Raw genomic sequence first — 71,659 nt, forward strand, 5'->3', positions numbered from 1 at the left:
TCTTCATCACCTCTGTTCCCTTCACCAACATGTCCACTAAACTCTGCTCCAATCACCAATTTTCTTTCTTAGGTTCACTCTACACCACTTCATCTAACTCCTCCAGAATATTTTTTCGACTCCATCTCACAAACAACATGTGGAGCATAAACACTGATTCATCACCCACATTTATCATCACCCACATTTATCATCACCCCTTTCAACTTCCAGCTTCACATTCATTACCCTATCAGAAACTCTCTTCACCTCCACTACACTCTTACTGTACACTTTCTTCAGGATCACCCCTACACCATTTCTCTTTCCATCCACACCATGGTAGAAATGTTTGAATCCACCTCCAATGTTCCTGGCCTTACTTTATTTCTATTTGCTCTCTTAAACCACATCATGTCTACCTTCCTCTGCTTCATTATAGCAGCTAACACTCTCCCTTTACTAGTCATAGTGCCCACATTTAAAGTACCAACCTTAACATTCACACTCCTTACGCTTCTCCTTATCCTGCCATCTCTTCCCACTTTCCTGCTCCTCCTTTGGTCCACAATAGGACAATTTTCACTGGTTCCCTGTTGGCTAACAATACCTGTGGTGGTTAATAGTAATCCAGGCCTCGACTGAGCCGCTACTATATTTAGGTTTATTATCCGCATATGTGATTTGTCACACAACCCTCCCCGTTTACCCGGGCTTGTGACCAGCACTTAGAATGCACCGGCTTGTGAACTCTCATTATTGAGTCTAAGAGGTTAGAATTACATTCTGCAACTTCTCCTATTGTTTGTCATTGACGCCAATAAATGTTGGTAAATGATTTGGTATCTGAACACTGAGCGTGATTAACATGAAATATGATTGACATCATATTTATTTAAGTTCATACTGTATTCTGGTGGTGTAATTAACATTGGATAGCTGATAACTGATATGTGTTTACTACCAATGTTTTTGGTTTTTACTGTAGTTATAACTGTTTAAATAAGATTGTTAGATCGATTTTCCAGAAACACACTGATGCACAATCATAATATGATGCTTTTTGCTTCTGTTTCTGTCTCCCCCCTAAAGAGGTGACCTGTGATGCACCCAGGATTAACAATGCAGTCATAGTTAGTAGAAGATATACGGTATTCACTGAACGGTATAGATACGGCGCTTCCATCCAGTTAAGATGTTATAGCGGCTACAGAATGGAGGGGTCTAACAGGCTGAAGTGTGAGGAAAATGGATGGAATCCACCTCCTCCACAGTGCAGTGGTAATAATGATTAATGTTTCTAAATCATATATATAATTATATATTCACTCCACAACCAGGATTATTGACAATTATTTACTGGTTCACTGAGATTCATACAATCGAATGTTATGTCTTTTCCTATTTTGAGATTTAATACCTTAAAAATAAATGTACACTCAGATTTACATAAAATTATTTTCTTTTTCAGTTATTACCTGCTTAGAACCTCCTACCATAACCAATGGTCAATTTATCCCCCTGAAGGCCTCGTACCAATATAGAGAAACAGTCACATACAATTGTGTGGAAGGTTTTGAACTTTATGGATCTCCAACAATTTCATGTTCTGATGATGGAATGTTTGAGACGTCTTTTCCAGAGTGTCGAGGTAAGTATTTGAGATAATCACCATGTTATGAGTGTGTTGTTTTGGATGAGGATGAAATTAGTTTAATAAAGAATGTTTTTTTGGTCTTTCAACCATTCATTGTTTTATGTTTTTAGATAAGCTGTTTTTCCTCTTAAACAGTTTTCTAATTTCTTGGGCTTAATGTTTTAAAATGTCAAATGAAAGAGTTGACAATTGTCTGATCAGTAGAATGAATTGTGTCAGCTTCTATGGAACTATATAGAGTTTGTCGATTGTTTCCTATCTGCAAGTTGAGAAACTAACAGGCGACTAATTAAAACCAGTGGACTATAGGACATGGCAAATACCTAAATGGTAGCCCTAGGAGATACAGTGAAATGTCAGCTCTGTCTCTTGTGGTCCATGTTTTGATAACTGAGGCAGGTTTCCAATGCCAATTAAAAGTTTTATTGACCAGGATTATTGACAATTATTTACTGGTTCACTGAGATTTATGCGATCGGATGTTATGTCTTTTCTTATTTTGAGTTCTAAAACCTTAAAAAAAAACGTACACTCAGATTTGCCTAAAATATTAAAGCAGATGTATGACAGCTATTCATTTCTTCCTCAGTAAGCACCTGCTTAGAACCTCCTACTATAACTAATGGACAATTCAACCCTCAGAAATTCTTGTACATATATGGAGAAAGAGTCATATACACTTGCGATGAAGGTTTTAAACTTTATGGATCTCCTACAATATCATGTTCTCACAATGGAACATTTCAGTCGTCTCCTCCTGATTGTCGGGGTAAGTGAGAAAATCATGTTATGAGTGAGTTGTTTTGGACAATGATAAAATTAATTTAATAATCAAAAAATGTCTTCTTAGTATGATAACTGTCTGGGCATGGGTCTAATATTTTGAATAAGATCTGAACAATTATCTATTAAAAATCTGCCTCAAAGAAACAAAAAGACATCATCAGGTTAATGTAGGCTTCCACTTTTCTTTCTGGGTGGTGGCTCAATCCTCATTCTTCTACCGACATACCCCCTCCTCTACACATGACCAAACCATATCAATCTCCACTTCTCCAGGCTTTTCTCACCCTGCATTCTACTTTCAGACTTCCTCATACAATACCACAACTCCTCTCTCGGCACCCTGTCATACGATTTCTCTAAATCCACATCATCCAACCTTCCATTTCTCTCATTTTCTTCATTCATCATCTGCTCAAAAAACTCCTTCCACCTTCTCAACACACTTTCCTCATAATTTAATACATTTCCATATCCTTTACAGCACTGGTGTGCACCTTTCTCCACTCTTATACCTCACCATATGCTCCTCCTTCAAATGAATTCTTGGAATTTCTTTTAAATTCTGACTTTTTCCTCCTAAAGCCCTCAAACTGCTCATACATTGTAAATTACAAAAATGCAGATTTACATAAAGGCGGTTTACAAGACCTATGCTGTCATTTGGGGGGGGGGGGGAGTCTAAATGCATAATTGCACTTTCACAACCATTACGAGTGGCTTCTAACGTTCATCTTTTCTGTGTTACAGCAATAGGCTTCTAATGGCGATTGATGCACATGTCTACTGGCAGATGAGAGTTTCTCTGACTAAGATGAATCATGATATCATACAATAAATTGAATAAGAAAATCATTTTAAAATAATGGACACATTCTTTAGAGTGCATTGTGCAAATTAAAAACTGATAATACAGCTAACACTCATGCCAAAGGTAGTCTTAAAAGTAACTTATAAAGAAAGTAACAAAGATATACAATGTGGAAAAGAGAATGGCACTAGAAAACTGAAAACTCAGTGGCAAAAACATGGCATTCAAATAACTTTTTTTTGAAAGATTTAGCTGTGAACAAGTTTTTTTTCCCACAAATTGTCTTAGCTTTAAAGTTTGTGTCTCGTTATGGGATACGCCCCTTCTGCATATACCTTAGAAGCCTAATAAAATGACACCAACCCATATTAGCTGGCAGACATGATACTTGTGTACGAGAATGGCTCTATAACAGTATAAGCGCAGCGACACACTTTCACACTGGTATTTATAAACCTTTTCTCGCTTCACTCTAAAAGATATTCAGATTGTTACCAATTAGTATTCAACGATATCTGCTTTGTACATAGGGGGTCTTCTTTGCATGCCTCCTTGGGAGTCAGTTGGGTTTACACACAAGGTGCACTGTGAGACCCACTGGCTGTGACCCCAACTCTTCCATCGAAAGCAGACTGGTTCTCCAGACTTAAAGATCATTACATGGCTCTCTTTGTCAGCAGAAACATGTGCAGTTCTGGCAGCAGGCAAAATATCTTCGATAGGGAGGGGGAAGCCTTTCTGTATGCACTAATGGACAAGAGACCAGACACAAATGCTTCATATCCTAATGGGTTTCCAGAGCAGAAGCCTGTTTGACCCAGAAAAAGCTATCCACCAGTCACTGCTCAGATGATCTAGCTGGCCCCTCAATCTGTTTAGAGAGTGAAGAGGAAGAATAATGCCTGTTGGTGTTTTGCCAAGAAAAGGGAGCCCACAACCTTCAGTGTGCTGTATCCTACCTCTCAATTCTTCTGCAAGGAGACACAATGAGTTCCCATTTGTTCGATGGGGAAAACAAAGCCCTGTAGAGCAATGTAGACAATGAAGAGTTGGTGCAGCAGTGCACACAGACCATAATATAATCCAAGGTTTTAGAGAATCCTCCGGACTAAAGTAAAGAGGACGATCTGGCTTGTTATCTATGCTCTGGTGTAAAGCCTGCATTTCTGATGGGATGTTGAAAATCCCATTACAGTTTGAACCAACTTCGGTTTTATAATCTTCTGGATAGGCTTTCCAGTAGATTTTGGACCGTGGCTGTGGGGATTTGTGCTCGTTCATTCACAAGAGCGTTCGTGAAGTTCACCCTGGCATGAACATGGCATGTGTCTGTAGACACATTTGATGGGATCACTGCACACCAGGCAACACCACACCACCACGATATTCGTTTTAGTTTGATATCTGTTGGTCATGTGACATTCATTTCTTTTTTCGAATAGCTCGATGAGCAATTTTTCATTAACAGCGCTGCACTACTACTTTACTATTAATAATACACATCAAGCTCGTCTCAACCTCAAATAAAACATACCACATTTGGCCATGCACAAAAGATATTTACAAAATGATGGCCAACAAGGTGGGACAATAAAAAACTATGCTTGAGAGATACATATAAGGATATTTATACTTAGTTTTTTACATTTCCAAGTATTACGCATATATTAATTAGAATATATTTTAAAACCACTTTTGGCATTATCCATTTGTCTTATTCTCTCCATGCTGGTACCTAATTGGGATTTGCTTTTCACACACAGTGATAAAAATGACAATACAAAAACCAAACATACTAAAGGAAATGTTTGTATTAGCAGAAACACATTTATTACATTATAATAACCATTTACAAACAAACATATGTACAAACTTTTCCATCAGATCATTCACCATGCAAGAGAGGAAACACGTATGGTAACCTACGGTCATACAGTCAATGTTTTTTTACTATATGCAGCTGATATTACTGTATATCACACTAAATCACATGACTGTTTTCGATAGTTCAGAAAGTTTCAATTACTCAGCTCTGGTAGTATGGTATGGTATGGTAGTACCAGCTGTTAAGGCAAATCAGAGGTGTATATTAATGCACTTGCTCTGACAGTTTTCTATAGTAAATCATTTACACAGACCTAAATGGCAGCCACTGCAAGTAATTTACACTCAATTTAAAAAAAATATATAAAATCATGATTTAAACACAGAACAGATGTAATTATTGATCTAGATGATTAACATTTCTGTAAGCATTAGTAGTCTTCGGGTCTGATTCATCTTCGGGGCTGTGTTTTTTATTAGATTCAGGGAATTGCAGTTGAAGTGATAAGTACTAACTGCTTTGGCAAATTATATTCTTTATTAAATAAAAAGAATGTAATCTTTGGCAAATATGTAATGAGGAAATTAAATATGCTGTTACATGCTCTTTAAGACCCTTGGAGCGAGGGTATGTTAATGGTTAGGGCTCTTCTTTAGAATGATGAACATGTCTATTGGCAGGTGAAAATTTCATTAACAGACTGAGAAAAATCAAAGAATAAAGAAATCATTTTTGTTCAGAAAAATAGATACATTTTTTATAGTCTATTCTAGTGCAAAGTAAAATTCAAATAAATCAAGCGCAAAAATAATACAGCGATGACCTTGGTGTGGAATTACATTTGTGCCAAAAGTATTCTAAGTACAGTTAGAATATCCAATTCTTGCGTTTTTGACCTAGTTTGTTGCAAAAAAAAAAAAAAAAAGGAGCATGTATAGGTCTCAAAAAATGCTAACCCGGTAAGTAATTTCCACTATATAGTAAAAACACTCCAAACGAACAATGGGTTCATGCTAGAATAGCAAACGTAAAATTGATGAATGTATCCAAACCTCTTGCAGCACATTCATAGACTGTGAAACTTTTGCGAAACGTTTAACAAAGAATAATGATTCTTAGAAAATGTTTTGGAGCCCTGTTTAAGAGTACTTTGCGCACAAAATGTGATTAAATAAATAGGTAGGTTAAGTGCAAACAAACTAGATATAAGTAACATTCTAGATGTTTAGTGCAAACATAATATATATTTAAAAAAAAAAAAAAAAAAAGGAAAAAAACTCAACCTTGCTGTGGTAGGAACACTTATACTATATTTCCAAAAGTATTGGGACACCTGCTTTTTCCTGCTATATATGGTTCTTTTCCAAACCGTTACCACAAAGCTGGAGTACCTCAATTGTACAGGTCATAAGATGTGCTATAATACAATTTTGCATTCACTTGAACTTGGAAACCCAAATCTGCTCCAGCATGGCACTGCACCTGTGCACAAAGTGAGCTCCTTGAAGATCTGGTTTACATGCTTTGGAGAGGAAGATCTTTAGTGGGCTGCTGTAGAATTTTGATCTCATGAACACCTTTGGGATGAATCGGAACGCTGACTGCACCCCAGGTCTCCTCACCTACAACAGTACCTGCTTTTTATAATACCCTTGTGGCTGATATGACAAATATTCATAAGCACACTCCAAAATCTATTGGACCATCTTCCCAGAAGAGTGAAGGGAATTATAAGAGCAAATTGGGGCTAAATGTGGAATGCAACACACAAAAATCATATACCGTACTTATTACCCAATACTTTTGGAAATATAGTGTATAAATTTTGAACAAATAGAAGAAAAACCAGCAGACTTTACTTAGAAAAGCAAAAGGTTTGCTTTCTTTATTAAAAAAAAAAAAAAAAAAAAAAAAAAAAAAAGCTAAACATATTTAATAAAGTGAAGTAAGCTGTCTGGACACTCGTCCCAATTTGGACAAAAATACTTTACCGAATGAAAGTGTCCAAATGTTTACATTGAATTAGAGAGACTGGGGGATGTACTGTATCATTACATCCCTCTGGGTGAAGTTTCCTCTTTGGGATGATCTCTGGAAGACACATTGACCAGAGAACAGGTTTCTGGTTTGGACCCGTGTGTAGATCTGGAAAGGAAACATAAAATAAGTCCATTAAAAAAAAAATAAAAAAAAACTACAACAGTGTCACCCTGATGATGAGACGTTGTTACAGGGGGCGCTGTGCATTTAAAACGTAGAAAACAGATAAACCTTTAGGAAAGAGTTTAAAATGTTTAGACTGACATGATAATTTTTTTGGATAGAGCGCCTCCCTTCTTAAGAACTTTTTTGTTATTAAGAATGATTGTTTATTATTATTGAAGATTTTAGCTGTGCTTTGGAATAAATATAGGTAACAGTAATCATTTGATATTCTTCCACAAAAAATCAATGTGAAAGCGCATCGAGACTGGTCAAATAGAAAAATATTACTATATTAATTATATTACTATATTACTATATTACTAATAAAACCCTCAAATAAAAACAGAAACAAATAAGCTAAAGAAGTCAAATAACTGCCAATCCACTGCCCTGCTCATTCTTTCGATGTGTTCGTTTAATTAAGTGAATTGTACACATGTACTAATTAAAAAATAATATACATGTTTAAAGTCAAAACAAATTTAGAAAATGCTGAATAACCTGAATTAAAGTACACACACATGCAGTAATTAACAACAACAAAAAACATGCTTGTACAACCCTTCAGTAAGTTCATTATTTAATTAAATACTGAATACTCCTCTTTCCTAAATTTATTTTATATTCAATTAAATATTAATTACATTTAGTGTTCTTCACGTCACTGAGCATTCACACACAAAAAAGTAGGCAAAAAGAATTTTAGACAGTTGTATCACTTACTTTTCACTTTCTACTTTTTTCTGATAGTAGCGGTAACCACCAAACAGACCAAGCACTTAAAAAAAAAAGAAAAGAAAAAGTTTAAAATTGAAGGGGTGAGTACACAAAAAAAACCTGTCATTATAATTATTAATGTTTTGTATAGAATTTTGTATAAATTCAGATTGTCTTCTTTGACAACCCTGCTATAGAGAATACGTGGCTTCTACATGGAGTCATAAAACTAGAGCTGAAACGATTTCTCGAGAACTTCGAACACAAAAAAAAAAAAAATCGAGGCAAATTATTTGCCTTGACTCTTCGTTTAGTCCATTTAACTGCACAAGGAGCACTGTGTTTCCCCACGGACCATTATTACTGATGCACCACCCATGAAAAATCTGGAGCACTCTGGAAAATGTATTATATCTATATATATAAAGCTCAAATACCACTGACTGACTCACTCACTCATAACGAAATCTCAAAAACCATTGAACGGATTGCAATGAAATTTGGAACATACCTTCCTCTTGGGTCTTAGGTGCTCACAAGAAAGGGTTTTGAAAAATTCACCCTGGATCGCGGCTAACTCGCGAAAAACGCGATTTCTCACGCATTGTAAACTCTTCGAAATAACAGTACGGATCCTCATGAAACTTACTACATTGTTTCTTATTACATGTTAGATGCACAATAACAATTATTTTCACAGTAGTTTGCCCTGTATCGGTACTACAAAGGGGTAGTACCTTATTTGTTATTTGACGTTACGTTCTGATCTCTGATCATCCAGTCCTGCTCAGTGCTTACTGCTTATTGCCATATTGCTTAGCGTTCTGCCTTCCGTAGCGAAGCACGGGTACTTTCAGCTAGTATATATATATATATATATATATATATATATATATATATATATATATATATATATATATATATATATATATAAATTTAGCAAAAAAATTATTTTTCCAAAAATTAAACAAATTACTTGTTCATTTTAAGTGTCTTATTTTCTCTTGTATATTTAGTATTGCTCTTTAATAAAGAAAAGGATATTCTTATGCGATTACTCGATTGAATAATCTGTTAAATAATCGATTAGTAAAATAATCGATAGCCGCAGCCCTACATTAATCTCTAAATTAAATGCCCAGGAGATCAGCAGATCATGCATCAATTAAAGTTAATCACATAGTCACATCTAGTTCTACTAAATGTTTCATGTAAAGATTTACTGCTTTTGACTTTTATCTGCATAATCTACCACATGACTGGCTGATTACATGATTGGCTGATTAAAGGACTGCATGACTACAGTAATGATAGATACAGAAATGATACTTACGCAAAAATATTAGTATGCAAACCACTATGACAATGGTCAGTATCCATGAATCTGAAACTGATTATTAAACATAAATTAGATTTTATTTTCATTCAAATAAACCTTTTGTATTTAGGCTGTATTTAGGCTGTATTTAGACTCATATGAATGTGGACATACAAAAAAAAAAAACCCATGACTCGAAATTTACAGTAGTTCAGAGTAAAAGAATACGCCGTTAAAACCACAAAAACACCTGGAACATATAAAACTCCAAACTACTATATTTATAATGCAGTATAGGATGCATGCCCTTGTAAAAGCGATCATAATCATTTTAAAAGATTTTCATATACATTTCACACAGTATTATATTTCTAGTTTTTAAATCTCAATGTGGTGCTTGTTCACATTTCTGAAATGCCTTCGTTCCAAATTCAATTTTAAGATCGCATACTGAAATGATTGAAAAATAAAACTTAACATTCAACTAGATTTATTTGTTATTTGGCATTTAATGGCAATTTTGTGTTTTCCGCCACCACGGTATGAATCACTGCCTCACACCAAGATAGAAAAAACACTTCCAATTAACTATACAATAAGAATTTTTATCATGTAACCATTCAAGGAAACCAAATTTCTCTTCTTTTCACTTGAACGACTCAACACACATTATTGTAGTGAAAAATAAAAAAAGTCAGTCTAAGCTGGAAATCAAGATATCACAAACGCAATTCCAAAAAAGTTGGGGAAAATGTAAAAAAAAAAAAAAAAAAAAAAAAAAGAGAATTAAATAAAATATTGCAATGATTTGCAAGTATCATAAACCCACATATTCTTCATAATAGAACATAGAAAATATATCAAATGTTTAGTTTAATGTTTAATGTTTACTGAGGAAACATTTCTTGTAAAGCAAAAAACAAAAGAAAGGTTTTCTGTTCTGTTTTCAAAATTTTGTTTGATGGCTGCAACAAAACTCATAAGTTTGCGACAGGGTTCAACTGTTTTTCGGCTAATTCTGAATGTTGAATCAGCAGCGAAGCTCGTCGACGGGAAAGAGAACTCCGATAGGTTAATTAGCTTAGCGAATGAGCACACGAGTAAAAAAAAAAAAAAAAAAAAAAAAAAAGGAACATGCTTGTCATTCTTGCACTTGTTTTTGCAACTTAGCAGACATGATTAAAAAAAGCTTCATGAACCCGTTAGTAATGGGTGCGGCAGGTGTAAATGCTGCTTGTTTTATTCTACATTTGTGGCTTTTTCAGTTTCCTTGTTCGGATACAGACGACTGCCACCTGCTGGTATGGGAGTGTTATGATCTCTCGTGCAACTGCAGAAAGTGTCAGATGCGCCTGCCTTGTAATCGGCCTAATTTGCAGCACAATCAACTGATCTTGATTAATAAAAAAATTGGCACAAATCAACTGCCTGATCAATCTGTCAACCTCCAATCACGGCCACACTTCAACAAGCAGGGTGCATCTCGCTCACCACAGACGGGTGGACTTTGAGAGCTACTCAGAGCTGTTAGTATGGAGAATGTTAGAAAAAAATAATAGGACTTGCTTAATTTGTACATTATTGTAATGCTCAATCATTGTTTAATAAACACTAATGGCACTTTTCTTTTTTTTTTTTTTTTTTTTTTTTTTTTTTTTTTAGATATAATCATACCTCAAGATTTTGATATCGTTACATCCCCCTAAGTTGCCAACTAACCTAATTGGTTGCCAAATGTTCTTCCAGCTGTTTCATGTAAGTAAAATAGTTACAGCCTTTAGTTGCTGAGGTCCAAACTTTAAGATTTGTTGCAGCCACCGAATTCAAAATGACAATTTTTTTTCTTTAAAGTAAGACATTTCTTTAGATTTAACATGCGACATGTTTTCTATGTTGTATTAAATAAAATGTGTTTATAAGATTTACAAAATCATTGCGGTCTGTTTTCTATTTATTTTTACATTTTTGGAATTAGGGTTGTGTCAAGATAAATAGAATCAATGGAAAATGTTCTCAAATACTTACCCTTCTCCTTACACTGAGGGGCAGTCTGAAAAGTTCCATCTTTAGTACATGATATTGTTGCAGCACCTTCAATGCTAAATTTTTCATCCTCACATGAATATGTGACTGTTTGTCCATATTCATAGTAGCTCTTTACTGGGGTAAACTGCCCATTGTTAATTTTAGGAGGTGGTACACAGGTCACAACTGAGGATGAAAAAATTGCAAATTTACCTACAGTAGCTGATATTTACAGATATTTTTTTTTAGAATATGATATATTTTAAATATTTATATTATATATCCTCTTAGCCTTTAGCGCCGTGCCTGGTGTAATGTTTGTATATGTTTTGTATATGGGAGGATTTTATACCCCACGTGGGCGAATCTTAGTTTGATTACTCTTTAGAAACTCTTAGTGGTCAAAGAGAGGAGCACGTACAGGATGCAGCTCTCAAACAGCTCTGCACAAACAGCTGTTTCCAGCTCGTGCTAACTGGACTTTGTTTACAAAAAAACCCCCAAAGAAAACAAAGAAAATAAAGAACAGTCAAATAGGATGTTTTATCTGAGATTCCAACAATGCAGCAATGAGGAAAATATTTTTGGGGCGGAGAAACAACACCGACTTGGAGGTCTGCAGGTGGATTGAAAATCTGGGGTGGGGAGGGGCGAACCAGACATAGTCTCAGATAAATATTTGTAGGAATCTCATTTTTCATGATATCTTCATTCAATTTAAAATATAAACTCATGAGACATGTGGCTTTTACCCTGTACTTTTCTAGATTGCTCCAGGACTGATTTTATGTATTTGTATATGCAGAAGAAAAAAAATGTTCCATGAAGGAAATGTATATTCGTGGAACTTCATCATCTATAACTTTAACAATATCAACTTTGAATAATGGACAGTAAAGCTCAAAGTTTATTTTTTTTAAAGATATTTAAAAAGTGTATGTAGCTCACTTTTAATCAGGAACTGTTAACATTTAAAGTTAGGTAGGGCAAATTTCAGCTGCGAGTCCCAAAAGCTGTGGTGAAGGCTAACAGGTTAAAGTAGTGCATTTCCTCAGATTTTTCTATGTTGTATTGTAAATAAGATATGTATTTATAAGATTTACAAATCATTGCAGTCTGTTTTTATTTATTTATTTTTCATTTTGAAAATAGGCTTGTATAAAGATGAATAGAATCAAGATGGAAAATGTGCTCAAATACTTACCCTCCTTACACTGAGGGGGATGTTGAAAAGTTCCATATTCAGTACATAATACTGTTGCAGCACCTTGAACATAAAATCTTTCCTCACAGGAATATGTGACCGACTGTCCATATTCATAGACGCTCTTTACTGGGGTGAACTGTCCCTTGTAAATTTTAAGAGGTGGTACACAGGTCACAACTGAGAAAGAATAAATGGCAAATTTACATAAAGTAACTGATATTTGCAGTGACATTTTTGAGTATATATGATATGATATTTTATATTCATTATAATATTTCTTCTCTTTGGGTTTTTGAACATTTCCAAAAGGGTATAAACTGTAGTGGCTATAGGGTTCAATAAAAACATTGAACGATGGTGATTAATCTTACTGCACTTCGGCGGAGGTGGATTCCATCCATTTTCATCACAGGTGAGAGTGTCAGACCCAGTCATTGTATAGCCTTTAGAACACTTGACATGGATTGACATGGCATATGTATAGGATGCTGCCTTTCCTCCAACTATGTACGCATCTGTAATGCTGGGTGCATCACAAGTCAATGCTAGAAAAAATCCAACAGTAATAAATTATATCAAAATTCAAAATGATCCCAGTTGTACATCTTGTGCAAGTACTGTATTTTTTTTAGAAAATAGCTATAATCTAATCCTAATAAGAATTATTACATACATTTTTGTTATTTACTTCAAAGGTATAGTCTTTAATATATGGCAGGCTTCTGTGAGAATTTCTGAGAACCTGTTACACTGCACTCAAGCAAGAAAAAAATTCCTATAACATTACTCATGTGCTATTATTGTGGATTTACTAAACTACTGACATTTATTTACCAGTTTATCAGAATACTAAATAAACTAGAGTGAAATTCAATATGTAACCTTTATTAGTTCACACCTTTGCGAATCAATATATGAAGCATTAAATGTACCGAATCAACGGAGTGTAAAAATAGTGGGAAATTCTCCAAAGATTTTGTAGAACAAATCAATAGCCAGAGACAAAAAATTATTTCCATTGTTTTACTAAAGTTAAAGAGTGAGCTACTACATGGGCAGTATACACAAGACTTATTTTTCAACATTACTATTTTTTGCTCAATAAGACGAAACCAGTAACCGCTGAATCAAACGCCAGTCCAGATACAAATTGGAACATTCCATCAAATGGAAGAAGGACTTTTTTTCAGTAAAGCCTAGCATATAAAAAGGTGAGAGGAAATACAGTCACCATTGGCTTGCTCATTAGGGATATAAGGAAGAAACTTATACACACTAAACTTATAGATTCCACCTTTGTAACTTCTTTATCTCTGTAAAGCTGCTTTAGGACAGTGCCTACTGTTGAAGGCACTATACAACTAAAAGTGAATAAATTTGAATATCACTTTAATAGTGAAAAAAACCCCAACAACTTACGTATACACAGTGGGAGAGCTGGAATCCATCCATCATTCCCACAGGTCAGGGACTCAGACCCCTCCAATTTGTAGCCTTTATTACACTTGATTTTGATCACGGAGTTGTATGTGTAAGGTGGGCTTCCATCAATAACCGAATTTGAAATTAATAGTGAATCACAGATGATTGCTGGATAAAAAAAAAAAGAACCACATTTTGACATATGCACAAAAAAGTTCACAATCAGGCCAAACTTCTGACCATTTGGCTGAGCTCCTTCATCCTCTAGCCTCCATTTAATATTTTTTATTAATGGTTCCTAATATTTAGACCTTTAAACTCACATAATACCTACAAATATAAAATATTTTGTAAACCTACGTCCAGTCTGCATTTTTGTGAGATTTTGAGGGCTTAATAGGGGAAAAGTCTGAATTAGAAACAACAACTAAGAATTCAGTCAATTCTCCTTATGCTCCACAGTGTGCTTTCACAATGATGCTATTGTTTAATTCTATAAGAAAATCTTGGAATTACAGTCATTATTCATTCAAAGGCTATTGGATGGGACACCAAACCCACACAAACACACACAGTTAATTAAGTTAACATTACACTGCATCTCCTGCATGTCCTATAGTCTACTGGCTTTACTTAAACCTTTGCCAATTTCACACCTTGCATATAAGAAACAATCAACACTCTGTCAAGTTCCCTAGTGCTGACACACTTAATTCTAATGATCAGATGATTATCAACTCTTTCATTTGACATTTTAACACATTAAGACGGTGAAAGTAGAAAACTGTTCAGGAGGAAAAACAGCTTATCTTAGACCATTAGATAATAAATGAGACAAAAAAGACATGGGGCTATGCAAGGTTTCTCAGCTGTTAATATAAAATATTATATTATAAATAAAAAAAATTAACTATTACCAGTGCACTGAGGAAGTGAAGGATCCCATCCATTTTCTTTACAGACTATAAAATTAGACCCTTCCATTTTATAGCCTTTGTCACACTTGTAACGAACATAGTTGCCATATTTATAAGGTGGTGACTTTCCTTCAATTCTAACTGCATGTGTGATATCTGGTCTATCACAGAGCACAGCTGTACAAAAAGAAATTTACATGATTGTTTCATTCCCTGTACCCATTTGTGCTGAAAACATACAAATATATCAAATGATCTAATGAAATCACAGTAATGAACATAAAATATAAACAGGATTTTTGTTCTTATTTTGAATATGTTGTTTCGAGGAAAACTCGCCTGTACACCGAGGAGGAGCAGGCTGAAAAGTTTCATCGTAAGAACAGGATAATTTTGAAGTTCCAATAAGATCAACACCACTGTCACAATAGTATGTGACTACGTCGTTATATTCATAGAAGTCTTTCATTGGTTCAAACATTCCACTTTTTATACTGGGGGGCGGTAGACATTTCACCACTGCAAGAAGAAAAAATAAGAAATAAATCACAGCAAAAAAATTTGATATTCTTTATTTACCAAGGGTAAATATTATTTATAAAAATATAAATGTGGTAAACTCTACAGTGTACCGAGAAAAAGAAAATGTCAAATACCATATTGTGTATATATATTAGTAACAACAAACAACAAAAAATTATTATTATTATTATTATTATTATTATTATTATAATAAATCAAAAAAATTTATTTTAAACAAATAAAAATAAAAGATATAACAACAATGACAACTATTATATTAATTATTATTATGATTATTTTTAGAAAAGAAAAAAAAAAAATCCATTAACAGCACATAAACAGTTTCACAATAACTATTTTTTCAGCATGGCTTTCTCAAGATAGATCACTATTTTTTCTCAGAGGGAAATACACAGGGAAAAAAATGAGAAAGTACGCAATATGAACAAGTATTTTGACACCTGACATTTCCTTTGTGGTTCTTCTCCAAACTTTTACCACAAACTTGGAGGCACTCAATTGTATAGGACGTCTCTGGATGCGCTATAATAAAATTTTGCGTCCATCTGAACTAGAAAACCCAAATCGGTTCCTGCATGGCAATGCCCCTGTGCGCAGTGCGAGCTTCATGCAGATATGGTTTGGAGCAAAAGATCTCGAAGCCACTGAACACATATGGGATGAATTGGAACGCTGACAGCACCCCAGGCCTCTTCACCTCACCTACATCAGTACCTGACTTTCATAACACCCGTATGGCTGATGAACACAAATGTCCACAAGCACACTTCAAAATCTAATGGAAACATCTCCACAGACGAGTGGAGGGAATTATAAGGGAAAATTGGGCACATAATATAAGCACATATGACCAGGTGTCTGCAAACTTCTGGCAATATAGTGTACAAGGGTAGTGAATGAATGAATTAATAAATTAATGGATTTGATTAAATACCAATACCATGCATACTAATAATATCTGCCTAAACTGTCTAAAATACAATGGAAATAAAAAAAAGGTACTGCAGAAATATGTGACAATACTGATTACACAATGCAATGTGAGAACAGTATTGCATATTCTTCACCATGACTGGACAAAGGGTTAGAATGGCGAGATGGAAGCCGCTTTCTTGCCTGAAAGAGTGCAAGATGTGCAATGCTGAGACTCTTATTCAAAAAGTGCTTCAATAAAGTTAAAGCACTCAAAGTTCAAATCAGTAGGAAGGCATGCACAATTGCACTTCTAGGTTATTGTAAAGATTATCACAATATCACATATCCATGTCACCATATCATTAGAGATTAGAAGAAATGAGTATTGTTGCTCCATAACAGAATTTACAAGCATGTACTTGAAAAGGTCAAACTAATATTATAGAAATGAAAAAAAAGAATCAACAACAACAACAAAAATAAATAAATAAATAAAAGCAAAATAATAATATATTTATATTATAGTGGCATTACCTTCACATCCAGGAGCTCTCCCATCCCACCCGCTTGCTAAGCAATTTCTTTTTGCATAGCCAACAAGCTTAAAACTGCAAATAGACATTTGTTTTAAAATGCATGTTCCTAGTTTTTCCAAAGTTTAAGCACAATAATAATACAATTTGAGAAAAAGAAACCAAAATAATTGGGTGAAGAAAAAATAGCTAGTTCAGGATAGTATGTATACATAACATACTCTGAATATTTAGTCAGTTCATTCACACGTGTACAAATGCGTGTAGAATCAACTATAGAGAAACATATTTACCCATCATTACACGTTGCTGTGATGGTGGCGCCAAACAGAATTCCACCTTCGGGTGGAAACTGATACCTACCATTTTTAATTTCGCCAGGATTACCACAGGATCTTTCTGGAAAGAAAAAAAAAGAAATAAAATATATAACTTTTAAATAACCAACAATTGTGCTTTGATGCGATTTATGTGATGTTAAAATAAATATGTGTTTGTAGACTGCATTCTGCGTTTGAGCAACAATCATATTTGAAATCGAAAAGAAAAGTTTTTTCAAGTAAATCTCATATCAACGACTCAAATCATTCTTTCAAAATGTAATCTAAAATAATTTCCAGCAAAATGAATGCTGAATGAAAAGACTCATCGTATATCTAAACATACGGACATATTCAAGCAAAAAAATGTTTGCAGGTACGCTACTTTTACACTGAAGTTCGAGATCGCTCCATTGGTTTCCGGTACAGGTGATCGACTTGGAACCTGATAACGTCACATAACCGGTGGCACATTTAAACTTTAAAACGGATCCATCAGAAAATGATTGTTGGTCTACATCATCAGCCAAAACCCGGTTTTCTCCAACAGAAGGTCTGTCACATTGGGCTGAGCAGAGAAAACAAAATCAGACATATTACCGATTCCACATCCAAATATCCTCGATGATGCCAAATAGGAAGCATTAAAAGACACCAAACAGCAAATCTTCAATAAGCTGAGAATAAAGAGGAGATCTCACCTCGGACATCTACAGCAGTCAGGAGAAGAGAACAGAAGATGATCATGTAGTGAGACATCTTCAGCTGTAAAGTTTAAACACAGATTTACTCACTCTGTGCTCCTCCGTCCTAGATGAATATAGAAGCACCTAAGAGAGTAAATAATTACAAGATAATATTAGCAAGTAAGGAGAAAGAAGAAGAGGCAGAAGAAGAAGATGGAGGAGAATTAGGAAGGGGAATTCTTTATATAGATACTACATAGGCATAAATCCTTTTGAAAAGCACCACAAAAAATAGAGAAGCACCTTTCATTTTAGTATAACAATGCTAAATACTACAGAGTAAAGTCTTTCTGAATACATTTATTCATCCGTTTGTTCATTGATTATTTCGTTTTTGTATATTTAACAACAACCATGCCAGTGTAAGAATTTACAGTCTGCTTCAAACCAGAACCAACACCCCACGCTATATCAAATTAAGCTCATCTGCAAAACGGCTTAAATTTCACAAAAGTTAATGTAATCAGTCTGGGAGAGGCAGCAAGCCACCAAAGGGGAGTGGTAGCTCAGTGGTTTAGGCTCTGGGTTACTGATCGGAAGGTCGGGGGTTCAAGCCCTGGTATCGCCAAGCTGTCACTCTTGGGCCCTTGAGCAAGGCCCTCAACCCTCTGTGCTCCAGTGGCGCCATATCATGGCTGACCCTGCACTCTGACCGCAGCTTCTGAGCAAGCCGGGATATGCGAAGGAAGAATTTCATTGTGCTGTAATGTATATGTGACAAATAAAGGTGTATGAGACCATGAATATCATTTAAACAATTCCCAAACCTGTCCTGCTGCTGGGCTGGCACCAGCGAAGGCGTAAACACCAGTGACTACCACCTGCTGACCTCCGGCTCGATAGTGGGATCACCCAGCCGTGTGTTTCCTTTACTCATTTCCTACACTTATCCCATCTACACTTCAAAAGGAAGAACAATACAAAATATCTGTGCAGTACAAAAGTACTTCATGTATTTTGTCACTGCTACTCTGTTATAAACAACTTCATTATGATCATCGTTGTCCTCATTTTTTTCTTACACCAGACTGAAATTGTCATAAATATTACAGAGCCTAACAATCTGTATATGAATCTCCAACCACTTTACTTGGGATAGACATTCATTGGCATCATTACCTAAGTAAATCATTCCTAATTATCCTGATTTTAACAAAATTCTACAATGAATTTCCTGTATCAATGTGAAAAACACCTCATGGTGTCCTCAGAAAAAGGACTTTTAGGAATAATCATTTCAACTCAGAAATAATGAAAGTGCTCTCGGACCTCACTTCATAATTAAACTTTCTTTCGGCTTCTCCTATTAGGAGTCGCCACAGCAGATCCTCCGCATGTTTGATTTGGCACATTTTCTAACACTGGATGTCCTTCCTAACGCAACCCTCCCCATTTATCCGGGCTTGGGACCGGCACAAAGAGTGGCTGGGGTTGGTTCACTGACCGGGGATCGAACCCGGGCTACAGCGGTGAGAGCGCCGCATCCTAACCACTAGACCACCAGGGAACGGACTTCACTTCATAATTATTAACTTTTAATGAAAAGATGATTGCAATGCAACAAAAACAAGTAGAAAATACTAGTTTTAAAAATGTCCATTAAAAAGGTACATTTTGCAATAGAAGCCATTTATAATGGGGGAAAAAAAATCTCTTTGTTGCACAGCTACATTTAAATAGTAAAAAAAAAAGAAAAAAGAGGTTAATTAAAAAATGTCAAGTACAGACAACACCAATGACTTCAGAGAACATAGAATTGTACATAGCGTACGTGTGATGCTGGTTTTTACAAGAAAGGGGTTGATAGAGATGATTTAGAGATAAAAAAAAATAAATAAAATAAAAACAGAGCTGTGTGAAGAAAAAAAAAAGAAGAAGAAGAAAAAAAAAAAAAAAAAAAAAAAAAAAAACATCCTGTTTGCATTCTATGCAAACAGGATCAGCACATAATAAAAATCGTCTGGTCCTTAGCAGAGACTAGGTAAATATAATCTCATTCGGAAAGAAGAAGGGAAAACATCAGCAATTATCTTAGCAATTCATCTGTTTTTGTAACCATTATTGAAGTTAGATGTTTGTAAAGTTCTCAATTTCAGTAGGTGGATCCTTGACCAAACATCTAGAAAAATGTGGCATCTTTCCATCCATAGTCGGAATGAGTTTATAAAAGCTTTTTATAACCATATTAAAAAAAAGGAAAAGATTGTTTTTTTTTAAAGACAGTCCTTTGAAAATCACAGGAAACACGAACAGTCTTTGATAAAGGCCAGTAAAGACAAAAAGAACAATATCTTCAAATACTGTTAGATCGTTTCTGAGAGACGAAAACAAGCTAAAACTGTAGGTCGTCCAGTATTGTTTTGCTTGAGTGTTTTGGGAGATAACAGCCTAGACATAAAACTGTAGATAAAAACTAATGTCTCTGCTTCCTTTAATCCAGCAATCTTTGATCACAATGGCATTCCGGTTTTTGTAACTATTTCAGGACTTTTTTGGCTTCTTTGGGTTTGGTAGGATCAATTTTTTATTTCTTTATTTATGGTGGAATTTAATTTCATTCACAGTCATTAATGAAATATTATTACGCTTGACGGGGTCCAGAAAGCTGTTACACTAACCTTGAAATGACGTCAAAGTTTATATTTATTAAGTTCTGCCCAAGGTGACCCATAGAGTGTCTACAAAATAAGCTTTATTAAACACACACAAGCCGTTAGGACTGGATTTTCTACAACTTTCAGTTCATTGCTTTACAATCATGTTCCACACTTCTTTCCAGTTATTTGTTCAAACTCTTAAGCATGTGAATTACTGATCTGTGAGAAATATATCGACTGTTTTTGCATTGCAATGTTACAGAAGGCTTGTGTGTGTGTACAGCCCTGTCTTGGGCTTTATAACTTTTTAATGAGTTTACTCCACCCAAACTCTCGTGAGAATTCGTGATCTCGAAGCAGTAATACAATTTACGTATTAACTTCAAAGCGCCGTTGTTTTCTGAAACGTGATAAGCGAAAAGTAGGATAACTTCATTTTAAAGTGAAGGAAAAATGTCTTAAAAAAAAATACAAACAAAGAAACAAACCGTCAACACGGATCCTGGGTTAAATGAGTGACTATCAACAAACATTACTTGAAAAAGGTCACCATTATTAATATACTGTATATATGTTTTTTCAACTGTTACTAAAGTGACTGAAAAAAAGATACAATTATAGATAGATAGATAGATAGATAGATAGATAGATAGATAGATAGATAGATAGATAGATAGATAGATAGATAGATAGATGAGGTTATACAGAAGGTGTAGTATTATGTACATATAACTGAATAAGGGTCTATATAGTGTGGTTTTTATATAAGTATGATACAGTATGAGATATATATATAAAAACCCTACATCAAACCATAAGCGTCATCTTACTTTTCATTCTAATGATAATCAACGCAAGTTAAATCTCTCACCGTTATCTCCTGCGTCCTCTTGATGGAAAAGAAAAAAAAACAAAAACAAAAAAAAACAATGAACTTCTACTTCTGTATCTCACTTCCTCCTGGTCTTGACCACAATCATTCAGTCACGATTAGGTATCAACCTGACCATTCATGACATATTAACACAGTCTATCAATTGATTCTATGATGGACTGGAAACTACCCTACAAAACTACAGAAGCCTCTCCGCCCCAAAGGCGTGACAAACACTCCTACTGAAATAACAAACAGACAGTGGATACACCCACATGACATGTTCCAGCTAAAAATGTAAGGAAAACCAGACTACTATGATTGCTATTTTCCATGTTGTGTCGAGGAGTGTGTGCGTACTGAAATGCACTGAAACAAAAAGTGTTTCGGTGGTCAAACTGGTCGAAAGTTTGAATTTCGTTTTAGAAACCCGGGATTCTACATTCTCTGGACTGAAGAGAAAAGGGACCATTTGACTTTTTAGCGAGATTATTTCAAAAACCTATGATGCGAATTGGAGTGCATTAGTGCCTATGGAAAAATACGACAAAGAAGACCCAAGACCGTTAAACAGCTACGATCCTGTATCAGGCACAAATAGGACAGTTCTCGCCCAAAACTTCAGCAATTGGTCTCCTCGGATGCTAGAAGGACTGTTGCGGGGATGCAACACAGTGGTAAACATTGGCCTGTTCCAACTTTAAGACATGTTGCAGCCATCATATTCAAAATGATCTCATTTCCTCATTTTAAACATTTGATATGTTTCCTATGTTCTATTGTGAATAAGATTTGGGTTTAAAAATAGCTTCCCAACATTGTGTTGTATTTTCTGTTAAATGCTTTTAATGCTTATTGCAAAGTTTATTTATATAGTAGTCATTTATTTCAGTAACAGTCTTAGGATTAAGTTGACTACAGAATCCACTTCCTTTAAAAAATATTTGTACATTCATTTAAAATAAATATGTTAATATTTAACCACATGCCAAACTTTTGAGTCGACCACTTCCCGTTTCAGTCACGCAGGGTGTGGGCATTTTTCCAGAGAATTTCATTATAGTTAAATAATTAATAGGTTGCCAAGCGGAAAGGCACGTCTGCATTACATCATACATTATTATTAGCTCAACAATCATTGTGTATTACATTATTAAGAAAATCCCCCTAAAGCTTTACCCTACGCTTGTTACTTTAAACAAGAGCTCAAGTAAATGTACCATGTATTACAATAAAAATTTAAAAATTATCACAAAAGGTCTGAATCTGTGAGACGTATTCTGAAGAGTTTTGTTCCACGTCATCTGAACCACTTTAGGAGACCAGGACACCTTTCCATTCACAGTATTAACACTAACATGATGTGTGTGGCACGTGTGAGTAAATCAAGCAGCATTGCGGGGGATTTTTTATATTATGCAAATCAATGTGGACTTTCCATTTTTTCCTTTATGGGAAGTGTCTGTTTTTACAGTATTCTTGCGAAGATTTAAGAAAATGGCAGGCGATTGTACAATGAAATAACATTCGATGAGGGCATCGAATGTTGCGATGATTCCTATGAGCATTAAGACGTTGACAATGGTGAATAGACGAAGACTATTTTTTTTCCACTTCCTACCTATTTCCCTCATCAATTGGTCTTTCAACCTCTGCTCACAGGATGGGCTTTTTGTTGGTTTTCCCACCATTCTGTGCACCACATTCTCCCCAATTCCACTTCTTTCTTTCATTACATGCCGCATAGCCAAAACAAGTCACCGCCTGGATTTAAACTGAAGTAAACCTTTGAGCTTTCCATTGGACAATTCCTGTATTGATGAATATGTTTCAGCTGCAACAAGCACATTTTACTGATGCAGTCCGTTCCTTCTCATTTCTTAAAATAAAAATAAAAAACAACATGATAAATACATGAAGACATATCCTGTAAACGTGGGAACAGAGGGATCAATATCTTGCTGAAGGGAACAAATGTGGTACCACTTCAAAAAAATAATAAAAATAAATAAAAAAAAAAAAAAAAAAAAACCATCAGCGAGGCTGACTGGAAATAACAGCATCATAAAGACTCTAAAGCAATGACATGATAGGGAGCATGACATGATTTTTTTTTTTTTTTTACATATGAATTGGTCCAAACCTTAACCCTATTGAGAATCTATGAGATGTGCTGTAGAAGACTTTATACTGTATTCTGGCTCTGCCATCATCAATATAAAGATCTTAATGAGATATTAATGCAAGACATTAATAAATGTGCCATTGCATAAGTTATCGAAATGATTCCGTGATAAATGCAGGTCCCAAGCAAAGAAAAGTTTGTCCTACAAAATAGTGTTACCTTTTTTTTGGTCAGGAAGTCTACAAATGCACTCAGTTCTGCTAATGGTTGGAAATATTGCTGCCGTCTTGTGTGAAAAACTGAACAATGAAAAAAGCAACATAAGCAAAAATTTGAGGAAGAACTCTGACCTTCTTTTAAGAGGCTATCTTTAGAATTTGAACAATAACCGCATGACACAAACTCAGACCAGTTTTGTCTGAGATCTTTTAGATTTGTCAAATCAGTAAATTTGAATCCTTGATATTCCCCCTCATGAATGAAGATAATAAAGTATTTAAGGGGGCTTATATTTACTAATATGGAAAAAAAAAATGCTGTTATGTTTAATTATATAGAGTTTCAATAGATAGCCAAAGAGCCATGACTGTACAGAAAGCTTAATATTGTGGGAGTAATCCGTCTAATAAATAACAAAAAAGGAGAGAGAAAGAGAGCGAGAGACTCAATCGGCCTTGATCTGATGTCTCAAATACATGTAGATAAACTCATATCACTTTATTCCCTTCCTTTATTGTATATTCTGCTTGTTTTTCTTTGTAAATATCTGTTTAAACTGTATCTTGCTTTAAAACACTACATTTCAAAATTTTTCTTTATTTAATTCTCAACTAAATTCATTTTACTTTCAAATTTTCTTTGTAAACATTTGAGAGAGAGAGAGAGAGAGAGAGAGAGAGAGAGAGAGAGAGAGAGAGAGAGAGAGAGAGAGAGAAATTAAGAGAAACTTAAAAAATTTTTAAATACATAATCGGTACAAGCAATATCCTAGAACACCTATGTATAGCGAACCAATCACAGCCCACGTATTGATAAGTGAACCAATCAGAGTACTTGTAGGGCGGGACAAAAGAGCTAGCGTCACGTTTCCGCCAACATTTTACTGTGAAATTCTGCTTTATCCTTCCTAATTTTTAAGATTTCAAGAAATCCAGAAAGAACCATTTTATTTATAATAATTCCCAAAAAACATTAACGATTTCTGTTTCGACCGTAAACTATATGTACAATAGGCTCAATAATAAAATGTTTGCAAACATTAATTAAACGCTTAGACCAGAGTCAAGTCCGGATCTAAAGTGACATTTTAACACAAAAAGCATACACACATATAGAAATGTCTTTATAAAAAAAAAAAAAAAAAAAAAAAAAACGTGAACTTACGTTTAATGGCTTCGCATACCAAGAAACACTCCTTGGGCTCCCACAGTGTTTACTTCCGATTTTGCGTCAAGTCGCAGTAGGCAGCCTGTGATTGGTTGGTTAAAGGTAAAAAAAAAAAAAAAAAGGTAAAAAAAAAAAAAAGTGAATACGAGACCGCTGATTGGTCAGCTTTTCATGAGTCGTGTTATCGTTGCTCAACTTTGATTGCATTTTAACGGAAGCGCATTGCATTCACAAAAAAAAAAAAAAAAAAAAAAAACAGCCAGGATCTCATAATTATATAAATAATATATAAATTATATATTATATAAATAATTATATAAATAATAACCATATAAGAGCTTCTACGTCTCCATTGTTGCGCAATGAGGCGCTTCCGAGCAAAAAATGTAGTAACGTCAGATCCGGTGTTATGCGCTAAAACGCTCCCCTGCCACAGACTGCCCCACAAACTTATCTCATAATTATTAGATATATTAAGTCATAATTATGAGATAAGGATCGATAATTATGATATACTAAGTCATAATTATGAGATAAGGATCGATAATTATGAGATACAAGTCATAATTATGAGATAAGAATCGATAATTATGATATATTAAGTGATAATTATGAGATAAGGATCGATAATTATGACATACTAAGTCATAATTATGAGATAAGGATCGATAATTATGAGATACAAGTCATAATTATGAGATAAGGATCGATAATTATGAGATACAAGTCATAATTATGAGATAAGGATCGATAATTATGAGATACAAGTCATAATTATGAGATAAGAATCGATAATTATGATATATTAAGTCATAATTATGAGATAAGGATCGATAATTATGATATACTAAGTCATAATTATGAGATAAGGATCGATAATTATGAGATACAAGTCATAATTATGAGATAAGGATCGATAATTATGAGATACAAGTCATAATTATGAGATAAGGATCGATAATTATGAGATACAAGTCATAATTATGAGATAAGGATCGATAATTATGAGATACTAAGTCATAATTATGAGATCCTGGCTGTGAATAATTTTTTTTTTGTGAATGCAATGCGCTTCCGTACATTTTAAACTATGACTTGCAGCACAAGGGGAAAAGTAAATACAACAGTATGCACATTCACTGAGTTATGTTATGTTTGGAATGTACAAAATGATCAAACCCCACAAACGTATTGGCCAGAGATAGCGGTTTGAATCCGACTATCTATATGCTGAAGATGGTTCTTCATGACATTGGCTGACAAGTTTGGGGTCTTTGTGATAACATCTGGGGCCTTTCAGATGGTATTGCATGAAGTATCTGCTTGTATTTCTCATTATTGAGGACACCAGTAATATTGACCAAAAACTGCATAAGCAGAAATTAGTTCTCACACCTGCAGGAAACCTCCACCATGCTTCACTGTTGCTGACACTCATAATTGTACCAATCTCCAGTCCTTCTACAAACAACTTGTTTTTGTACTACAGCCAATTATTTCAGATTTTGACTCATCAGTCCAGAGCACCTGCTGCCATTTTTCTGCACCCCATTTCTATGTTTTCCTGCATAGTTAAGACGCTTAGCCTTGTTTCCATGTCAGAGGTATGGCTTTTTGGTAGCAACTTTTCCATGAAGACCACTACTGGCCAGACTTTTCCTGACAGTAAATGGGTGTACCTAAGTCCTATCTTCTAATGATGAAGGGAAGTAAGCATGATGTGTCTTTCATCTGCTGCATTAAGTTTGTTTGGCCGACCACTGCATCTACCGTCCCCAACATTGCCCGTTTTTTTTGCGCTTTTTCGAAATAGCTTAAACAGCACATCTTGAAACCCTAGTCTGCTGTGAAATATTTGCCTTTTTGCTGTGCTCAGTCTTGCCATGGTGTATGACCTGGGACACAAACATGCCTTTCAAAGACCGACCTTAGTAGCAGAGTTTGGCTGTTCCTCACCCAGCTTGGTATCATTGGTGAACCATACACCTGACAAAATCCCTGAATTTGTGCAAGTTTATAAAGGGTGCAGAGTAAGAATTGAAAGCCAACGGGTGGTCATCTTTCCTTTTTTTAACTGATAAAACTAAATTATTAAAACGTAATTCATTCTTAAAACTTTATTGAAAGCTTTCTCACGTTACAGCTTTTTTCACACATATATACATATATACACACACAACAGATCGGCTTTTGTGTATATAAAGTTCCTCCTCAGTCCTCAGAAATACACGGCTCTATATATTTTGTTTTGTATAAAAAGTCTATGTGTGTCTCAATAAACCTAGAAGAGTTTTTACTATCAGAACACTTACTTTGCATGGTTCTATTCCCTGGTACCAGTTCAGGTGCAGCTGCAGTAGAGACAGATAAGACAATGACCCCTAGATTCTGTCTGAAACCAAAAATTCTATCACCTACTTATTCATGCAGCAACACAATGCATACATTTATGCAAATGCAGGTCAAAAGCTTCAGATAATATTTCCATCAAAAATTAAATGGGGGCAGTTGTGACTTGATATGGCATGTTTTTTTGGAAAGAAGTGGGGCATTGGTAAGTGCTGATCTCTGGGGATTTTCATTCACACCAGTTTCCATAGTTTACACTGAAGAGTGTGAAACAACAAAAAGCAGGTGGACAACTGGTTATTATCCACTAGGCTCTGCTGTGTACCAAAGTTTCAATGAGTCTCAAACATTCACAAATCAGTCCACCTGTCACCCACATTCATGCCTCCCATAATGTGAACACTAAATCTTTTTGCCAATGATAAATCCACATGATTTTATGCATTGTGCTGCTAAGGCTGTTTGATCATTACATAAACAAACAGGTTTACAGGTGTTTCCAATAAAACACCCAACATGTGTATATGTGTAATGCGATACAGACGGTCTTTTCTCCCTGCTGCTATTAGACTTTACAATCAGAGCTGCTCCCATTGAACCATGCAGTATATGTGTAATACCGATAATTTAAAAAACGTGCAATATTACATATGTGCAATATGTTTGATAGCATAACTATTATTAGTTGTCTCTTTTTCGTCTTTTGTATTTATACATTGTGTTGTATATTCTGTATTGTTTCTACTATATATTTGCACATCTCTTCTTTGCTGTTGTAACACAGAAATTCCCCCACTGTGGGACGAATAAAGGTTTATCTCATCTCATCTCATCTTATCTTATATCACCTACAAGCCAGATAAATGGACTGCGATTCATTAGTTATCCCCTGGAAATAAACTAAACTGTGATCATTTGACTAGAATCTACACAAACTATCCTATAATATTGAGGGTGGGTGTCAGGTACTGATGTAGTCAAGGAGAGAAGGTCCGAGGTGCAATCATCGATCCAATTCATCCCAAAGGTGTTCACTAGGGTTGAGGTCAGAGCTCTAGAGTTCAAGGCCTTCATTTTCAATCCATGTAAACCATATCTTCATAGTGTTGGCTTTGTGTATGGTGCATTGTCATGCTGGAACAGGTTTGGGTCTCCTTGTTCAGTGGTGTGCCTCAAACTTTGAGAGAACATTTTGGGGAAGAACCACATATTGTTGAAAAACACAGGTGTCCTAATGCGTGTGTCCATTTATTGCAGTTTGCAAAGAAATGTACAAATAAAAATAATAATATAAGTATTGTGATTAGTACAGTCATTTAGTGTAAATATGCACTCCTGTGACCGTGAAACCTCTTAAACAGATTATTACAAGCGTCACGTGTTTAACGTTTTAATGCAGAAAGATATCAGTAGTACATTTTGTCAGTAGCTAAGATATAGACCTGACTGTTGCTCTCGTTTGCCCTCTAGTGTAATAACTTAAACTAGCAGGTATTTTTGAATTAATGCATTAAATTATAGTTCAACAGACTATTTTCATATAGACCCAGATAATCATATAATCATAAAATTAGACAGATTTAAGCTTTTATAAAGCCAATCTTTGCCCATGCACCGTTTGTCTGATACTCTTCTTCACTCATTCTTACTATAATCTATAAAAAATACATTGTCACCAATTCAATGTCAAATAAAAAGCTTTTTTTTTGGTACAAAATTTACAAAAGCAGTAAAATACATTATGCATGCATACCTGTAAAATATTTTTTCAGTGGACTTTAATTGCTCTTTTATTTCCTTCAAATATTGACAAACAAATGTGTCTTCATGCAGCAACATTGTAAACCAGACTTAGATATAATTGGGAAAAAAAAAAGCCTATAAAAAGGAACGAAGGTTACGCTACATAGTAAAACTAAAATAACTCCTTCCAGCAACAAAGTTGGTTGCGGTGTTCTTAGCAAGCCACTCTGCTGGTCTTCCTGCATGAGCACAACAATACAAAGACCGTAACCATAGCAACGAAACAAACCCACCGAACAATGTCGTACCAGAGCGGGACTCCTGACCATGACCTGAAAATGCAAGCATGCAAAGGAATTTAGTATGAACAATTCCACAATTATGAGCATATGTATAGAGTTCGCTTGTAAAATCGTGTTCAAACCTATGACAGGAGTTTTCTTTACAGCTCTGGGTTTGATTGTTAGTTAACTGTTTTCCACCTGAAGTTGAAACCTCTAAGAAAGTGCTGATGCTTGTTGTTGGTGATGCCGTCGTTGTCCTGCAGTCATAACTTTCAAGCTCTGAAACGGAAAATATAATGGTAGCTTTTTATAATAACCCTTCATTAACCATGTTTTGGTACGAGTAAATTGTGATAGGAGTCATTTAGCAAACAGGTAAAACCAGGAAGCTATTTACAATCAATAACTCATAAGTAGTGCATAACTGACCATCAGACGTGAGCAAATAAATGCAGTTCTCCTGTCCAGCATGTAGAAGGTGAAGGGAAATTGGTTTACTCTGTTCTCTGCTCACAGCATTCTGAGCCAAACATGTGTATCGAGCATCCTCAGTGAGAGAGTCACAGCGGAAGTGAAGATCAGCAGAGCTTTGTAAAAAAACGTCTTGAGGTCGGGCCTCTCTGGACCAACTGTACTTCACATTGGTGCCTCTTTCAGTCCGGCATTGCAGGAGAACCGGCTGTCCCTGGCACGTCACCATGGGCAGGCCTTCTAACCACACCTGGGGTCTGCTCACTGATTCTAAAATACAGACCAGGTTAAGAGTGAAACCTTTTTATTTCAGAAATAGTGGTACATCAATACCGACAAATGATTCCCTTCACATGATGTTACCCATCATCCACTGCATGCAACCGAACTTGATCACATGATTCTTTGCCGACCTGTTTCTTCAACAATTTGCACTTGTACAAGGTGGTATCAAAAAGTTTCAAGCCTAGTTTGTAATCCAACAGATGGCAGCACAGGGCTGCACACACAGTCACAGGGAGCACCAAACTTTATAAGTCAGTGTGCCAAAAGACATCGTTCTCTGTGCAACTGGTGCTTTTCTGACCACGTGCGCACCCTGTCACAGTGCTTTCCTCACACGTGAGTTTCTCACCGGAAACAACATGATCTCACTTCCACACCAAACATATGTGATAGTGTACATAGATAAATAAAGTACTTTCTTGGTAACAGAGCTAATCCTGAAACTTTTTGATACCACCTCATTGTTTTCTGTGTATCTTGGTTGTTGTTTCTAGGTGTTTTATTGCGTCATGTTCCTTGGTTCATCTTTTGTTTTTCCATCATCAATAACAGTACTGGTACAGCAATCAATTAAGTATTAATCAATCAGGACGTCACAGAATATTTATGGCATTTACCAAACTCCCTTTATCCAGATTTTATTTATACATCTGAGCAGTTGAGGGGTAAGAATTTGCTCATGGGCCCAGCAATGGGAGTTGAGCGATGCTGGGTTTTGAAATCACAACCTTCTGATCGGAGGTTCAACATTTTAACCACAGCTACTACTTCCTGCTAGCTTCATTGGTTACCTCAGAAAGAGAAGGGTTGCAGTAGAGAAAAGCAGGGGAAACAATGCATGTCTTTGTTTTTCATTGATGGTGAAAGAGCATAATGAGTAAGAGCCAGACTTAACCTGGGTAGAGCCCTAAAATTGATCAAAAGATGTATAAATAATTAAATTTACAGTCCAAAAAACAGTAAAAATCAGAGGGTGGATTTGTGAATTGTTTAAAGGATTTTGCAGTTAAATACTGTATATCTTGACAACTTGTATATCCTGACCATGTATTGCTTTACTGTTAATTTTACACACGGTCACGGTTATTTTTTTTTATTGAATTGTTATTTACCAGTATTTGCTCCTCAATAGCATGTAAAAGCCGTTACAAACCGATATTGTAAAACATGTTTCAATGACACAGATTGTGGCAAAAAAATGAAAATCGGCAAAGCTCATTACAGACCGCCGCTACCAAAAGTTTGTTTTCAGCTGCAAAAAAACACTCAAACCTAGGGTTGGCTTAAAGTTAGGGTCACGCAGACAAATTAATAGCTTCAAAACTAGCGGTACAACAGCATGCAGCACTTACAACACACAATATTTAACCTAATGTTTGAAATTAGCATGTAATAAATATTAAAATAATTTTAATATTGGGGTGACCCCTGGATAGCCAAGGAATAGAATTGTCAAAGCTTCGTTAGGATCTCACACTCGAATCTTTGCAGAGATGTTATGAAATGAGGATTGTGTGATTTTGGTTATATAAGGGTGCTCAATCTCTATGATGATAATGTTGTAATTTATATAATGCTCTTTTTCAAATAGTCCAATTTTCCAATTTTGCTCAATGACAAACTAAAATGTCTTTACTATATATTTTACACACATTTAAAAAGGCCTTACCTTCAGTTACCACAACATTTATCCTAAACATGAGATCAGCATATATTTTGTCAATCGCAGCCCAGTAGATCCCAGTGTCCTCCAGCTGGAGTCCTGTCATAATAATGGTAAAAGTTCGAAACCTTGTTTCATATATCCCTGCTCTTTTTCTAAGCCGTTCTGTTGTGATTCCGTCAGTATCCATCAAAACCTCACAGGTGCTTCTGGACTCCCCGAGGCACCAGTACTTCTTACTGTATAAAAAACTCTTTGAATCATATTGGCAGAAAACATTAATCTCCTTTCCAACTGTGGTGTGTATGGTGCTTTTTTTACACTGCAGCTGGGCATGAACTGGGGAAAAATGAGTTTGAAATGTGTTTATGTATTTAATTTTTTTTACTATTTACAGATCAAAAAGTAAAAAATACAATGATAAAAACCAGAAATAGCTGCGATTTCTGATATATAATGCCATATATTGGTAAACATTTATAAAACACTGGATGCAAAGCATGAACAATACAATGTTTTAAATTGTCATAACAAGGATGCAGGAAATAGCGGGTCTAAGGGTACTGCTGCACCTTGACTTTCACTTAAAATGTTTTTAAAAGATTTAAAGTATATATATATATATAAAATGCACCTTATATGCATGCTTTTTGATAATCTAGGACCCCAAATGCATTCTTGCATCCTTATGTCAAAATAAATATTTAACCAAGAAATAAACTACTCACCCTGAAAAATAAGCGCCAGGTGTAGAACCCTCATTGTGTCAAACTTTCGAGAGTATGCAAACCTCAGACACAGGATGTACTGCAGACCAGAGTACTGCCCTTTTTCCAAGTATGAAAAGTTTTGTTTTTCCGTGGTCTGACATATACAGTAAATAGCCTATTACTGGTGCAGTAGTTCAGAGGCCCTCAAACCTTTTCTGTGAGAGCCACATAATTTTTCCGTTATTTATTGGGGAGCCAGTTTGGTCTGTAAAAGAAAATTAAATGGGCCTGTGATTACCAGTATTATTAAAAAAAAAACAGTACTGAATCATGAAAATTTACTAAAGGTAAAAATTATTATATATTTAATAAATTATAGATAGTAAATACAATATAGCGCTTTCCCTGCAGCGTGCCATCTTGTGTGTAAAAAAAACAAACAGCACATGGCATCAGTGATTTGCCTCTAGTGGACGCTCTCGTAATGACAGTGGAATGGTAGCTGGAAAAACTATCAGTATATATACTATCAGTTATTTGATATCAGTGACAGCAAATTATTTTTTTTAAATATTTGAGGGGAAAAAAAAACTTTAACATGTTACAGTATGCTTTCGACATGCCCTATAAAGCATGCAGGAGAAATAGATACTAAATAGATTCTCCTGTCTATTTACACCAAACATGCAGACATTATTATACATAGGATATTTCAACCCCAGCACAAAGCCCTATATTTAGCAGGAAACCCGACACTCAGCTTATCCTTCCTACAGTGAAGCATGGTGGTGGATGCATCATTTTGTATGAATGCTTTTCAACACTCTTGACACTGTGCAAAAACAGGTCACGGTTGTGGTCAAGATAAGTTAATGACAGCAGGAAAACCTGATGTAATCTGCAAGAGACATGAGGCCAGTGAAAAAGTTGACCTTCCAACACAACGCTAAGCATACATATCACAGAGTGTAATTTTTGAGCGCTTGACTTTAAAAAAAATATAACACACAGAAACACAAATGCACCGACATTTAAAAAGATACTGTATGTCTTAAGAATATGTTCAGCCATGAAACTGAACTGTCCATTTATATAATACTTCCAGAAATACCCCCTAGATGGAGCCAAAAAAGAAGATTTTTGGGTAGCCGTCAAAACCTCTACATCTATTCAGACAGACTTTCTGCTATGTAAACCTGGATTTTCTTTTGTTGTGCAAACAAAATATAACCGACTATTTCCAAAAGCACGCTTGTGTTTGTATTTGAAATATACAGCAGCTCTGGGGAAAAAAACACGATGACATCTATCGCAGCCACCTGTCAGACTTAGACATGTTCTTATCTCAGTTACACCCTGAATGTCACCCAGAGCACCCTGAGTGTCGTCCAACAGGCCGTGCAACTTCAGCTGCCTGCTCGGTGCCATAGCAGTGATTCCTTCTCTCTATTACATGCTCTGTCTTAGACACAAAAACAAAATCACACCCACTGCATGCTTCCTGTGCAGGGGTGGCTCTAGGACCCAGTAACACAGAGTGTCAGTTTAACAGAATGAGAAATAGAAAGAAATAGAGAGAGAGAGAGAGAGAGAGAGAGAGAGAGAGAGAGAGAGAGAGAGAGAGAGAGAGAGAGAGAGAGAGAGAGAAGACAAAAAAGTCTAGTTGAAAGAGCCAAAGTGAGAGAAGACAACAACTAAGCAAGAGGCAGGCAGAGATGAGAACAGTGGTGGTATTTTTATTCTGACCACAGAAACCTGTTGACAAACTTCCGTGATAACAGCCCATCTAGTGCTTCAGCACTTGGGTTCCTCAAAACGTGGGCAACTTCTAAGCTGAAGGGAGCGATGACAGACAGGCCGAGTAAAAGGGAAAGAAAGGGATAGTGAGAGAAGGATACAGTGAAAAAGGAGAAAAAGTTGAGTGAGAAGGAGCCAGAAAGCCAGACAGCCAGATAAAACAGTGTTCGAAACACCAAGGCCTTCAAAGCCATGTGACATGACAGAGGGCACTACTGGGGGACGCGCCGTACCATGGAACTCCAAGCTCAGATCCTGAAGAACTTCCTGGCTTATTTCGCCAGTAAAGAGGCCACATCGGAACATGAAGATGGTTCCTACGCTGTCGAGTTCTTGGTGAGTTCATTTCAATGCCTGCTGGTGTGTTTGGGTAGAAAATGTTTTTGCTATGAAAGTTTAACGCAGTTTTTTTTTTACAGTCGATAGAGACAAAAGTTTGTCGTCAAATCTTGTTTGACCTTTTGATCTAGAACCCCAGACAAGAAGATCTGTAATATATACATATATAAAATCGTAACCACCAGGGCAGTCTGAGTAGTGGACATAGTAGTTTTGACATTTGATCTAAATAAACATGTATGTGTGTGTGTGTGTGTGTACATGTGGGTGTGTAGGCAAGTAGCCAGTTGTGTTATACAGTGATAGTGTAACCAGATTCATATAACTGGCCTACAGGGAGAAATATTCAGAATTTAGTTAAACTAGCCAGCTGGTAACTACCCTATGTGGCAAAACACACTTAAAATAAACTTCCGCTTCTGACAGTGGGAACTCAAAAAAAGAGAAGCTTGTCTTCTCTATCCACCATTACACTCAAATCTGCTGAATGTTAACCACCATACAATCTGTTCTGGCCTTAATCAATGTAACTTGATCAATGAATTATTATTTCTTTTATGTTTTTTTGAATCCGACAGCCAAATTCTTAAATCTGATCAATCAGCTGGTTTAATGATCTTTAACAGCAGCTCTGGCTTTAATTATCTTCTTTCATTATGACTTGTTGGAATGCGTTATCATTTCTGTAGTAGCAGATATAGTAAGTAAATCTGTATTACGAACACTTCGGCTAATCAAGACTAATAATAAATGGATTTTCTAGAAAAATAAAAATGATATTGAACAAAAAAAAGGTCTACAGAAAGTGAGATGGTTGTTGGTAAGGCTTCCTGTATTAAATACTGAATATTAAGCATTTACGGAAGGAGTCTCTAGTGTCAGAACTTTAGAGCATCCATTTATTTATTCTTTAAGAAATGTTTTCCTTATTAAATCAAAATGAGAAGCCAACGAAGCAACTATTTAAACATTATAATTGCCTTGTTTTGGTCGAACATGCATTAAAGGCAATAACGCTGAATATAATTATATCTAATCTAATTACAGCACAGTGAAGTTTAGAAATTAGGACGCCGGGGGTCAAAGCACAGGGTCAGTCGTGATCCATGACTCCTGGAGCAGAGAGGGATAAACACCATTGCACAAGGGCCTCTAACATTTTCAGCTTGGTGGTTCTGGGGCTTGAATTCCCAACCTTCTGATGAGTAACTGAGTAACTCAAACCTTTACTACTGAGCCTCTACTGCTGCTACATAACAACCTGGCACAGGGGAAAAAACTTGTGCCTCTCTTATGAATTGTGGGGTTTGAGTTTCACTTGATTGACCACCTTTTACCTTTATTTAGATGGGTGTGATCTGTTTCAGGAAGACCCCAACCTCACGCCCCAGGGCTGAATATAGTAGGCTCAATATTTAAATATTAATAAAAAATTTATATGTAAATTATTATCTCAGCATAAACAAACACTTCCTGGTGGTGACTTCACACTCCACCACCATCAAAACCAAGATGATTCATTGCAGTTAGCAAAATCTATAGAATGCTGCCTTGTGGTGTCCCATTATGTTGTTTTTCTCCTTTCCTTTGCATCTGTATGTACTAGAAATATTCCTAATAATATTCTAAGATATTTCTTTTTTGGAAGATGAGGCAAAAGCTACCATTTACTTGCAGTTACTCTGTTTTTTTTAAATCATCACTTATGCTGTTTAGCAACAAAGCTGTATACTGTATATGGATTTGCAGGCATGTGGTGGTAGATATCACAAAATAAAAAAAAACAGCCAGTTCTTGGTGGACATACTGAACAGAAACACTTCATTCGACAAATTCCGGCCGTTTCACTTCCTAAAAGAACAGTTTGGGTGGTTCATGAGCTGCAGACACGAGAATGCTCGTAGACAACAAAGACCGTCTTTAGTCTCTTGTCTCTCAGCTCGGGCTTTGCTACTAAGTAGCTTATTTTCTTTTGAAACACTGCTGTTCTTAGCATTATTTCGTCTGTTTGCTTTTTAGGAAGCATCACAGGATTGAATTAATGGTGGCTAATGTGGTTAATGGTCTACTGCTTGAGTCAGATATGCTTCTGTTTTAGTGATTCTGAAATTAGTTTAAGAAGTTGATATTTTATTAAGCGTATTAATTTGGCTAATTTAACACAATTTAAGACAATTTAACTAATATGTCTCAATTGAATCCAGAAACACAATTCTATATATCATTTTCACTTCTACGTTGTCTAACCTCAGTTGTCTTAGACCCAGTCTCAATAACATAACCAATTTTTTTCACTCAACAATATTTTAGTTACTCAATATGTTACAGTAACCTTACAACAAACAAGATTCACATTTGTGAGAAATGTAATCATTTCTCAAACTGTTACCACAAAGTAGCACAGTTGTATCAGACCTCTTTGGATATGGCAGCATGAAATTTTCCCTTCACTTGAACTTCTAGACCAAAACCTGCTCCAGGATGACAAAGCCAGCTCCAAGATATTGTTAACATGGTTTGGAGTGGAAAACCTGTTATAAAGCTCTCAATTCAAACATATTGAAAACAACTGGGGTGAACTACAACACTGCACCACATGCCTTCTCATCTCACCTACATCAGTATCTGACTTTACTAACACCTTTGTGGCTAAATGATCACAAGTCACCATAACCACACTCCAAACATCTTTCCAGAAGAGTGGATCTTATTATAACAGCTAATAGGGTCATAAAGGGTTCATAAAGCACATACATATAGGCAGGTGTCCACAAACGTTTGTTTATGAACATTAATCTTTAAAGAAAAAAGATAATTAGCATTAGCATTTTGAATGTTACCGTTCATGTTAGAACACATTTCACCTGTACGTGAGGTCGGCATCTCAAAACGGATTCGGCTCTCCTTCACCTTATCAGATTTATCCCTTTAGAGGTGTCTGCATCACTTCTGGCATTTTTGGGAATGAAATCACAAATTGCTATCTCTTAAAGAAAATCTTTGCATATGCGTTTTTGGCTTGGATTGTACTCTGATGAAATGTTTCTGTGAAACAAGTGCCTATTTAAGATAAATGCAGGTTTCAACAAATGAGCAGATCTATCTAATGTATATATGTCTAATATCTAGCTAATGTGATGTGCTTTGGACTGGATGGATCTTTTTTTTTTTTTTTAAAGCAGTAACAAATTATAATTCAGTGCTACATGCAGAGTGTTGCACTATAGTTACATGACAGTATTAGCATCCCAAACACAGTCTATGACCACTTGTACAGAAGTACGTATATCTCGTCTTTGAGTTTACTTATTACACTGCCTTCAACATAGGACAGTAGGCTTCTAAAACAGCTTTCCTCCTAATTAGTCTTCTAATTAGAATTCAGTGTCATGGTGCAAAAAAGGAATTTGCATCCTTTAACTACGAGGCAACATTTCTGCCAAACTGGATGTGTCTCATGGAGACCTCACTAAACCTGTTTTAATGAAGCACCCATTTATTCTGCAGCGACAACATACAGATCTGTAACTTTTGGTGACTTTCACATGAAGTCTGAGCCTATAGATCTATAAAACCACATTTTTTTGAACCTAAAAGAACATTAAAGTCAGCAAGTGAGCTTTGTATTCATGCTAAAAAAAAAAACGCTTGAAGAGACCCTTCTCAGTGAGCGCTGCTTGAGACCTGAGCTGTGGTTGGAAAGATGGCCTTTTTCTTGTGAGACAAACAAACTAAGGGGAAACAGTTGTTCTAATGCATGCAAAACACACACTCTCACGTACATGACTTTCAAACCTCGGCCGTGAAACAATGCTGGTGCAGCCTCTGAAGCAGATATTAAACTATTATATTTTCAGGAAACCTTCATATTGAGTGCATTGACATTGTGCAATCTTTTTTTTTCTAAAGCACTTTAGAGCATATACATTAGTTCTAGTATAGGGTTTTGGAGAGGATGGGGTGTAGTAAGGATATAACAATACATATCTTTAGTTAATAAAAAAAACATTAATTAAACATGGATATGTAGCGAAACACAACTATGCTAAGTTAACACAGCTATGCTAGATACGCATAAACACATTTAAAGCATAACTAAGGTCAGTAAAACAGTAAGTAAATTGCTGTTTATGTGCAGTGTAATTGAGAAAAGAAAAATGCATCTATTAAAAAACTTAAGTGAAATATAGATAAGTAAATCATCAACACAATAAAGCATATAAGTAATGTAAAAAAAAAACAACAACAAAAAAACATTACACAGCTAAGTAAGTAAAACACACATGATAGTTTTGATCAGTGTAACTAAGCTACATGAAATGTAACTAGGAAACACACAGCTGTACAAAATAAAATATGACTAAGCTAATTAAAACATTGTCAACTAAAATGTATATAAGTAAGCTATATAAAACACACTTCAATTCCATTCAATTCATTTTTATTTGTATAGCACTTTTAACAATGAATATTGTCTCAAAGCAGCTTTACACAGATAATGTGGTGATTAAAAGTGAATATGTTCTTTATAAATAAGTTTGTCCCTGATGATTGAGCCGGTGGCAACTGTGGCAAGGAAAAACTCCCCGAGATGGCATAAGGAAGAAACCTTGAGAGGAACCAGACTCAAGAGGGAACCCATCCTCATCTGGGTTGCACCAAATGTCCACTTATGGCATAGTGCATATGATAACTAAGTAAAACAAATCTAAACCAAGTAAAACTTTACTAAGCTATGAGAAATGATCCAATAAGTAATTCATACACTATATCAACTAAGGTTTGTGGACACCTAACCATAAAATTACTGCTTTTTGAACATCACATTTCCAATTCAATTTAATTTTATTTGTATAGCACATTTAACAACTGACCTTGTCCCAAAACAAATGTTACAGAATGAAATAGATTACATATATAACTTTTAAATGTAAAAATGAGTCAGAATAAGTTTAGCCCTTAAAAAGTTTTGTTTGTCCCTAATGAGCAAGCCAGTGGCGACAGTGGCAAGGAAAGTGGAATGAGGAAGAAACCTTGAGAGGAACCAGACTCAAATGGGTGGCACTCATCCTCATCTGGGTGGCACAGAATATCCATTCATTACAGTTACATCATTGTTGAGGTCATTAACTGTTTACTGATTTAGTCATTATTTGCTGTTATAGTAACCTCCACTCTTCTGGAAAGATGTTCCAGTAGATTTTGGAGTGTGCTTCTGGAGATTTGTGCACATTCAGCTACAAGGGTATTAGTAAAGTCAGGAACTGATGTAGGTGAGGTGAGGAGGCCTGAGGTGCAGTCAAATTCATCTCAAAGGTGTTCAATAGGGTTAATGTCAGAGCTTTATAGCAGGCCATTTAAGATCTTCCACGCAAATTCATGTAAAACATATGATCATGGAGGCTTTGTGCGCATTGGGGCATTGTCGAGACGTAATTTCCATCCAAAGGCATCCTATACAATTGTGTGCCTTCCACTTTGTGGTAAGTTTGCCCATATAATGTACCAAAACTAAGTGAACTAAGTAAAACAAAAACATTAAAAAGGTAAAGAAACAAACTAGACAAAACAAATGACTGGAATCGAAGCAAATCAAACCAAAACAAATGGAATTAAGCTAAGTAAAAAATACATTGTTTGTGTTGTTCCTCAATTAGAAGCTAAAGAGGCAGTCGACCAAGTACCGTACAGATAAGACCTATACCACCAAGGCTGCTGAAAAGCAGGAGAACGTCAAGAAGAACCGATACAAGGACATTGTTCCATGTGAGTGAAACATTCTTTTTTGCTCTTGTTACTGATGATATTTAATGTGAGTACCTGTCACCGCTAACACAAGCGCTAACAGTGATTGTGTTTCACCACAGTTGATCACAGCAGAGTGAAGCTCTCACTGATCACCTCCAAAAATGACACCGACTTCATCAATGCAAATTTCATCCAGGTATGTGAGCTTGCATCTCTTTTTTCTTTCACTTTTAAAAAAAAAACCTATAAGATACAAACAAAAAAACTGAAAGTCAACGGATTTTTTAGGGTCGACATTAAAGATTGAGATGTTTCATATAGACATGCACAAAAGTCACGTCTTTGCCATAAAAACAAAAAAAAAGTTCAACATATGAGAATGTGATGTCTGTAAATGCGATTTGTGATCTGTGGTAATGCCGTCTGTTGATTCCGGTACACACATCAAACTGAACTGAACCCATTTGAGTAGAATCAAATTGATACTGACAAGTCAATCATAGTATAAGTAGGGGGAAGAACTGGTGAGGTACAAGGTTTCATTTTGTTTTTGCTTTACATTATAAATGCAAATAAGTTATATATGAATATGAAATATGAAACCTGTTCATCTGTAACAGAATATGAATAATTTATTTTATTTGCATTCTCTATTTTTCTGTAGGGGGTTTGGGGGCCAATGGAGTATATTGCCACTCAAGGCCCACTGCCTCACACGGTCCTGGACTTCTGGAGGATGCTTTGGGAATACAACGTACAGGTCAGCGCATAAATGTTATTTTTTTTCTAATGCTACCACTACCGTGCTTCAATGTGGGAAGAATGATTTCGCAAAAACCTATGCTAAATCAATGTGTGGCATCATTATTGGCACCTCTATGAATTCAAAAGTGGAAAATATATCATTATTGTGTATTCCCATTAACACAGTATATAAACAAACGTTTCTGGACACCTGACCATAAGACTTTGTGTGCTTTCTGAACATCCCATTCTACATTTAGTCCCCATTTGCTGTTCACACTTCTGGGAAGATGTTTCACTATCAGCATTCCAATTCATCCCAAAGGTGTTCAGTAGTGCTGAGGTCAGAGCTATATAGCAGGCCACTCAAGATCTTCCACTCTAACCTATATATAAATGTCTTCAAGTCCTAGCACTGGTGAAAGGCATATGTAATGCTAACACAGCCAAAGACATCCTGGACAATTGTGTGCCTCTTACTTTGTGGAAACAGTTTGGGGACGAACCACATATGAGTGGAAAAGTCAGGTGTCTCAGTATTTATGTCAATACAGTGTAATTGGGACCCAATTTACTAGCACACACTATTCTGCATCATTGGAATCCTTTAAACCCTGGGAACTTCTCTCTCCACTGTTCTCCTCAGGTCATCGTGATGGCTTGCAGGGAATTTGAAATGGGAAGGGTAAGCTTTGCTGCAGCATATTGTGCCTTTATTTACCTTTATTATTTATGAAAGTACAACAAATGCTAAGATGTAACACACATTTTAAATACTACTTTTTCACATGAAGGGTTAACATCTGCAAAGTATAAATTCACGTCTCCTCTGTATTTAGAAAAAGTGCGAGCGCTACTGGCCCGAAAAGCTGATGGATGTGTTTGTGTGTGAACCTTTTTCAATAGTCTGTGTAAGTGACACTTCCTGTCTTACTCACACCATATTTCCTGTCCTTTTGTAAGGAAATGCAGTATAACCCACAGCATTTATCTAGTTGATATGATCAGAATGACCATTTTTATTAAGTTCCTTCAAAAAATTCAATACAAATAAAAGAATCGCAGAGATGAAACTTTGGTAGTAATGATTTTGTGGTTAGTTCCTTCAACTGTTATTTCAAACTAAAAGTAGTGGTAAGATTAAGAGAGGAAACGGATTCGTGTGTTGGAAACAGCCATAGAGGAGTACATTCCTGTTTGTGGTTGCTTGGTACCATTAATTATATACTTTTAAACCTAAACTTTTGCTGAAAGATAAAGAAAAGAGAACTTTTACTTTTTGTATAGTAGGAAGTGTAGCTAAGGCTGTACATACATACCATGCAGGAGAAAACATCTAAGTGCTAAAATGTTCTGCTTTTTGTCAGGAATCCGAAGAGTACAAGGGGGACTACTTGATAAGGACCCTGAAGGCGACTTTTAACAATGTAAGTGAGTGTATTGTAAAGAAAAGAAAATCTGAGGTGATCTTTTTTTCCATTCACTGCTCTAGAAAAGATGACGAGCATAAATAGTTGTACAACCCATTATAGTAATAATAGTAAACAACCCATTCTCCCCCCCCCCCCAGACATCTCGCACACTGAAGCAGTTGCACTATATGAACTGGCCTGATCATGGCGTACCAGACTCCATCCACCCTATTCTTGACATGCTGCAGGACATGCGTGCTCTCCAGGACCAGGACAACATGCCCATCTGCATTCATTGCAGGTAACTGAATTTCAGTGTAAAGTAGCATAAATGCAGAAAAAAAATAACATCCTCTTTGAGGTTACACATCAAGCAGACCCTGTGGGTGCCCTTTTATGGTGTGTGCTCTGTAGTCACACAGGAAATGCGTGCAGGTGGTTGGCCAATTGAACTTACAGGTCTGTAAGTAAAGCCAATGTTCTCGCATAAACACAAGCAGCTATATTTCAAAACACTATAGTGCAATATTTTTTTTTCTTGTCTTGTTTGCTTTATTATAAAGCCAGATGTGCTGACACGAAATGCAACATGGCATCTTGAGCTAATAAGTGAAGTGAAAAACACAGCATAAAAGGCAAATGTGCTGTTTCTCACATCATTTGCGTAGTTTCCAGCCCTGGTTTCTGGGTAATATGAGAAGTCATGACAGCTTCATTAGGGCTTTGTGGCACATGCATAAGTATTGTGTGAATATATATGTGAGGCAATACTCATGTGATGTAGGGCTTATGTGCTGTGTTTTTTAAGGAATTTATCAAGGGAATAGATGCTTTAATGTAATTGGCATTACATGTCAAATTTCTGTACACAAAAATGTCAAAAGCTAAAATATATGGATATTTGAATATCTGCATTTTCACATTTTTTTTTTTTTTTTGCAAGTGTCTCACATGTTATTGCAGTCAAGTACACATGACTGTGTGTGTGTTTTATCAACACTCAGAGCTGTCTAGACATGATATATTGCCATGGTATTACAGGGAGATGCACATGACTGCATATAGGACAGCAGCATCTTACCAACATTAGACAGACTTCAGCTAAGGAAACTACAGTTAAGGAAAATTTTGTTGCAGAAAAGGAGCGAGTCTGCAAACACTATTACTATTTTCATTAAATGTAGATTTCTGTTGCTTTGAAACCAAGGTAAAGGACAGAACATGGAAATGTACATTATTTCCAGTGTTGGTGTGAAAATGATTCAACTTTAGTGTATAAGTTCAGTGTATTAAAGTGGTCTGATGAGATGCAAACCATTAACGCATGTCTCCTGGGTGTTGGTCTGAAAAACGAGTATTTCATGCGATGATTGTGATGTCACTTGTTTGCTGACTCATGAGAACAGAGTGTCTCTTAAAGTACATTAGGTGGCCAAAACGGACACCTGACCATCACACCTATATGTGGGCTTTCACATACAAAATGTTGTCTTTGTATTTGCAAGATGTAGCATTACAAACCCCCTTCACTGGAAATTAGTGGCCCAAACATGTTGTAACACAGCAGTGTCCCTGTGCACAAAGCAATCCATTGTACTATGGGCTATTAAGGTTGGAGTGGAAGAACTTTTAGGACTTACATAACAACCACAATGAACACTTTTGGGGTTAAACTAGGATAGAATGCCAACTGAACCTCTATCCTCCCCACCTAATATCAATGCCTGAACTTATTTGGCTGATTGATCACAAATCCATACAGCCATTCTCCAAAATCTAGTTGGAAGCCTTCCCAGAAGAGTGGAGGTTTATGTAACAGTAAACAAAAGGACAAGGTTAGGCCACATGTTGTATTTTGACAGAGATTTTAATCTAATTTTGTGGTTTTGGAAATTTGCAGTGCTGGCTGCGGAAGGACAGGGGCGCTGTGTGTCATTGACTACACATGGAACCTTCTGAAAAAACATGTAAGAGAACACGTTTTAAACCACTTAGGGTTTTTTATTTACAGGAAAGAAATGCAGACAAACAAACATTTAAGGTATACAGTATGTATTGACATACACAATTAACAGTAATCTTATAGATATTTCCCTGTTTCAACTAATTTTAGATGATACCAGAGGACTTCAGCATCTACGACCTGGTTCAGGACATGAGAAAACAACGGCCTTCCATAGTCCAGACCAAGGTAAAACCTATTTTGGATCTTCCTGTCATAAAGAAAACTACAAGGTCCCAAGTTTCTCCATTCATGTGGATTGTCTCGGTATTCCTGTAATTTTTTACAATAAAAGAAACAACCCCTTGTTTTGTTTTGTGTATAGGAGCAGTACGAACTGGTGTACAGAACGATTAAATTCCTGTTTGAGAAGCATCTGCAGACGATGGAGTCAAACTCAATACAAAAGGAGGTGAGAATCCAAAATCACTCAATTTGAATATTTGGATCAAATATAATTGTAATTGGCTAAACAATATTTAAATAAACAGTATTTAGTGCCTAATAGAGATTTAACATTAATCTATGTTTATTAAAAAAGTTTTAATAAGTGTGGTTCAGTGTTTAAGGGTCTGGGTTAGTGATAATAGGGTCAGGGGTTCAAGCCTCAGCAATGCCAAAAAAGCACTGCCATTGTTGGGACCTTGAGCAAGGCATCTAATCCTGCTCTGCTCCAGGGAGTACCATGGCTGAACCTGGACTCTGACCCCAGCTTTTTGACAATCTGTGATATGTGAAACATTGTCACTTTGGGATTGATAAAGTACTCTAAACGAACAAACAAATAAATAAATGTTTTTAATCAGGCACTGATGGCAGGTGAGGAGTTCTGTGGTGCATTCAGTGTTCCAGTTTATCCCAAAGTTGTCCAGTGTGGTTAAGGATTGAGCTCACAAATTTGAGTTTCTTTGCAGGAAACTCAAATTTGTCAACTCTTACCTTGGCAAACATGGCAAATCATGTCTTCATGTTTTCCTATATATTCCTGCTTGCTTTTAGTGTTGTGTAATGGTCAGTGGTCTAAAAGTAAAAAGGTAAAGGCACGTTATATTTTACAGGGCAGTGAAAATTATTTCTTTGCAAATCTCAATGATGTTGGGAGCTGGGGGTCAGACATGGCGGTTGAGGACCTTGCATAAAGGCCCCAGGGGTAGCAGCTTGGCAGTGCCTAAGCTTAAACCCCCAAACTTTTAATCAGTACCAGTACCTGACTTCAGCTGAATTTCTAAGAACTAAAGTAATTGAAATTGTTTAAAGTCACCTAATGATTTCTCATTTGTCCTTAAATATAAATCAGATTCTAGCTTCACCTCCACCTCCACCCATCCCGACAGATAGTGACAGCGAATTTTCAGACTCAAGTGAGTCTGAGGATGTGCCAGAGCCTGTAGAAGAGAATAGACTATATCCAGTCTATGAACCCAGGTATTGTTAACTTCTATTTTGTGTAAATACGAGCGATAATATGCAGGTTTTATTGAGACCATTGCAATTTGGTCAATTCTATTGTCTTCGCAGGCGTCCTGAAAAGGAGGTGCAAACACAACTTCCCAAGAAGGTTGCACATGCAAGCTCACAGCTACGTCCACCCCCGTTTCGACCTCCCAGCCCACCGCACCCCAAACGCACACCAACAGATGTGTTTAATGGAATGAAGAACTGGGCCATTTCTCAAATTTCTTCAAGGGCTACTGCTACACCAAGTCACCTGCCAAAGACAGATTTTGAATGTGAAAACTCTCTGATATCTAAACCTGCTCCAAATCAGAAAACAGATCTTGGATACCAAATGCCCCCGGTACCTGGACATTATCCACTTCAGAAAACAGATCTTGGACACGAAAAGTCCCAGGCACTTCAGCCTCCTTCATTTCAAGAAACAGATCTCAGATACCACATGTCCCAGACACCTAGGCCTCAGATTCAGAAAACAGATCTTGGATACCAGATGTCTCAGACACCTAAGCCTCCTTCACTGCAGGGAACAGACCTTGGACACCAGAAACCCCAAATACTTGGACCTCCACCGGTGCAGCCAACAGATCTTGGACAACAAAAGGTCCATATACTTAAACCTCCTCGACCACAGAAACCAGATCTTGGATGGCGACAGTCCCGGATACTTGCAGCTAATCTTCTGCAGCAAACAGATACCGGATACCAAAAGTCTCAAACGCCTGAATCTCCACCAATACAGCAAACAGATCTTGAAAACCTAATGCTCCAGATATCTGAACCTACTCAAACTCAGAAAGCAGATCTTGGATACCGGAATCTCCTAATAGCTGAAACTGCTACAACAGACCAAACCCAACCTGCTGACACTCCTACTGCTGACAAAGTACAGGAGTCAAACCCTGATGAAGCTCCTCTTCAGACTCCCATCATTTGTCTTACAGTGGAGGATCCATATTTTGGCCCAGAGTCTCCTATGTCACCTGGGTCTACAGAAACAAGACCCCTCGACACAAAAAACCCTTTTTTGCCTGGCCCCACTTTGACTCTTACAAGTACTGAACCACCAAAAGAGAACACAAGTACAGGTCAGAATGCTAATGTGTTTCCAGGGCTATCAAGTATTTTTCAATGCTTAAACTCTAATTTATATGAAAGTATTATTTTATAATAGTTTTTTTCTCATGAGTAAAAATGTCAGACATATAGAAAGGAGTGATAACTTTAAAATTGTGTGCTTAGAAGGCTAATAATCTAATGATACTACCCTTGTATTTGCTTGGGTCAGGTGTAACTACACCTATGTCTGATGAGGATAGTCCTCCTCCTCTACCAGAGAGAACCCCAGAATCCTATATTATGGCTGATGAAGGTAAGCTGCAGTGTTGTATTCTGTCTTTCATTTTTGTCTTTTTATGACTAGCATTATAGTATATTTTAAGATATTGAAGTCTAATTCTTAGTCTACCAAGATTACATTTAATGACTTGAGGGTCGATTGCTGGGTGCTGGGATTTGAATTTACAACCTTCTATAGAAGTCTAACATCCGATGTTTTAATCACTGAACAACGTCTTCTATTTAAGATTCTTGAAATTCAGAGTCATGAATCCCAACCCTCATTATCAATTCATTGAACTTACCCAACATTTCCCTTGTAAATAAAAGCAAGCTTGCAATTTTACCTGTGTTTTTTTTTTTTTACCAGATAAATTTAGATAAATGTAATCATAAAGAATCTATAAGCATGTACTTATTTGATCATTTTTATTTTCTAGAACCAGAACTGCCACAAATTCCCACACCTACTCTTCTTCCGTGCACAACCGATTCACCCGAGTTGAATGGTATGTTATATATTTATGTCTCGATTCATTTCATTTTCCCACAAAACCATTTTTAGAGTTTCCCTTCAGTTACTTTGTGTACACTAGATTTCAAGGACATCTTCACACTGAAGCATGTAAACATGTTAATATTGACGTATTTGTGATGGCTGGTGATGTGGGCTGTTTGAGAAAAGTGTAAAAATACAGGTACAGTTGGAATAGCTGAATAGGCTAAAAAGACGAAAGCGTCACTGCATGACTTTAAAAGATGAAGCGGGGGATAATTCCACTGCCACCACTAATGGTGGGGAATGTTAAAAACTGATAACTAAAGTAAGAATTTAAAGAAAACTAAAAATGAATACAAAAATATCTTGAATGCTTGTTTGTTTCTGTTCCATTTTCATAGCACATAGAAAACATTTTGGGATTTGTTCCTTTCTCTAGTTCTTTGTAACTATTCTGTATACTTCACTGCAGCTTTTTTTATGGTCCATTGGTAGTGGAGACAAATGTGACAGACGAATTTAACCTGCAATGTGTCTTTTATTCACAGATATTGGCGTCATAGACGACGAGGGTGAAATGGACAATATGGTTGATAAAGGCATCGTCCAGACTTTGACGTTGCTCATCCCACCCGATTCTGTTTCTGACACAATCACTGGGGGTAAGAGGTTGAAAAGATGTGTAAAACTGCTATACCTGGGACTAAGTTAAGACTTTGTGAATCTGATTAAATTAGTACGAATGCTATTTTCCTTAACAGGAGCAAGCCCTCCTTCTCCTACGCCGCCTTTGCCGGAAAGAACTCCTGAATCTTTTGAAATGGCTAACGATGAAGGTACAAAATGGCTCATATCAGGGATTGATTTTCCCACAATAATAATCGTTTACTTTATCTGGAACAACTGAACGCTGATTAGCCATGCACTTGTATAAGCAGCCAATCAGGTGGCAGCAGCAGCGCAGTGCATTATATCATGTACATACAGCTCAAGACTGAGTCACTCCTTTTTTAATATTCAAAATATCCAGTTTTGGTGTCCATCACAGCCTCAGGTTCTTATTTATCGATGACAACCTGCTTGTGCTTTTTTGGTTTTGTAGCCCATCCACCAAGGAGCAGCATGTTGATGCTTTTCCGCTTACCGGCTATAGTGTTTATTTGAGTTATGAGATTTTTAGTTATGCCAGGCCTCTGATCTCTTAAAATCAACAGTGTTTTAGAGGTCAGTGAGTCGGAACTGTCACTAAATCTTTTTTTTCACATTGTTTCTGTAAATTCTAGAGTCTGACATACATGAAAATCCCATGAATGCAGCAGTTTCTAAAATACTCAGTCTATCATCGAAAACGATGCCAAGTCAAATCAAATTCCCCTCTCATTCTGATATTTGGTGTGTTCGATTTGGCTGAGTAGATCCCTGCATGAATGTACTATAAATTGAGAGTGGAATGCAAATCTGATCATGAGCATGCGATTAGATCTTAAATGGGAACCAATGTTTCTAGCAAATAGAGCTGTCGTTCACAGCTGAATGTCGCTCATGGACAGTTTGTCTCCTCCCAGATTTATTACGGATTGCAGTACAAGAGAAGCCTCAGGAGACTGTGCTAAGGGTTGGCAAATCCTCTGAATGGTCTGGGAATTCCAATTTAGACGAGTCAGACTTTAAAAGGTCCTGGTCCAGGAGTAAGGTCAGTGGGATTTACATTTACAAGTTTAAATGCAGTGTCTTTGTAATAGCATTTATTATTGATTATGTTTTTGATTCACTGCTCCACTTTGAAAGACACGTTTTTCTAATACATTGCTAGAAACTTGCAGAATCTGTGCCAAGGTGCAAAAAGCTGGTATGGTGTTTTGTGGCCACCTGACCTCTTAGCATTTTTCACAGGTCTGTACGTCTGTGTGAGGTGCTAAGTCTCATTTAGGCCTTGATGTTTGACTCACGACTATTTGGAAGTCTAATTCTGGGCAATTCAGTCTTCGATAACATTTGAGATTTTAATAATCTAAGTGGTATCTAGTGTTTTTAGCATGGTTGTTTTTTTTTCCTTCACTTTCTATAAGCTACAATTACTGTTTCTCTCAGCCAGTTTCTCGTTCTTCGGTCTTGAGTCAGTTCCATATAAATGATTAGTTATAATTGTCTAAATGTCTTGCACAGTGGTCTCACTGTTTATATATGTTCTCTCTTTCAGAGTTTAAGAGCAAGACTATCACTTCAATGTGAGTTTTTTTTACAAATCTAATACAAAACACAATGATAATGAAATTCATGTGAAAAAAAACGACTCAACAAGTATTCAATGAGTCCTAACCAAAGCTGTGATCTGCTTTCCTTCCAGTTCCTCTTAACAACCAGGCTTTTGCTCCAATTCACATACCTTCAACAGGTAAAATAAAAGTTCTTCAGATGTGTATCCATGCTCCAGCCACCTTTGCCTCATCATGTTGAAAATGAATTTCAACATCCTTGCAGCATTCTTCACGTGCCTCTGCTAAAAAAATAATAATTTTTTAAGTAAAGTAGTCAATAAAACTGTCGTTTCAACACTGTTTTTTCTACAAAGTGATGCATTCGAATCCCACTATCTGCTGTAGAAAACAGTGGGTTCCTTTGGGAGTCCCCTAAAAGGATGTCATTTTTAGGGAGTTTTTTCTTACTAGCTTGCTTACTAGGTATCCGATGTTTTGAGGTCCCCTGAGCAAGGCCCTAAACTGCTTAGTTGTGTAAAATTAGACAACGATTTGCGATAAAAAGCAAAACATAGATAGTAATATAGAATAAGAAAAATCTACATTTTCTACATCTATTTCAGGTTTGAAATGAGTAAAAAATAGCTGGAAGTGGGTTTTAATAATCTTAGATGTGGCTGATTGTAATCTTATACCAGGAAATACATGATCAATTAGATATTTCTTTTGCTCATGTGTTATTTCCTGTAGGAAAAGTGCAATACAATCAAAATGGTTTTGAATGAGATAAAGACTGATTTGATCTCGTTCTCATTTTTGACCCCAGAACCTCCAAAGAGTCTCACGCCTCCTCTTCCTGAACGCACACTTGATTCTTTTCAGATGGATGGTACGGTGTGGCTTTTTTATCATCTGCTTAGATCACAATACGCGTTGCATTATTTAACGGACCATGTTTCACGCATGCAGTGGCCGCGTATCTTCTTCAACATCTTGTCCTTCTTTGCCGTTTCAGTGACACTGGCTCCTCCAACTCCTCGCAGTTCTTTCGCTCCTCTCAGTCCTTCGCTCCCAAAAATTCCTGAATCTTTTGCAATCATAGAAGAAGGTACGATGGGGCCACATGAGCGATTCCACTTTTAGTGTCATTTAGGTGCTGCGACTTGAATTCTTTTTCGACATGCATTAAATAAAAAAACATACCCATGTCAGACAACAGTAGTTCATTTTTTTTCAAGGTCATATTTTACATGGGAATATTTTGTACTTGGTTGAGTTTTAAGCAGAGAATAAACAAATACAGAAAGAATGTTAACATCTTAATAGTTTTCTGCCATGTTTTTATTAATACGTTTTAAAAATCTGATTATTAAAAGGACTGTACCTTCCAAGTGACCTCATTAACATGATTGAAAGGAAGGTTCAAGGTAAAAGTCAACATGTTTCTTCTGATGATGTTCAAAACATTCGAATAAGGCAGCTTCCTGTTGAACATATGACCTAATATTTCCTAGTGTGAGGTTTGGTTAGATGACAGAGCTGAGTCTTGGAACGGAATTGACATTATTTATAAGCTTTCAATGATGGCTCATTTAGTGGTTGTTTTAAGGTTTCAAGAACTGTTTACCTCAATATAAAATCTTTTTAATTTGACATATTCGCAATGGCACCCCATCTGTGGTCTGTCAGAAATAGTTTGGCCACACAATAGACTGCTAAAAGATTAGATTAGAGACCCTGCTAAGCAGAAGCAGGCATATCTGGGGCGTAATTCTGATCGACATGTGGATCTGAAATACTTCCGCACGATACTTCTGGACTAAATGTTCCTCTTTTTTTTATAACAGATCAGAGCAACAGCGCCCCCTATCAGTTTGACACGACAATGGTGCAAAGACAGAGGTTGGGTACCTCCTCTGAGTGGGCTGGAAACTCCCAGCCAAGGACATTGTCAGAGGTGATGAGCAGAAGCAAGGTGATTAATAGGTTTTTTATGGATTTTTACCATTACACTGCAACTTGAAAACTGGTTACTTCCTGAAAGTTAATGATGATGGTGAGAAAAATTTTAATCTTACAAAAAAAAAAAATCTGATGCAAAAAAAGTCAAGCCTTCTTTGGATTGGTCCACACTTCTTTATTGGGAAATTGAGCACGAAGCGATACCCAGTGACACTCCTTGATTATGGTGCAAGCTGTGCGGACATGAAAGCAGAAATTGCAAATACGCCTAAAATAGTATAGTAACATTGAAATGATTAGATTTGTAATACACCTATATATTAACAGGGCTGGTCCATATATGTTGTGTTCATTGTATTTTTTGTTTTAAAAATGAAAAAAAACAAACAAATGTGAAATAACTGATGATTTGTTGCTCAAAATGTAGAACATTTTAAATTAGCATCATATATATATATATATATATATATATATATATATATATATATATATATATATATATATATATATATATATATATATATATATATAGTTATTAAAGTTTAAATATATTATATATATTTATAGTTTTATTTATATCTATTTGTTTATTTATAGTTTTCACTTCGAGAGGTTCATATGGATCACTAGTGCTTATAAAGAACAAGAGAATGATAGGAAATGGGAGTCCCACATATGTCCCCTTCTTACAAGACACTCACTGCAGAACAAACCCACCCTGCCCTGTTTATACAAACAAACAAACAAACAAACAAACAAACAAACAAACACACAATAAATAAAAAGAATGAAAGAAAGAAAGAAAACATTATTCTCTAATCTGTTCAATTAATGCATTTTTATTTTTAAATATTTCTAGTTAAATTAAACTTATAGTACAATGAAAAATTTGTAGTCAAATTAAGTTGAATGACTTATTCAAATTAATTAAGTTGTAAACAGTTGTTTTCCGAGTTAAATTCACTTCTATTCTCTACATATTAAATTTAACGTATTTTTTTGCAGCTTAAAAATTAAAAAAATGTTATGCTGAAATATTTAATTAAAAATGCAGATCTTTTTATCCCCCCCATCCCCCCCCCCTCTTTTGAATAAGGGGCTAAATCAAAGGTCACCAGGGTCAACTTTGGCCCATGGAGCCTAGTTTGTTCATTTCTGTAGACTGTCTGCAATTTCTAAATATGCTGCTTGTATTATATTATTTATCATTTACACACATGGCTTTAGAATGGAAATTTATTTGTAAGAAAAGACTGAATAAAACTGACTTTTACTTCCAGGTTAGGATTTTAGGCTGGAAATATTGTGCACTTTCAGGCATTGATCGTATTTGCGAGTGTGAGATTTCGATTATCACACTTGGTCTGGTTTAAAAAAAAAGAGAGAACATTAATAAATACGTCATTATCGTGTGCTCAGAATAAACAAAAAAAGCAGTTTTTGCAGTCGTAATTCTCATTTTGTTGTTCTTTTTAAATTGGGAAATTAAAAAAAACCCAAGGCTGAACACTAAAAGTGAGGTTTCTTCTTTTCATGATTTACTTTGAGAAGTTGTGAATGATGCAACTTCCTGTTAAACATGTGAGCAATTATTTTTGAGGGTTAAATTTTTTTTTAAATGACAGGGTTGAGGGTTGAATAAATGTCATGGAACTGATAATGTACCATTTTCAAAAGATTTCATGGAAAACTATGAATGCAGTTTGAGTGTATGATGTCTGTTTGCATCATGTTTTCACTGTGTACATGTGTGTGTGTGTGTGATTCTGTTTTCCAACAGAGTGTTAAAGTGAAAGGTTCAAAACAAGGTAGGCATTTCCACTGAGTCACAATTTCCACTGATGTAAATGTAGTCAATCAGCACCCAACACCACATACCCCATGATTGAGGCAACTGTATTTAATGTATTCAATTCAATACTGTCTCAAAACTTTAACATTCAGTTGCTTGTATTCTTTATAAATGGTAAAGGAAATATATTTATATTACGGTAAAACATGTTGAGAGTCACTTTAGGCCAATGTGGTACATGATGCTGAGTCATATCTTGAATTTAAATACCACGGCTTCACCGTGTGGTTTCATATTTATTACATTACCCACTCAGTTTTCACTGACAGACTGGCGAGAAAACATGGCGTGAGTGCGTTAGGGAATATTCAATGGTTACTTCCATGTTCTTGATACAAACGCAAGTGTTTATGGCTTTTGTATCCTAAATACACTATAATGCCAAAAGTATTGGGTCGCCTGACTTAATTGTACAGGACGCCGTTAGATGCGCTACAATACAATTTTGCATTCACTTGAACTTCCAGGTCCCCTGGTGGTCTAGGGGTTAGGATGCGGCGCTCTCACCGCTGCGGCCCGGGTTCGATCCCCGGTCAGGGAACCAACCCCAGCCACTCTTAGTGCCGGTCCCAAGCCCGGATAAATGGGGAGGGTTGCGTTAGGAAGGACATCCAGCGTAAAGACATGTGCCAAATCAAACGTCCGCTGTGCCGAACCCTGAGGGGAGAAGTTGAAAGAAAGGAAGGGATTCACTAGAACTTCCGAAACCCAAACCTGTTCCAGCATGGCACTGCCCCTGTGTACAAAGTGAGCTCCTTGAAGATCTGGTTTACATGTTTTGGAGAGGAAGATCTCTAGTAGCCTGCTATAGAGCTCTAATCTCATGAACACCTTTGGGAAGAATGTGAACGCTGACTGCACCCCAGGTCTCCTCACCTACATCAGTACTTGCCTTTCATAATACTCTTGTGGCTGATGAACACAAATATCCATAAGCACTTTCCAAAATCTAGTGAAATCATAACAGGAAATTGGGACTAAATGTGGAATGCAACGCACAAAAATGCACCGTACTTATGACCAGGTGACCCAATACTTTTGGCAATACGGTGTATTTAGGCATATATTAGTGGCAAATCCACATTTTTTCATAGAAGTTCACAAAAAGTTACTAAAAAGTAAATAACAGAATGGAAAGATCTCTGTCCTTAAGAAATTGCTTACAAGGAACATGCGTTAACAAGCGTTACTCCGACTGTTTCAAAGCACTGAGATTGGAGATTAAGATTATTCGTGTTAATGGACTTACGTGTGTAAGTTGTTCTTATGAAAATCAATCAATCAATCAATCAATCAATCAATCAATCAATCAATCAATCAATCTATCTATCTATCTATCTATCTATCTATCTATCTATCTATCTATCTATCTATCTATCTATCTATCTATCTATCTAATCTAATCTAATCTAATCTAATCTAATCTAATCTAATCTGTGTGTTGTACTCCCTTCTGCAGAGTCCTTATCTCTGATTCCTCAGCCTGATCCAGACATTGGGGCTACAGCGTACCCTGGTAACTGATACACGCCTTAATTCTCAATCTGTAACCTGTTTTTATTTTCCCCCTTGGTTCCTCTAAAAGCTCTGTCCTTTCATTTTTTTTTTCCTTCATGTCTTCAAGTATTAGCTACAGTAGAAGCCCGAACATTGATGGACAGCCGGCATTCTGCAGTGGAGCAGCCTGAGAAGACATCACTACCCAAAAAGTCCAGGACCAAGGTTCTCCAGTTACAGGCTCAATTTGTTGTGTGTTTTCGATAAACTTAGATATGAACTAATTAGCGAAAAAAAAATGCATGGTGGATCATATCAAACATCATATAAAGTGTTCTGTGTGTCTTTACAGAGTTTAAAGTTGTGGAAAGGGAAACTGAAATGTGAGTAGTGTAAGAATGAATCATTTCGTGTAGATTTTCGTTTTTGCTATCAAAATGGTGGAATTTGTTGACTAACAAAAATCATGATTGTTTGCAGCAAAAGAAGCTCCTGTGACTGCTTCTGTTCCTCCAAACCATGGCACCACTGCAGGATTCATATTTAGTAAGATGTTCTTCTCATGTTTTGCTCTATGGACAAAAGGTTCTTCTTTACCCTACTGGAATATTTGTGATGTAATGATGGTGGTTAATAATGTAATGATCACCTTGGTCAACATTAACACTTGCCTTTTTGGTATTTTTGGCTTGTGGTTTGATTCATGATGACCTGAAAAATATACTCCTGCTTTAGAGCACACAGTTGAACATTATGTTCTCTGGTCAAAATGTCCAGCCCAAATATGGTTGGGTTGAGGGCCAGGGTTAGGAATGAAAAGTATTTATGGGCCAGATGTTGGCCAATTTTTAGCAGCTTTGGGAATTTTAAACCCCCTCCAAAAAAAAAAAAAAAGTTGGTTTTGCTTCCTGGTCTGACTCTTGGTCATAATGGCTCATTCCACATCTCTTTATCCTCAGCCACAAATTTTAGTTCCTCCTGGGGTTTCCTAAATGTTCCCAAGGTAAATTAAAGATGCGGTGTGAACCCTCTAATAGGTTCAGTTTCTAGCCTGAGATCGCCATCTAGTGGAATGTACTCGATACTGCTCTAGTGGAATCTGAATAGTATAGCATAGTAACAGGAACCTAGTAAGAACCTGCAGATTTACAATAAACCTTATCTTTGCCTTGTTTTTTGGTCTCTATCTACCACTGTAGATCATTTTTTAGTATAGAAAAGTATAGAACTTTAACCAACACTATGTCTCACTTTGGTACTTGATGTTTTTAGAGTAAACATAGTGATACTGAGGCCTGGCATTTGGCTTTATTTTAGGATCGGACGCCTCACTGTGGCATCAAACGTTTGTGGAAACATTATCAAACCTTTTTCCAATGTAGTTCCCAAGTTGCTGTTATAATAAACTCCACTTGTCTGGGAAGTCTTGTCTCTAGATTTTAGGGCATGTTAGGATTTTCCTCACTTCGGTTAAAATTTTTCTCACGGCTTGCTTTTTTTTAACGTTCTGGTCATTTGGTCATAACTTGGTTACTTTTGGGTCCACAAAAATCGTTCTATTTTAAAAATACATTTTTCTGGTAAATGAATATGTCGATACATAATGTCTGGCAAACGTCCCTGTTTTGTCTGCAGGCTTCGGAACACGTTTTGGGAAACCCAAAGGACCAAGGAATCAGCCAGAAACGTGGGTGTAAACCAGGCGGAACAGAATGCGTGGTCTGTGTGTGGAGAAAGAGGAATCGCTTCTCTACAGCATGTTCCCATTCGATAAATAAAGACTGATGTACATGAAAAAAACAAGAAAAGGCGATCCCTTAACGAAGGAAGCTCAGTGACTGTAACTGGATTAGACACCTGCTATTCACGGGCTTTCTGGGGCCCCAAAAGAAGTGCAACAGGTAGCATCTAAACTGCAACGGGGAATAAAGAATGTCGTTAACGACAAATGACAAACTGCACTTTTACACATTTACACACATTCTAATATGCATGGTACCGAATGAAACTATAGGCTTCAACAAATATTTATTTGGATCAGGGTTTGTTTCATGTATCACAAGTCGCAGCATTTCAAAGGAACTTTTTAAGTGAAAAGGGACGCCAACTTTCTTGCTCTATTAAAAACCATCCTCACTTACTAAATCCAGAAAAAGTCTGTTTAGACATTTTGTGTAAAAAAAAAAAAAAAAAGGCTGTTTTTCCTACCGTCTCCATCTCTTTTTTTTTTTTTTTTATCTATACGGTACTGTTTTTAGCGAAGGAACGATTTTAGCTTTACTACTGGCCAACTTTTTTCTGTCAGTCAATCAGGATCAACTAAAGGACCATTGAATTGCTTTGTAACATGTATAGTTACTGTTGCTGTCAAGCTATTTGCACTATAACTGTATACATTTCCAGTGTATTTATACGCGACTGGGTTTATCACCTCAGCGACTACCAGCTTGTTGGGCAAAACGAGAAAGGTACAAAGTTTGTAAAGACTAAAGATTTCGGGTAGACGTCTGTATCCGCATAGACTTGATTCCTATTCATTTGTTGGGCTTTTTTTTTTTTTTTTTGGGAATGTATATGAATTTGATGATTTGGAATGCTAAGAATAATTTAAAGAAATAATTTAATAACGAATGAGTGTTCAATTATGATATTAAATATATAAAGAATCGTGTCTGCAATTGTTTTATTTTTCACCATCTCTGTAGGAATGTATGGAGATCTTCACTAGGGTTTACCTTGTCCTGGTGCGATCTTATGCAAGTATTTTTCTAGAGTACATGATTACACATGCACCAACTTTCCAGAGCCCCCCTGGAAAGCTGTTATTGCTGTTTATTCGGGTTACTCGTGTAGCAGAAGGACATTCTAAGTGTCTCCCCTTCATATTTCCGACAAGCGGAGATTGCACTGCCGTTACTGCCAGGATGTGATATACGTTCAGATCAGAGATGGAAAAAGTACATGCACTCCAGTAGTAGTACAGAAGTACTACATCTGTGGTGCGTGAGAGCCAGGAAATGATAAACCAGCACTAGATTGAAAAAGCTGCACAATGACAAGAAAGAGATCGATGGGCTGAAAACGGCACGTAATGAAAAGAAAAAATATTGATCATGTCACCAAACAGATTAGAACTAAAGTAACGAGTCTGGTTTGAAAATGTAAGAAGTAGAAAGTAGAGATATTTGTGTCAAAAAAAACAGAGTGAAGTAAATTAGTAATACCATAAAAATCTACTTAAGTACAGGAATGAAGTATTTGTACATTATTACTTTCCCTCCTTAAATGTGATTGCTGTATATCTGAACAGTGACACACCTTGGCCTTCCGTGTAACGTGTTAAGAACCTAAACAAGTCTAAATTAATTTCTTTTCCACTTTCAGCCATTGTGAAATAATAATAACAATAAACAACTTAAATCCATACAAATATATTTGAGCTTGTGTAGTTTGCTGACTTGTTCGGAGTCATGAAAAAAATTAATTAAAAAGTCAGTGATTCTGATAAATTTAGGTCTTGCTGGCCCTGATGGCCAACCACTGTATCTGAGTAAACCACCATTGCAGTAACATTTCAACATATCACTAATCAGGACAATTGTATTTTGAGTCAAGGCACCTAATAAAAAATAAACTAAAAAAACGGTGAATCATTTCATAGCAGTATTAAATGCCAAGGAATTCATGACATAAGGGCATGATGTTTAATGAGTGAACCGAGGAATGAAAGATTAGTGATTGGGGCAGATTTCAATGGGCATGTTGCATGTTGGTGAAGGGAACAGAGGTGATGAGAAGGTGATGGGTAGGTATGGTCTTAAGGACAGGGATGTGGAAATGGCAGTGGAAAAACACGTATTTTAAGAAGAAGGAGGATCATAGGGTGACATAAGAGTGGAGGAAGGTGCACACAGGTGGACTAAGTTCTATGTAGAAGATGAAACCTAAAGGAGATTGGAGACTGTAAGGTGTTGGAAGGGGACAGTGTAGCTAGACAGCATCAGATGGTGGTCTGTAGGATGGTTTGGAGGTGAAGAAGAGAAGGAGGAGAGTGAGGACTGAAAGAAGAATAAGATGGTGGAAGCTGAAGGAGGAAGACTGTAGTGTGAGATTCAGGGAAGAGGTCAGAGAGGAGCTCGGTGGTGGTGAAGAGGTGCAGGATGATTGAGCAGGAGTGATGAGGGAGGCAGTCAGAAAGGTTCTTGGTGTGACATCTTGAAATAGAAAGGAAGACAAAGAGACCTTGTGGTGGAATGAGGAAGTGCAGGAAAGCATAAGGAGAAAAAGGTTGGCAAAACAGAATTGGGATCGACAGAGTGATGAGAAAAGAAGGCAGGAGTACAAGGAGATGCGGCAGCAGGTGAAGAGGGAAAAGGCATATGAGGAGCTGTATGAGAAGTTGGACACTAAGGAGGGAGAAAAAGGATTTGTACCGATTGGCCAGGCAGAGGGACCGAGCTGGGAAGGATGTGCTGCAAGTTAGAGCAATAAAGGATGGAGATGAAAATGTGTTGACTAGTGAGGAGAGTGTGTTGAGAAGATGAGGGGAGTATTTTGAGCAGATGAACGAGGAAAATGAGAGAGAGAGAGAAGGTTGGATGGTGTGGAGATGGTGAAGCAGGAAGTGGATAGGATTAGTAAAGAGGAAGTGAGAGCAGCGATTAAGAGGATGAAGAGTGGAAAGTCGGTTGGACCAGATGACATACCAGTAGAAGCATGGAGATGTTTAGGAGAGATGGCAGTGGAGTTTTTAAACCAGGTTGATTTTGGAAGGTGAGAAGATGCCTGAGGAATGGAGAAGGAGTGTGCAGGTACCGATCTTTAAGAATAAGGGAGATGTACAGACCTGCGGTAACTACAGGGGAATAAAGTTGATCAGTCACACCATGAAGTTATAGGAAAGAGCAGTGGAAGCCAGGCTGAGAGAAGAGATGACATCTGTGAGCAACAGTATGGTTTCATGCCGAGAAAGAGCACCACAGACGCATTATTTGCTTGAAGAATGTTAATGCTGAAGTATAGAGAAGGTCAGGAGTTGTGGTATTGTATGAGGAAGTCTGGTGTGTCAGAGAAATATGTGAGGGTGGTGCAGGACATGTATAAGGACAGTGTGACAGCAGTAAAGTGTGCAGTAGGAATGACAGACTGGTTCAAGGTGGAGGTTGGACTGCATCAAGGGTTGGCTCCAAACCCCTTCCTGAGAGGTGGAGGTACATGCTGGAGAGAAAGGGGAATGAAAGTCAGTAGGATTAATACAGAGTACATGTGTGTGAATAAGAGGGAGGGCAGTGGAGTGGTGCAGTTGCAGGGAGAAGAGGTGGAGAAGGTGGAGGAGTTCAGGTACCTGGGGTCAACAGTGCAAAGTAATGAAGAGTGTGTAAGAGAAGTGAAGAAAAGAGTGCAGGCAGGGTGGAGTGGGTGGAGAAGAGTGATAGCAGGAGTGATTTGTGATAGAAGAGTATCTGCAAGAAGGAAAGGGAAAGTTTATAGGACTGTGGTGAGACCTGTGATGTTGTATGGATTAGAGACAGTGGCATTGAGTAAAAGACAGGAGGTGGAGCTGGAGGTAGCAGAGCTGAAGATGTTCAGGTTTTTGTTGGGAGTGATGACGATGGACAGGATTAGAAATGAGTTTATTAGAGGGACAGCACATGTAGGATGTTTTGGAGACAAGGTGAGGAAGGCGAGATTGAGATGGTTTGGACATGTGCAGAGGAGGGACATGGGGTATATCAGTAGGAGAATGCTGAGGATGGAGCCACCAGGAAGAAGGAAAAGAGGAAGACCAAGGAGGAGGTTTATGGATGTGGTGAGGAAAGACATGCAGGTAGCTGGTTTGAAAGATGCAGATGAAGAGGACGGGGGTATGGAGACGGATGATCCACTGAAAGAAGTAGTTTAACATTTGGATGAGTGAAAGGTTAGTGCTTTGACCTTGAGGGATGATCATGGATTTGAACAAAACTTTCATGCTGTAAATTTTTTGTTTTTTTGTGTTGTTGATTAGAGATTTTCAGCCAAAATCCCCAACACATCCACTGATATTCATAAAATGAAGTGTAACAAAATGATACCAATTAAACCTCGGTGCACTCATAAAATGATTTATTTAAAAAAATACAGAAAAAAAGGTCTATGCATTCCATTGTACGTATTTATACACACGATTAAGAATGTACACAGAACGGTTCTATTCAAACGCCGCCGATTATTTACATTACGTCCTTAAGAAAAAACAAAACAAAAAAAATCACGTACAATTAGTGCTGCTAAATGTAATTCACACCAAAGCATGCCTCTATTCCGTAGCAGATTTTCCTATAGTGCAAAAAAAAAAAAAAAAACCCACCACAAAACAGTTAATAGTGATCAACAATGACAAAACATAATAAATAGCTGCCAGTAGTCTGAAATAAAACATTATGTAGACATGTGATGGCATTTATTAGAAGGGGAAGGGTGTGAATTGAAAAAGGCAGGCTGATCAAAGTGCCAATTGAACCATTAAAACTTCATCTTGTAGCCTGAACTCATGGGATGCAAAAAAAAAAGGTCCTGAATGAAAATGTTTTTAAATAGGAAACGGTTAAATTTCTCACCCGATGACAAAAAAGAAAACACACACAAAAACAAAAAGCACCAGCTTTCAAAGTTGAGGTCCAGCTAAACCAGGAGAGCGGCTGACTTATTGCTAGACTGGACTGCCATGTTCCACACCTCCGAGTTCGAACATACAAGTGTAGAAAAAGGCACTCATTTAGGAGCTAGGAGGAGATTTTCGACTGCATCAGAGAACGACTCAATGTCCAACAAGATCACATTGCACAAAAAATGCACATGCAAACTAATTAGATAAAATATATTGCATACTGAACTTTATAAGCACAAGGATTTCTGTCTTTTTTTTTTTAATGCCAACCACGAGTCAAACGTTCGCCTCAATTATCAAAAAAGTTAAAAAACTTCCATCAATGTATAAAACTTTGTATCTGTAAACGGCCGATGGAGCAAACAATCATTGCTGGTGCGAAAAAATAAATTACATTCCAGTCTGGACGTCACACGAATTCAGCTTCGTTTCAGACAAAGAAATACAATGACGTAAAGCATCAAATCAGCACAAAAGAAAAAACATAAGCTTAGTGACAAAAACACAGGAGCAACTATTTGCTCTCGAAGTCTACGTTCACCTAAAGAATATTCAGTTTGAACTAAATTCATTGAAGGAACATTATGACCCTCCATTCCTGTATCTCCTATGCACAAATATAAATAAGATAAAACATCTGATGGATTGAGAACAGAAAAGCAGTCAGGGTTTAAATAGTACACAGCGACACGTTTTGGTGTTAAACGCTCCCTTCTTGAAGATCACCTCATCATGTGATATGTGAGCGTGCGTATATATATATATATATATATATATATATATATACACATACATACACACACACACACACACACACACACAAGTTTCCAAAGAAGTACATGAGTGGTGTTGAATAAATGAATTGAAAGCACACACACGTGTTTAATCACATACTGGCCAATCAACAGGCCAGTTAGGAAGCTCATTAAAAGAATAATAATAATAATATGGTGTAGAATTTTTTAGCTGCTTCTCCATACCCAGACTGACCGACTGGTATCATTCAGGGGTGGGTAAATCAGACAGCTGTGATCTAGCCGAGTGTGTTGTTTATCTGACTGTATTAGCTAAACTAACGTAAATAATATATGCACCGATTACAGACCGATCAGATGATCTGGCTCGTTGTGCCACTTAAAAAAAAAAGGCACTGATCATAAATAGAATACAAATTCAATGAGATATGACGGACAACCGGCCTGCAACAAAGTTTGCTTTAACCAAAGAAAATAAATAGAATTGTACTATATTTGCTGCGTTCACACAAGCAGAAGACGTGACTTCGTACTGGTTGCCGTAGTAACTTAACAGTGGGTGGCGCAAGTAGTTCCGTTTTTTTTTTTTTTTGGCAATAATATCAGGAGACGGGGTTTTCTTTCTCATCGTAGTGTGTGTGAATGAAGGTCAGCTCTCGTAGTTAAAAAAGCTTTCTTCTATGACATCGCTGCTAGTGAATGAATAGTAGACCGAACCCAGGTTCTGAACAAAAGATCATCAGAACTAAATAGTTCGGATGCGATCAGATTGTTAAAAGACTGAGGTCTATAGCATTAATGCAGATAAAAGTTTGAGCACCACTATTTGTTCATCAAAATAAAAATCACATTTGGGTGTGTACTTTTCTCTGTGGTTACACAATTGTGTAAAACCATGTTCACGATTCTCAAAAGAGCATCTACAGAGCATCAAATAACTTCCCACGTCTTGTCAGGATGCGTGGTCAGGAGACATGCTGGTGCGTGCTAAACTAAATCCGTCACTCCGAAGCAAAACTTGGCGTGAAAGCTGATCAGTAAAGCTGCTTATTTATTGCCAGGCGTCCAGGCTACTGATTCGTCCACCCCTGAGTAACTCTAACAGTTAACCACAGGAGAGTCATTTACTTCGTACACTCCAAATTACGACGCACGCCTACAGCCCCATTTGAAAGTAAATTCAGAGTAAGTGTAAGTAAAAGACTTGTGCAGTTTACACGTATTCCTGCCATAAACACGATCCAGTTGTGGCACTGTGACAAATTTACACAATGTCCCATATAAAACAACAACATAATTATCTAATGAAAAGGGAACCTGAGAAATTCATAGCAAAGGCTAATCCAGAGATAGAAGCCATCACTTGGAAATTATTCAAACATCTGAACATCCAGCTTTGCACAGGCTTTTTCTTTGGGAGCATTATGATTTTATTACTCGATTGGACACAGGTTTCCATGCCAGACAGCAAAAAAACTCAATGAGAATCAATCCTGCTCTGGGATCATTCACCAATTATTCTCCAACTGGGATAAAAGATATGAACAGGAACTTTGTTCGTTTCTTCTTTAGAGACATGATTGCTGTTAGGCACTTTTTTCCCTCTGGTCAAAAAAAAAAAAAAAAAAAAAAAAAAAAAAAAAAAAAAAAAAAAAAAAAAAAATTTAACTGATCCACATGATGCACAGTTTGGTAGAAATTATTATTGATTTCCTCTTGAATGAAGGATATAAACAAATATAAAACAATACTGAACAATCAGCAAAAGAAATATTATTAAAATTAAATACTTTGGCTGAGTGAAAAAAAAATTAAAAAGTACTTACAGGGTTGCTTCAAGAACAAAATGTTTTTCTTTTAAAAACAAAAAAGAAATATATATATATAATTTTATATATAGATTTATATTTTTCAGACTTTCAGAGTCTTGTATTTTGTCAGACAGTCCGATCCTCTCCTGGAATGTCGGTCAAGTTTGTTAAATTGATTAACAGGTGAAAAGGATTTCAGTCAACTGCAGGCCATTGGGAGAAATCAGTGAAGGCTGTTGCTGCTGCTCAGAGTGTCACCAGGAGCTGGGTGGAGGGAAGCCTGAGGAACTGTTGGAGTTTGAGGAGTGGTGTTCAGTGAAGGTGCGCTCTCTGGTCGCAAAGCGTCCGCTTGAGGTGGGTGCAACGAGGTCGACATCTGGTTGACGGGCTTGTCTGGCGTGGAGGTGCTGATTTTGCGCACTTCCTCTTTCTCTTTTACCTGGTCTCGCTCTTTCTCGGGATGGTACTGCTGGAGGCGGATGTGCCACGCCAGGCTGCACACGGCCGACACGGTCTTGAACTGGTGGATGACGTTGCGTGGGATGAAGTAGATGTCGTCGTCGCACAGCTGCAATCTTGCGTACCGGATGCCCTCTCGCCGCAGCTGGTTCAACTTTGCGTCGTCCACCCACTGCACACACTGCGGGCGCACAGGGGCAATATGGGGGTTCCAGAATTGTAATATGAGTCATGAGCTACACTGAGCTCCGGGAATATGTGCTGCTACCACCTTCTGAATGACCGAACACAAACAATAAACTCCACTGTCTTCTAATTACACACATTTAAAGGAAAGCAAACCTCTTATTAACTGCACTACAAGGCAGTTTGTGTCTCTGAGGTCTGAAGTCATTTAAACCAGAGCCCAGACCGTCATTTTCTGTTCACGCCTTCATTAACAGGGAAATGATCATCGAGTCATTTAGCCACTTCTGTTTCAATGACTACATTTCTTGCTATTTATATCGGTTTAGGTACACGATTACGATCAAAGAGTGTGCATGCACTTGCTTCTACACACTTGGTTAGCGAGACATTTCTACATTTACTGCTTAATTTGTTAATCTGGTAATTAATACCGAATGATCTTCACTTGTTTTTTTTTTTTTTTAACTATATTATGTACTGTTAAACAACGTCTATTCCAGTGTGGTCTTTAAAGGCTGACATTGGGGGTTTTCCCCCACACAAAGTCTAGAAATTGTCAAATTTAACCCAGAAGTCCTGGGGTCCTTAAATCAGCTACAAAGTCAAAAACAAGCCTCCATCTTCTCAGCTCAACATCGGGTCTGCTACCTAACTAAACTTAGACTGTCGACAACCATGTTTTGACGAGCCATTAATACCATCTACTGGACTGTATGACTAAATACTGTGTAGTATATTACCTGAGACACAGGGGGCTCGTAGAGATCGAGCTGAAGCCTCTGCACCACGTCGTTAAAGTCTTCTGCATGAAAACACACGACATCTTTGGTTATCCGTGGCCGGTCACTCCTGCGGAACGGAATAAAGAGCAAAAAGGAGATAAGGGTAGGTTTTAGGAGTCAGGATTAAACGCATAAACCGGCCACAGTGGGTTTTAAAAGATCAGACGATTTTCTTTTCCGTCTGGAGTGAATAATAACTTGCTTGATGTGGTAGCTCTAAATGTCAGTCTGTAAATAGGGTGAAAAGGTTAACTGCATCATCTGACTGTGTATAAGACGTTTTGTAATAACTAGTTATAAGGATTATAGTGCAAGTAATTAACGTCTACCTATAGCTATTTTTGGTGAATAAAATGTTTATTTTTTAAGTCATTTATTACAACATCAAGGCAAAAATATATATATATTTTAAATGTCGATATATTTGTTTTCAGATTTTGCAACCAAACTCACCACTCTCCAAACTGCACAGCTTTGAGGACCCCCACAGCGGCGGTGCTCTGCCAGTCGAAGCTCTGGCCCACGTGATCGGCGTGCGCTCTCGTCCGGTCCTCAAACAGAACTTCGCGTGGCTCGCTCGTCCTCGGCAGATAGTGCAGATTCTTGATCTCGTTCATGGACCTGTATGTGCGAGCGTAAACTTCTTATAATCTGGACTTCTATTTATATAACTTCACTACAGCTCTGATCTTCAACGCAAAATTAGATATTAACTACATTAAACTCACTGCAAACAAAATAAACCTTAACCACTGAGCTACAACTGCGAGTCAATGAGTCAATCAATCTTGCTGTAACACACAAGACTGGTCAGACCGAAGGCTTGAAAATGAGATCTGAATTAGGGGTCTGAGAGCAGAGTAAACAGGAAACTGTCTCGAAATCTGACCTCGCATTAAAGGAGTTGCTCAGTCTCGCTCTTAACTCACACCTTCATGCGGCTCAAGTTATTATAAACATTTACTAGACCTCTGATTCTGAAAATTGAGTGCAAGAACCTCAAGGGAACGACAAAGCTTGAAACGGCATGTTTTCACAAAATCACATACCGAAAAATTATAACGCAAAGTCCATCAAACCATAGTTTGCCAATGTTGAGAACTTGAGTGAGCCGCACAGAACCCTGTCCCCAATACCATTAAACACCTTTGAAATAAACAACCACAGCACCCAGACCTCCTCATCCATCATCACTGCTTAATCTCACTAAAGCTCTGGTAGATGGATTCACACAAATCTCCACATCCACTCTCCAAAATCTAGTGGAAAGCCTTCCCAGAAGAGTGGAGCTTAACAGTTAAGGGGGGCTCTTGCTCTATATCAGGGTTGTCCGATCTTTCCACAGTCCAGTGTGGGTGCAGGTATTTATTCTAGCCAATCAAGTGCACTGGTTGTGATGGTCCACATCCTTGAGTGCATATAGAGCATTTATTGTTAAATTCTAAGTTCGCCTCAAAAATGACATCTCAAATTGCAATAAATCTAATACACATACTGCACACATTTGGGTAATGTGGATCTGTGGAATTTAATTTTACACGCCAAAATGATTGAGGACCTCTGTACTTGAAACCAGTATAAAGCTACAAAGATACACACGCCTACCTGCGCCTCTTAAATGGAGATTTGGGCATATCAGCGGTGGGAACCATCTGCTCTCCCGGTCTAACCCACATGATGGGCCCGTCATCACTCTGAGAGCGACAGTCCAGCTTCAGACTGGACAGGGTTCCCCACGGCAAGGTCATCTGTATGAGCACACACAAATACACAGATACACAATTTAACCCACTGGCACTTGTTTGTCCAAAACGCTGCAGTAATACTGAGGGAATTGTGTGGTTCGTGACCTGAATAAATCCCATCCCAATTCTATTTTCTATGCACCGTGTACTTCACTGTGTTAACGCTGTATGATAATCAGTCTTAAAGCTCGTCAGAATTTAGATTTGTTCTGTTGACAAATCTAACAATTTTGTAAACCTTTGCGTTCGTTCAAATCATAAATAATTACCTTCTATTATAAAAACGTGCCAAATTAATTCCTCTAGTTTATTTCCTATGAAATATTAAAAGGGTATGTATATAATTATATTATAATAAATAATATTAATTATTAATATAATAATTACACGTCATTGTTAATAGGCTTTAACAAGATACTAACCTTAAATAGGTCAAAATATTAGTACATTATATTTGACCTGAAATTTGCATACAATATATTGGTAGTTTAGGGCTTTTTTTTTTTTTTTTTAGTATGAGCCAAACTTCAACAGCAAGATATCATCAAGCAGATTCGACACATTGTTCTTTATTTCGAACAACAGGAAGTTTGCCGACCTTGAGGAACGGCGATTCCTCCAGCATGTCCAGGAACTCTGGAAAATAATCCCCTACTTCCTCATCCACAGCCCCCACCAGGCTGATCTGTCTCATGGGGCCAGCTCGGTAGGTCCCAGAGCAGTATGTTCGACTCACCTGCAAGAACACACACACACACACGGAAATTGTACGCATCTTCAAATGTAAGGCAAATAAAGTAACTCTTACACTAAGATCAGAACTGTACGTGGGGAAGAGATTTTAATTCATACTGTGCGATTAGTTCATTTCTACAAGCGCTTTTCCGCACTTCAACTATACACATAGCTATAACTGGACAAGCTGTTTCTGTGTTAAGTATCAAATATCAGCTGACCCGCTACTCTGGGTTCAAAACACTGGTTTGTTAATATTTAAGTGTCTGGCCCAGAACGTCATGGAAAAAATGTTTGGCTTCCAGACGACGCAGGCGAATTTGGCACGGTTCACTTCCGTAGATGGTTAATGCACTTTGGACTCCTCTGAATGCAAGACTTAAGTAAATAAAGTACCTAGCGTGATGTGGTGCGCATGCGAGGAATATTAGACGTGATGGATTTGAAACCTCTGCTATGCTGGCTCAAGCACAGCGACTAAAACATGGCTGAACAGCAACGTGCTGGGGGGGTTTTAAACGCAGTCTAAACACACCCACTGTGTCCGTTGAACTCCATGGGAACGTCCGTGTGGTTCGGTCAAGCATGGTAAACGTTTTCCATTTAAATCTTCAAATGTGTGATACACCGTTTGACCAAAAGTATGGTGGACTCCTGAGTGCTGAACGTTTCATTCCCAAGATGATAGAAAAATGTTGCCTTTTTGCTAAATTTCTGGAATGTCTTTCTATTAGGAGGTCAGAGCTTGACTGTGGATTTGTGCTCAGTCAGCAACAACAGCATGCAGCAGGCCGTGATGTCGAGGAATGAAGTCGGTGTTCCAATTAGGGCTGTAACGATTCCTCGAGTAACTCGATTGCAGAAATACATCGAGGCTAAACATGGAGCAGTGTTTCCCTCACGGACCATTATTACTGACGCACCACCAGCTAAACCCTGAACAGGTAAACACACGCTGAAGACTGAAAAGATGGAGGAACTGGGAGAAAACGGTGAGGAACTAAGAGAAGATTCAGGCGAAAGAAAACGCCAGAAAGTTTCCAAAGTTTGGGATCATATAAAAAACATTTTTATAGCAATTTAAAATTTATTTTTATTTCAACTCAAAAAGTCCAGCGGTGGCAACGTAGAGCAGGAAGTGGAGCACGTTTCAAGCACTGGCGATAAATACACTGATTTAGTGCGTGAAAATTTCAAGCGGCTTTTCCGGAGACAAGAAAACCACATCGCAAGGTGATCAGTGGGGTTGGGGTCAGGTCTCAAGGTCTTCCATACAACGTGCACGAAGACCTCACTTTGTGAGTGAAAACAGAGGAGGTTGTAAATGGCTGGAAGTCCAAGGCAGAAAACCGGCTGTGCATTTCGGGTGGATTGGACGTGTACCGTCGCTTTGTTGACAATCACAGTGTCATCAGTTTCACAGACGTGGAAGAGGGCAGACGGCATCTTTCACCGGTGTGTGTTTAGTTGCTCGGTGATGCATGTGAGCAGCAGATTTCGCTGAAGAAGAATTTGCTAGTCTTCATCCTCACTAGCTGTTTGTTTATTCTTTCTTTGAACTTATCCTGTTGAACATCGCAGATTTCCAACTCCAGTTATACTCCAGCTTCCTTCCTCGCTAGACTGATCAAATTGAGCAAATTTCTGATTGTTATTTGCTTAAAAGAGTCTCTGTTGTTTCTTTTTTTGTTTTCAGAAAACCACCGTTTTGGCACTTGTACACAATGAGCTAGATTTTTCTTGGAGTACAAGGTGCTCTGTATTGTTCTGCTGCATAGTAAATACAAGACCTGATTAAAAGTACAATGAATCTGTGTGTTTTTTAAAAAGGGAAAACGCATGGCCTCAGCATTAAGATGCAGCTCAGTGGGACATTGGGGGAAAAAAATAATCATGCAGCAAAGTGTCAGCCATCAAAGAAAAAATAAATCCTTCTCTTTACCTGGGAGTGAAACTTGGAGATAGTGGTGGTCTCGATGTCCTTCTTCCCGAGAATCTCCATCTTGACCGGCGTGTTGGGAAAGTTGAAGGCAAAGTAATCCAGGAAGTCCGGGAGGTAGGCAGCAGCACCGTGGACCACAGAGAGCGCGTACCGCGCCGCTCCTATGGTAATTTCGGTAAAAGCCTGCTCGAGGAACTCGCGTGCGAACCTCTCCATCTCCCCAGGCTGAAGGAGCGAGAGTTCATCGGCGTACGCGTGCAGAATGGATGCCCCGCCGTTGGGCTGCACCTCCTCGTGCATGAGCCTGCTAAACCGTGAGTTTGTTTTCAGGCACGAGCTGCGAATGAAGTGGTCCTGAGGCGAGAGGAAGGGTGAGCCGGGACCCTCGTCGCCAAGCTTTTCGTCCTTGACGTTGGCGAGGACGGTCTTGTCGTCGGTGGATGATGAGCAGTCGTCGGTTTGGATTTCCTTGTCGGATGTCCGCAATCGCTTGCTGCGCTGCTCCTCTTCCCGGTGCCTCTTCTTTTTCTTCTTCTTTTTCAGCGGGTACTCCTCCAAGGTCTGAGGCTTTCCGTTCTCATTGTTGGGCTCTGGGAGAAAAGGCAAAAAATTGGTCGAGGTCACAAACGAGTCAAGAGATCAAACTACAGTGGTTCGTTTCTGCACATATTGTGTGGTCAGGAATGACGTTTATGGCTTGATTCGGAAAGACTTATTGCTGTGTCCCAATTCACCCACTGTGTGTCCTAAATAGCATCCGAGATTAGAATTTGAATTAGAAGTATGTCCCAAATCAGAATGTGTTCATTCATGGGCACTTTCTCAGCTAACAACGGCCACGGCAATTTGAGACGAGTAATTTACGCTTGTGTAGGTCCCCTGGTAGTCTAGTGGTTAAGATGCAGCGCTCCCACCGCTGCGACCCGGGTTCGATTCCCGGTCAGGGAACCATCCACGTGACGTACCACGTTTAAAGTCGAGCTTCTGATAGCACCAAAACGTACACGCAAGACAAGAGCAAATATATACGCATTTTCCAATCCAGAATACGGTTATCTGCGTATCACATGGGTTAAAAACGTAGATCTCTGACACCAGAGTGCACGAGGGAAATGTCAGCTCGAGAACGTTGACCGTTGCAGTGTTGCTGAAAGAAAATACAACGTCCAGCGAGTGGAAATTCAGAGGTTTGTTTACAAAGCCCTCCAGAAAGCTGGTTCGACTGGTTTGAGTTGACCATGGAGCCATGGGAACTCAAACAACAACTCTGTACAACCACTGCACACAGAAAAGCAACCACTCAAACGGATGGTTGAAGGTCCACACACGTATTAATAAT

At 37.2% G+C, this 71,659-nt stretch overlaps 5 protein-coding genes and 1 long non-coding RNA gene across 8 annotated transcripts in view; 3 read left to right on the forward strand and 3 right to left on the reverse strand.

Annotated features, from left to right (window-relative positions):
- Positions 1-3,475, forward strand: part of LOC310742072 (sushi, von Willebrand factor type A, EGF and pentraxin domain-containing protein 1-like) — a 15,980-nt gene extending 12,505 nt beyond the window's left edge. Inside the window, exons 12-14 of the mRNA XM_083570647.1 lie at positions 1,072-1,260; positions 1,451-1,630; positions 3,170-3,475. Coding sequence (XP_083426773.1) covers positions 1,072-1,260; positions 1,451-1,630; positions 3,170-3,183 — 383 coding nt within the window. The 3' untranslated portion in view covers positions 3,184-3,475. The remainder of the gene's footprint in view (positions 1-1,071; positions 1,261-1,450; positions 1,631-3,169) is intronic.
- Positions 3,476-5,079: 1,604 nt separating this feature from the next.
- On the forward strand, positions 5,080-5,396 carry LOC310742074. The gene is made up of 2 exons (XR_014538143.1): positions 5,080-5,236; positions 5,270-5,396. It is a non-coding gene; the product is annotated as an uncharacterized lncRNA (long non-coding RNA).
- Positions 5,397-11,287: 5,891 nt separating this feature from the next.
- On the reverse strand, positions 11,288-25,003 carry LOC310715028 (C4b-binding protein-like). The gene is made up of 10 exons (XM_083521174.1): positions 24,903-25,003; positions 17,879-18,007; positions 17,563-17,745; positions 17,151-17,256; positions 16,859-16,932; positions 15,206-15,385; positions 14,867-15,043; positions 13,947-14,213; positions 12,525-13,072; positions 11,288-11,506 (listed from the first exon to the last, which is right to left on the reverse strand). The coding sequence occupies exons 2-9, from the start codon at positions 17,934-17,936 to the stop codon at positions 12,699-12,701; spliced, it is 1,419 nt and encodes a 472-aa protein (XP_083377300.1). The 5' UTR covers positions 17,937-18,007; positions 24,903-25,003; the 3' UTR covers positions 11,288-11,506; positions 12,525-12,698.
- A 3,447-nt stretch (positions 25,004-28,450) lies between these two features.
- On the reverse strand, positions 28,451-32,668 carry LOC310742070 (uncharacterized protein). Its single transcript, XM_083570643.1, has 5 exons — positions 32,429-32,668; positions 31,707-32,039; positions 29,711-30,022; positions 29,422-29,560; positions 28,451-29,329 (listed from the first exon to the last, which is right to left on the reverse strand). Exons 1-5 carry the CDS (start codon positions 32,460-32,462, stop codon positions 29,212-29,214), a joined length of 936 nt encoding a protein of 311 aa, XP_083426769.1. The 5' UTR covers positions 32,463-32,668; the 3' UTR covers positions 28,451-29,211.
- A 1,116-nt stretch (positions 32,669-33,784) lies between these two features.
- ptpn22 (protein tyrosine phosphatase non-receptor type 22) lies at positions 33,785-57,926 on the forward strand. Of its 3 annotated transcripts, XM_083570646.1 has the most exons (30): positions 33,857-34,543; positions 35,894-35,948; positions 40,204-40,312; positions 40,414-40,490; positions 40,959-41,054; positions 41,685-41,723; positions 41,878-41,949; positions 42,406-42,465; positions 42,609-42,751; positions 44,351-44,417; positions 44,564-44,641; positions 44,778-44,864; positions 45,750-45,877; positions 45,971-46,995; positions 47,196-47,279; positions 47,686-47,754; positions 48,293-48,406; positions 48,506-48,580; positions 49,310-49,437; positions 49,945-49,972; positions 50,092-50,139; positions 50,769-50,831; positions 50,958-51,050; positions 51,790-51,917; positions 53,685-53,712; positions 55,216-55,272; positions 55,381-55,505; positions 55,606-55,636; positions 55,734-55,799; positions 56,889-57,926. In XM_083570646.1, the coding sequence occupies exons 5-30, from the start codon at positions 40,974-40,976 to the stop codon at positions 56,948-56,950; spliced, it is 2,979 nt and encodes a 992-aa protein (XP_083426772.1). In that variant the 5' UTR covers positions 33,857-34,543; positions 35,894-35,948; positions 40,204-40,312; positions 40,414-40,490; positions 40,959-40,973; the 3' UTR covers positions 56,951-57,926. The 3 variants fall into 3 exon arrangements, with proteins under 3 accessions (XP_083426770.1, XP_083426771.1, XP_083426772.1); XM_083570644.1 differs by lacking the exon at positions 35,894-35,948 and having other exon boundaries at positions 33,785-34,543; XM_083570645.1 differs by lacking the exon at positions 35,894-35,948 and having other exon boundaries at positions 33,785-34,543; positions 55,381-55,478.
- Positions 57,927-61,341: 3,415 nt separating this feature from the next.
- Positions 61,342-71,659, reverse strand: part of rsbn1 (round spermatid basic protein 1) — an 11,562-nt gene continuing 1,244 nt past the window's right edge. Inside the window, exons 2-7 of the mRNA XM_083570649.1 lie at positions 70,321-70,910; positions 68,242-68,379; positions 67,504-67,646; positions 66,352-66,519; positions 65,857-65,965; positions 61,342-65,108 (exon numbers count right to left, since the gene is read on the reverse strand). Of these exons, the coding sequence (XP_083426775.1) occupies positions 64,692-65,108; positions 65,857-65,965; positions 66,352-66,519; positions 67,504-67,646; positions 68,242-68,379; positions 70,321-70,910 (1,565 nt within the window). The 3' untranslated portion in view covers positions 61,342-64,691. The remainder of the gene's footprint in view (positions 65,109-65,856; positions 65,966-66,351; positions 66,520-67,503; positions 67,647-68,241; positions 68,380-70,320; positions 70,911-71,659) is intronic.

This window comes from Silurus aristotelis (assembly GCF_946808225.1).
Source record: "Silurus aristotelis genome assembly, chromosome: 19".
Lineage (NCBI taxonomy): Eukaryota > Metazoa > Chordata > Actinopteri > Siluriformes > Siluridae > Silurus > Silurus aristotelis.

What these genes read in the sequence shown, in the direction of transcription:
- LOC310742070 (XM_083570643.1), bottom strand. Translation starts at nt 32,462, where the DNA reads ATGAGGGTTCTACACCTGGCGCTTATTTTTCAGG. An exon ending in TTATTTGCTCACGTCTGATG is followed by an intron (nt 29,561 to 29,710) that starts GTCAGTTATGCA and finishes TTTCCGTTTCAG; the next exon opens with AGCTTGAAAGTTATGACTGC. An exon ending in AAAGAAAACTCCTGTCATAG is followed by an intron (nt 29,330 to 29,421) that starts GTTTGAACACGA and finishes TTGCATTTTCAG; the next exon opens with GTCATGGTCAGGAGTCCCGC.
- ptpn22 (XM_083570644.1), top strand. Translation starts at nt 34,442, where the DNA reads ATGGAACTCCAAGCTCAGATCCTGAAGAACTTCCTGGCTTATTTCGCC. An exon ending in CTATATTATGGCTGATGAAG is followed by an intron (nt 47,280 to 47,685) that starts GTAAGCTGCAGT and finishes TTTATTTTCTAG; the next exon opens with AACCAGAACTGCCACAAATT. An exon ending in TGAAATGGCTAACGATGAAG is followed by an intron (nt 48,581 to 49,309) that starts GTACAAAATGGC and finishes GTCTCCTCCCAG; the next exon opens with ATTTATTACGGATTGCAGTA.
- LOC310715028 (XM_083521174.1), bottom strand. Translation starts at nt 17,936, where the DNA reads ATGTCTCACTACATGATCATCTTCTGTTCTCTTCTCCTGACTGCTGTA. An exon ending in GACTGCTGTAGATGTCCGAG is followed by an intron (nt 17,746 to 17,878) that starts GTGAGATCTCCT and finishes TTCTCTGCTCAG; the next exon opens with CCCAATGTGACAGACCTTCT. An exon ending in GAGAGCTCCTGGATGTGAAG is followed by an intron (nt 15,386 to 16,858) that starts GTAATGCCACTA and finishes TTCTTCTTGCAG; the next exon opens with TGGTGAAATGTCTACCGCCC.